Source organism: Cupressus sempervirens, chromosome 3, assembly GCF_028749045.1.
Source record: "Cupressus sempervirens isolate cs-2001-9-10 chromosome 3, ASM2874904v1, whole genome shotgun sequence".
NCBI lineage: Eukaryota > Viridiplantae > Streptophyta > Pinopsida > Cupressales > Cupressaceae > Cupressus > Cupressus sempervirens.
The window spans coordinates 151,886,484-151,958,572 of NC_143120.1; the positions used below are offsets into that span (position 1 = coordinate 151,886,484).

Sequence of the window (72,089 nt, forward strand, 5' to 3'; positions counted from 1 at the left end):
ATGTTATCCAAATCAAGTCATCTAAGACTTGGATAGGACCCAAATGAATAACTAAAAGCATGCAATGGTATCACCAAAGTAGCACCGAGAATCACAACTTATTGCTTCATCAAATCAGTTAGACATTAAATAAAGAAACACCAAAAAACCACCAAATAAATAAAAAAATTGGTCTCCTCAATCAATGTGAACCATTAACATGATCTAAGAACACCAACAAGAAGCATGAATATCATTTAGAGCCTTCATATCATCACTAACTCAAATTCCAAATCATTTTCAACACTAATCAACAAGAACACTAAAATATTGAACTCAATCATAACAAAAGGTAGATTATTATACTCTAACTCATGAAAAACACTAGCTAAGGAAATAATGATAATTCCAATACAAACACTAGCATAAAATGCTATCCTCTTTCATTTTTCTCCACATTTTTCTATAACATCAAAAAAATAAATTGAAGATTAGGATACTCATTTCACTCTTCTATAACATATCAAAAGATGAGATATGGTTGTTTTGGACCAAGTCTCTATTGTTACACTATGCGCCACTTTTTAGGCATAAAAATGAGCAATATAGGTGATTTTTCAAGGAAAAAAGAATTTTTATGTTTCTTAGAAGGTTATAAAGGTCCTTATGGTCATTAGATTAAGTTTTAGGCGTCTAAGAGTGAAGATGTCAAAAATTGTAAAAAATTACAAAAGTTGTCAAAGTAAAATTGTAAAAATGTTGACAACTTTGTAGGAGTTTGGGAATTGGTGAAGGGATGAGCATTTAGAAATAAGTTATTTTAGTGTTGCCAAACCTGTTCCAAGTCATAGAAGCAAAATCGAGTGAAAAATGTAAAAATTATACTTTTTATACAAAGTTGTAAATTGTTGAAAGTTGTAAAAGTTGCTCAGATTTGCAACTTAGTGGAAAAAGGGTCATGGGATCGAATTGTCTATTCAATTAGCTCTAAGTGGCTAGGTAAACCCTAGCCCCAGACTCATATCATCCCTTGAGCCCTCAAACATTCTTGGGCACGCCGAACCGAAACATCCCTAAGGATCACTAAATGCCATAGGGCAACAATCTTTGATGGGGCATATCTCAGAGCTTGTGCAAGATATGAATGTGATTCTAGGTCCTATAAGACCATGTTGTGAAGACCTACAATGACCTCTCTCACTTTTTAGAGATCTTACTCCATTTTAATTTTGTGATGCCATCTCAAGTGATGTTGAAACTTGCAATGTTGGCCAATACAAAGTTGCCAACTATCAAATCTCCCTCACCATTTGTCGTGGGATCAAACTGTCTATTCTGTTAGCTTTGAGTGGCTAGGTAAACACTAGCCCCAAGCTTGTCCCATCCTATTGAGTGCTTAAACATTCTCAGGCATGCCAAACCAAAATGTCCCTAAGGGTCACTAAATGCTATAGGGTAGTGATATTTGATGGGGCATATCTCAGAGCTCATGCAAGGTACGGATGTGATTCTAGTTCCTATAGGACTGTGTTGCAGAGACCTACAATAACCTCTTTCAATTTTTGGAGATCTTACTCTATTTTGATTTTGCGACACCAGATGTTGAAACTTGTAGTGTTTGCTAGTACAAAGTTGCCAACTACCAAATCTCTCTCACCTTTCGTCATGGGATCAAACTGTCTATTTTGTTAGCTCTAAGTGGCCGGGTAAACCCTATCCCCAACCTTGTCCCTTCTTATTGAGAATTCAAAAATTCTTGGGCACGTCAAATTGGAATGTCCCTAAGGGTCACTAAATGCCATAGGGCAGTGATCTTTGATGGGGCATATCTTAGAGCTTGTGCAAAGTATGGATGCAATTCTAGTTCCCATAAGACCATGTTGTGGAGACCTATAGTAACCTCTCTCAATTTTGGAGATCTTAATCTATTTTGATTTTGTGATGCCATCTTAGGTGATGCTAAAACTTGTAGTGTTGGCTAGTATAAAGTTGCCACCTACCAAATCTCTCTCACCTTTCCTTGTGAGATTGAACTGTTTATTCTATTAGCTCTAGGTGGCTGAGTAAACCCTATCCCCAACCTCATCTTATCCTATTGAGCACTTGAATGTTCTCAGGCATGCCGAACTAAAATGTCCCTAAGGGTCACTAAATGCCATAGGGCAGTGATCTTTGATAGGACATATCTCAGAGCTTGTGCGAGGTATGGATGCGATTCTAGTTCCTATAGGACCATGTTGCGAAGACCTATAGTATCCTCTATCTCTTTTTGGAGATCTTACTCCATTTTTATTTTGCAATGCCATCTCGAGTGATGCTGAAACTTGTAGTGTTGGCCAGTACAAAGTTGCCAAATACCCAATCTCTCTCACCTTTCATCGTGGGATTGAACTGTCTATTCTGTTAGCCCTAGGTGGCCAGGTAAACCCTATCCCCAACCTCATCTTATCTCATTGAGTGCTCAAACATTATTGGGCACACTGAACCAAAACATCCCTAAGCATCACTAAATGCCATAGGGGAGTGATCTTTGATGGGGCATATCTCAGAGCTTGTGCGAGGTATGGATGCGATTCCAATTCCTATAGGACCATGTGTACATCTACAGTAATATCTCTTGCTTTTTAAAGATCTTACTCTATTTTAATTTTGTGATGCCATCTTGGGTGATACGAAAACTTGTAGTGTTGGCCAGTAAAAAGTTGCCAACTACCAAATCTCTCTCACCTTTTGTCTTGGGATCAAACTCTCTATTCTGTTAGCTCTAGGTGGCTAGGTAGACCCTATCCCCAACCTCATCCCATCTTGTTGAGCGCTCAAACATTCTCAAGCACGCTGAACCAAAATGTCCCTAAAGGTCACTAAATGCCATAGGGCAACGATCTTTGATGGGGCATATCTTGGAGCTCTTGTGAGGTATGGATGCAATTCTAGTTCCTATAGGACTGTGTTGCAAAGACCTACAATTATCTCTCTCACTCTTTGGAGATCTTACTATTTGCTATCTAGTTCTCAACAATGAATGGGTTGTAGCTCTTGTTTCCATTGTGGGATTTCCATGGACTTTTGGATTCCAAGACTAAAAACCCTAATGTGTAACATATTCCAAGAAAAGGCCCAGAAAATGTGTGCAAACATTTGTTTGATAAAGCCCTAGGTGAGCTAGGCAATGCCTGGCTAGGAGCAATCAACAAAGACGAAGTTCTCAAGAGAAAAGTATAAAGATTCAATATTTTCCCTTTGGAGGGATTCAAGGTGGATATAAGAAGGTTATTTCTTGAAGAGGAGAAGTTTCTATGAGTTGAATAAGGTGTTCAAAAGTTTAGGACAACAGGCAGCCCTCAAAATCCCCAAAACCCTCATTTTTTTGCATTATTGTTGTACTACTTTTTGGTGGCCTAAAAGCTAAAAAATATTTGAGTATGGACTATGTGAAAAAAATGTTCTTAAGGCTAGGTTTTTTGAATCCCTAAGGGTAATAAGTTATTATCCTTATAAATCCAGGTAGAGGCCTAATTAGGGGCTCCTCTAGTAGCCTTTTTGTGAAGAAACCAAGAAATCAAGTATGAACCCATTGTTACCATCCATTCAAGCATACTAAAAGTGTTCCAATAGCACTTTAAAACTCATCAAAAGCTAGGTTGGACTAGAGATTATTGTGGAACCCTGATAGACCTACATATATATTTTGGAAGAATTGCACTCCTAGGAGGATAAGTGAGTCATGCAGCAAGTTTTTATCATTTCACCTAGTGGGAAGGTTAGGGAAGGTTAGGGGATGTTCTAAGTTGTAGGAAATCCTATAGACCAAGTTAGGTATTAGGAGAACACCAAGATCCTAGTGTGGATTAGTGGCATAGAGTAGGTAGTCTACCCTAAACTTTCTCCATTAGAAAGTATATTTTAGAATGACAATAAGTGAATAGACTCTACACAATGCATTGAGGATAGTTTTTCAAAGAAAAAGCCAAGAAACTCATATGATATATGAAAATGAAGAGTAGATAATGGTAAATAAATATCAAAGTAGAGAATATTTTCTGAATATGATAGGTAATAGCTATGTTTTTGTGTTACATTCCAAGTAATGATTAGTTGGGATGTACGTCATAGGCTAAGGGAGATGATATTCATGAATTTTTTTAGATAAAAGGCTAATATGATTGTCAAAACAACATTAATGATAATCAATGCATAAGGTAAAGGCATTACAAAGGAATGAGATCAAAGGAAAATATTCAAGGCAACAATAGTGAGTGTGATGAACAACTTTTTAAACCTTTGTAGTAGTGTAACTATCAATATCTCTAGAAAAACTCTTAAATCTTTATCAAAATGCTAATTTCCATGAAAACAATGACATGGTATTTGTTGGTGTAAATAGGTATTTACTATTTACCCTTTACTTAATTTTACTTAGGTTAGTTCATTATTTTATTATTTTGCATTATTTTATTATTTCTCTTTATGAGACACTTGGGACTTTGTGCATCTTCTACAGTTGTCATGTAGACAACATAGAAGTATGCAACTCTATTTATGCACATGGTGTCTACACCATAGGAGTTTGCATCATTCACTGAGTTGTCATGTAGACAACACAGTTTTTTGCACTCCTACTTTTGCACATGTTGTCTACAACACTAATGTGTGTGTTTCACCTTTGTAGGCTTATCCTCTCATCATCGCACTTAATTTTGTACATAATGGAGGATAACCCATATCTGGTGGACATGTGCCTAGTTGCTGGACTTATCATGATGCTGATTTCAAGGTATTCTAGATGCATCTCAGAGGCCTTTATATTGAGGCACTCCTAGTGTACTTGTACATAGAATTGAATACTATACAGTTATTCTGATCATACTCTGGTCTAAGTTGTGCTTGTGTTTTGAGTTCATTGGTCTTGGGTAAATTCTTCCCTAAGGCAGATTCTTACATGGTATCAGAGCTGAGGGAGATACTTGTCACATAGCCATTGGAGACCTTGTTGCTTCATCTCTTTAAGGGACCTGATTCAGATCTAAAGCATCAACTGCAATTGGGAGCGTCTAGAGCCGAAGCAGACCTCGCCATTGCGTCTGAAGCGAAGAATCGATGAAGATTGACTATAAATTTGCCTATTTTAGGCCATAGTCAACCAGGAGGCAATTTTTTTTTGCAAATTGAAACTCGAAGGCCCGATTTGCAAATCTGGGTATGATCTTTCTTGATTTGTTAAATTTATATTTCAGATCATTTTATTTTCGATTTTTTTTAGAAATATTTTTTAGAAATTATATTAGGCATACAGAGAAAATTTTGTATAGTGTTATAGGCTATGCCTGCACATTGTATATTCCGCATGCAGCCTCTTTCAATGAAACCGACGACCTCATTCAATTTTCAGCAGCAACACACATACACCAGCAACTACAGAAATCTGGAGCCTCCAAAATTTCTGACAGTCAACATCTGACAAGCATCCATTTGTTAGCTAGCATTGGCATTTTGTTTTTTAAACAGTGTACACTTCGCCTGCCTACTACATGTGGGACTAAAACCCACATCACCGGCGACCGAAAAAAAATTCCCAGCAGATGCGACCACCGAACACGTGGACACCACGCGACATAATTGCCAGCTCTAAAGATAATCAACAGGCCAGTTTGCGCAACATTCATAGGTTGAAACATGGTGGAAGTTCACTTGCCCAAGCCACGTTTGCCATCTACTCCACACCCAGTGTCATAGTCTGATAGTACAATCAACATCTAACATAGCTGATCCAGTCAATAGATCGTACACTGAAGGTATAGTACAGTCACCATTAAGTCAGCATAACATGTCAGATACAGTCGTACACGTTCGTACAGTCTGTACATGACACGTCATGTGTCGTACAGAGTGACATCATCATAATCCTGCGCAGTCGTTGAGGTCAACAAACCTAAGCCTAAATTTGACAACCTTCTGACCGTCATACCAGGACATTTTTGAACTACTGTGATGGTCGTTTGGACGTCAAATTTAACATAGTGTTTTCCTTTGCAGACCCCTCTTCATTTACAGTTTTGATTTTGGAGCTCAACTTCAAACAACCATAACTCGCTCACATAGACTCCAAATCAAGTGCATTTTTTTTGATTTTGGGTAAAATTTCTTGAATTTTTCAGTGGTACAATTTGTTTCTAGTTTTGGTGCTTGGATTTGTCAAAAATCACAATTTCTCACGACTGTTCCTGTCTAATCTTGCAATTTGCAACTTCAAAGGCATTGTACGGGCTCATCTAGACTCTTTTTAAAGTTCCATTTTTTTTGAAAGTGTATATTTTTTTGTCTAGTTTTTAGATCCGCAATCGGATTGTAGTCTTATTTGGACAAAAGTATCACTTTAAGAGATAGGTCTTGTTTTGCATTGTAATGCTTCACAATTGATGTAATTTTGAGCTACATTGTAATAGTCCAGATTTGAACTCTATACAAAGGTAATAATCAGAAAAATCAAAAAGCCCACTTTGTCCATTTTGACAAGTGGCCCATTGTAAACGCACTATATATAAAGTGCCAAAATCATTTATTTTGGGGGGGATTTTTTGATTGAGTGAAAGGGGGGGGGGGGGTGTACTGTGTACTGTGTCTCCTATATCTTGTGTTCTTGCATTATGGGTTCTTTTTCAAAGTTAACTCCACATAATTATTCTACTTGGAAAGAAAACATTAAAGAGCCATTGGTAGAAAAAGGTTTATGGCGTTATGTCACTGGTGCAGCCAAGAAACCTCCTGTTGATGCTGATGAAGCTCATAAAGAAGATTGGGAATCCAAACAAGAGATGGCCTTAGGAGCCTTGTTGAAAAATATCTCTGATCTTGTCAAATTTCACATTAGGAAGCTTACAGATCCAATAGATGTTTGGGATAAACTAGAAGCTTTGTATGGGACAGTAGATGAAGACATGGCTTACACAATAGAGGATAAACTTCTCAAATTGGATCTTAGAAATTTTGACACAATTAAAGACTATCTTACCCAAGTAGAAATGTATAGGGCACAGCTGAATGATTGTGGTGAACCTATCAAGGATGGAAAGATGATCAAACACATCATGACTCATCTTCCACCTGAATATGCTCCTTTTGTTTCTAGCTTTAATACACACAAATTAACAATGGGTAGTGCCTATGTCAAGCCTTCATTCGAGAAATTCTTAGAAATGTTGATCCTTGAACATGACAATCTAGTGGGTATGAAAATTCTCAAGTCTTCCAAAACTAAAGCCTTGGTAGCAAATGAAGGTAATTCAAGTGGCAAAAAATCAAACAAGAAGCAAAAGCAATGGAAGGCCAAACCACAAAATGACACACAATAGTCCTCAAAAAAACAATCTTCCACAAGTCAATCTTCTTCCACTCAACATTCTTCTTCACAACAAGGAAAATCTTCTTCCAAGAACAATCAAAAGGGGAACAATACCAACAAGAAGGAGAAGAAAACATGTTCCTATTGTAAGAGGAATGGACATGAAGAACATGAGTGCAAAGATAAGTAGATTGATGAATTGGTAAACATTATGAGGAAACACAAAATTGATGTTCCTAATGCATACAAAAACAAGGGTTCTTCATCCACTTCAAAGGGCAAGGGCCAAGCTTTAGTTGCAAGTTCAAACAATAAGGAGGGATGGGTTCTAGATTCAGGAGCCTCTCATCACATGGGTGCTTCAAGGAAGCAATTTTCCTCTTTAAAAACTTCAAATGTACCTTACATCTATGTGGGCAATGATACTCAAATTAAAGTAGAAGGTAAATGGAATGTTGAGTTAGAGAATGGCGTCTTCAAGGATGCACTTCATGTTCTTAGCCTTAGCACCAACCTTCTCTCCATCTATCAAATCACTCACTATGGATGTGGCAACAAAGTAGAGTTCCTCTCCGACACAGTAGTGGTGAAAAATCTCAAAGATGATTCAATGGTGGTGATTGGAAAGGCAAACCATGAGACAAGACTTTATTCTTTCTCACATTTTGTGCCTAAGTCCACGTCTCTTGCCTTGTTGACTCATTCAAACACTCAAAGTAAACTATGGCATGAAAGATTTGGACACCTTAATTATCGCTACCTTCAGCAATTAAGCAGCAAGGAAATGGTCATTGGTCTACCTCAAGTCAAGTTTTCAGAGGGAGTATGTCCAGGCTGTGAAGCAGGTAAACATCCCGAAGAGAAATATGACAAGGGGAAGTCTTGGAAAGCAACTGTTTTTCTAGAATTGGTACATAGTGATGTAGTTGGCCCCTTTCCAATACCTTCTTTTGGTAAGGCCCGCTATGTTCTCACATTTATTGATAATTTTTCAAGGTACACTTGGGTTTTTTTCCTTGGCCATAAGAGTGAAGTCTTTGACAACTTTATCACATTCAAAGCTCAAGTTGAGAATAAATTTGGGAAAGCCATCAAGATACTAAGCACAGATAATGGCAGAGAATATGTCAACTCCAGACTTATAGACTATTGCACACATGAGGGGATAGATCTTCAACATTCAGTTGCATACACACCACAACAGAACGGTGTAGCTGAAAGAAAGAATAGAACCCTTAAGGAAATGACTACTTGCATGCTTCAACACAAGTCTCTTGATCAAGTGTTTTGGGTTGAAGCCATGTGTTGTGCCAACTACATTCAAAACTGAAGTCCACATAAGGCCTTAGATGGAATAACACCTTTTGAGGCATGGTGTGGAAGGAAACCCAGTGTTAAGCACTTCAAAGTTTTTGGCTCTCCAGCATGGGCACGGATACCTCCACAAAAGCGAAAGGCATTAGAACCATAAAGCAAACCATGCATATTTGTTGGATATCCTGATCATCTCAAGGCATATAAATTAATGGATCCAGAGACTCATGAAATTTTCTATGAGAGGAGTGTTCATTTTGAAGATACATGTCCAACTTTGGCTTCTTCAACTCCTCCTTCCTCCTATGTGGATAGTGATCAAAGTGATCAAAGTGACTCAGAAGATGAAATTCCTCCAATCTTGACTCATAGGACATCACCTTCGCAGGGTCAACAAATAGTTGAGGACTTTCCTTCATCTTCTTCCACTAAACCTCGTTGGGCACAACAAACTCTTGATGCAGCAAGTTCATTAGTGGGAAATCCTTCTGACACTCAGAGGACAAGGTCACAACACAAGTCATTTCCACATGCATACATAGCCATTGCTTTAGATCCATAGTCTTTTAAGGAAGCATCAGGGATTCCAGAATGGGATAAAGCTATGGAGGAAGAATACAATTCATTGATGAAAAATAGCACATGGGACTTAGTTCCCCTTCCTAAGGGAAGAAAAGTGGTTCGATGCAAGTGGATCTACCGAACCAAATTTGTAGTAGATGGAAGTATTGATAAACATAAGGCTAGACTAGTTGCCAAAGGTTTCTTGCAAGTTCCAGGTATTAACTATACAGAGACTTTTGCACCAGTTGCCAAAATGAACTCCATTCGCCTAGCACTAGCAATTGCTGCAGCTCAAGGATGGGTTGTATACCAGATGGATGTGTGTTGCATAAAATTGTAACCAAGATTATGCAAACCTCAAATTATGAACATAACAATGGAGAGTATGTTTGGTATGCTCTTAGGAACACAATAATGGATGAATCTCTTGGATGTGTAAATGCAAATGGAAAATGTATCTAGCCTAGATGATATGAGAAAAATGATAGAATGATGATGCAATGATAAGAAATTCTAATGGACTTCGAATGACTCCTAACCCCTGCCAGTATCAGGCCATTGTCTAAAGCTTGAGACAGGACATCTATTTAAAGTGGATGGAGGAAGCATCTAGAATGTGCTTAGAAACCACTAGGAGATAAGGATAAGGATTGACAACTAAGCACAGGAGATAAGGATAAGAATTGACAACTAAGCACCTTATCTCACATTCTAGATAGATAGATAAGACTAATGAGATGGCATGTGTGTGTAGAAGATTCCTATGGTGTAGACAACATGTGCTTAAAAGATGTGATGACAACTCATATGAATGCACATACTTCTAGGCGGTTTCAATAAAGATTAAATTAAATGAAATTTAATTTAATCAAGGTCTAGAAGAATTAATGGGAATATGGAGGATTTTAAATAAATAAAATTTATTTTAAAAAGAAAAAAAAGAAAAAGAATATGTGGAGAATCATATGTTAATTTAAATTAACACATTAGAGCTAAAAAGTATTTAAATTAAATTTAAATACTTAGGCAAAAATGGACCTATTTATTTAAAATAAGTTAATTAAATAAGTAGAGGAATGTGACTAGTATTAATTAGATTAATAAAGTCATTCGGGACAATTTTTAGTGTATACATTTTGCCCCTCTTTGATGTGATGTCGGCACGACATCATATCAAAGAAAATACAGGTTGCCCCAGAGAAGGAAGAAGAGGACTGGTGACAACGACAAAGAAGAAGGGTGATGGAAAATGATAATCTAAATGCAACTTAACTACATGAATGCAAGAGATTCAATTGTGTTCATATGGAGAGCAAACCTTATTTTAATATTGCAAGAGGAGTTATGTACCAAGTGCTATAGAAGCATAGATGACAAGATTCCTTTGCGTGTATTAGACTCTTAACACAATGGATGTAGATTTCAGAGTCATGAGGGGACAAATGACATATACGCACTGGAGAGGTCTGGGCACACCCACAGTCTTTTTAAGGAGCTTGGTGGAAAGTGTGCTAACTCGTTGCGTCCAATGAGCAATGCATTAACATAAGTTGAAACTCACATAGATGTGCTAAAGAATCATGAAAATAGATCATATTGCAAAATAACATGTGTAATCAGGATAAGCCGTTCAAATGATACCAGGATATGGAAGATCGAGGCACACTGGGGAAGGCTATCACTGACACACAAAGATAAAATTAACAAAAAGACATTATGACTAAGTAGTCATTCAATTCACCATGCTTGCCATGAACCTGCTGAATTCGTTAAATTTGTTAAGCCTGTGTAGGAAGGATTCATCCTGTAAGGCAAAAACTGATTGATTGATTGAATTGAAATGAGATATTTGTGATTGGTTGCTGGCAATGATAGTAAAATGAATGATGTTCTCAAATCATTGAGTCTAAATGTGAATTTGTGTAAGCTTGTTTGCAATCACTATTTAATGAGGTTGGTTCTATGGATGGAAGCTCAGTGTGGTGAGAATATGAATAAGATAAGATAAGATAATGGATGAATTGAATTGGAATGGAATGGAAAGAATCGATAATAAATATTCTATTAGAGGAAAATGTGTTGAATGGAAGACTAGAAACTTGATCAAGGTAGATGAAAATAGAATGAAGGAATTGATTATGGAAATGATGTGAATGAAGTGATTGGAAGAAGAGAATATGATGAGATTAGAGGATAAATGAATTGATTGAATGATTGCAGAAACTTGGATTGAATTTGATATGAATGAATGAATATAAGTGAATGATTGTGGAATAGAATGGATTGAGACCAATGACAAGGGAGAGCCACGGTATTTGTAAATGGATAGGAAGGTTGAGTGGATATATGAATGGAGGAATAATATGGATGACCAACGGATATAGTGTCAAACAATGGGGAACCAAGAACCATATTTCAAAGGAGTGACCAACAATGCCCCATTCCAAGGATATGAAAATGGAAGGAAATAATGGTGAGGAAGGATTGCATGAAAATGGACAGATGGTAGGAAAGCTCGGATATGGAGGAAGAAAAGGCATGTGCTCTTCTTAAGCATGTATGAGCATTTTTGTTGTTGTGCCTCTAGTATTGATTATGAGCATGGATATGAAAGTGGAATGAAGGAAGGCATGAAAAAGGGATAATGATACGAAGGATATGAAAGAGGGATAATTATATAAAGGATATGGATGGAAAAGGGATAATGATATGAAGGATATGAAGGAAATGCATGATAAGCAGTGGATGAAATGAAAGGGATAACCAAGATCAAGGGTATATGGAAGAAGGATAGACGTGCATAGGATTATGGATGGAAAAGATATGAATGAACATGAAAAGAGGATGGGAATATGTATGCATATGGATGGAAAATAGATGCATGAACATGAACGTGACAAGGACTATGGAATGCAAGATAGGGATAACATGTCAAGATCAAACATATGGAAGAATGTAGGAAGTATATAGGATAATGGACAAATGAAAATGAACATGACAAGGACTATAGGATAAGGATGTCAAGATCAAATATATGTAAGAATTATGGGAATATGTAGGAAAGGATATGGAAGATACTTATGGATGGAACTTGCCCCTAGTGTAGAGTGCAAGTGGAAAAAGGGAAGTTAATGAATAGGTAAGTGAAAGTGGAAGACAATGAATACATAGTAGGAAAATGAAGGGAGGACTCAAGCATCTAGGTATATGGATGTATCCCTTGATATTTATGCTTCTTTAATTTTTTTTATTTTCAAGGAATTGTTGGTATTTTCTCGTAGATGCTGATAGGGTAAGGAAAAGAATGCTAAAGTGAATTGGGGAATAGAAGACAATGACCTATGAAAAAGTTTGGATTAAGGGAGTTGAGTAGGTAGGAGGAAGACATGGTTGATGGATACTAGGTTGGAAGACTTGTGAAGGAAGTGGAAAGATCTTCATTGGCACACACCTTGAAGGGTGGTGAAAATGAGTAAATTGTGAAGGATGTGTAGGAGAAAGTTGGAATTTTGGGATATAGGGACCCAAAATGGATGAAGGAGATGATAGAATTGGGATGGAGGATTTGGGTGTATAAGGACCCAAAATGGATTTAGAAAATGGAGGTTGGGAGAATTTATGAAGGAGGAAGGCCTTTGAATTAGCATTGGATGTCATTTGGAATCTTTCTTTGAGATTCATTGCTACATTAAGTAGCTTTGGTATCCACATAACTTTTGCACTTTTGATTTTTAGCCTTTGTGGCTTTTTGATTACATTTTGGATCTGATTTTTCTTTTCTTGGACATGTCGCTTAGATGGGACATGCTGATCCTTACGCTTTTGTGGATTTTTGACTTTGTTTTCTTTTTCTTTGGCATCCAATTTACTTCCATTGGCCATGGTATGGGTGCATGAAGGTAAATAAGATGGAGAACGTATGGAAAGTGAACGTTGGAAGAAATTCAAGGATGTGCGCCTTTATTGATCTTTACTAGGACTATGAGGGGATAAATTGGAAAACGTGGATAAGGTAGAAGGATGTATATAAGGACCTAATATGGAAGGAAGGGAAGAAGAGTTTGATGATGGAACATAAGGACCTAGAATGGATGGACTATAAGAACCTAGAATGGATGGACTATAAGGACCTAAAATAGACTTGGAAGATGAAGGAGGTGAAGTTTTAGGTGTGGAAGGAAGAGTTTTGGAATTGGAAAAAGTGGACGGTGTACCAACATCTTGAGGAATTATTATTTTAAGGGGATACTTAGTATTCTCAATGCAAGATGCGAGTCTAGGTGTATGGGATTCATGAGGAGATTGGATAGGTGTAATAGGATCATGTGAAGGAGTAGGATTATGAGGGGGATCATGAGGTATAATAGGATCATGAGATGGAGAAGGATCATGAAATATGGATGAAGGGGTGCATTGATCTTGACTTGGAAGAGCATCATTGATTGGAATGAGTGGATTGTGAGATGGAATGGAGGGAGTGGAACTATGAGATGGAGTACTTTGATCTTGACATGAAAGAATATCGTATAGCTCAAGGAGTGGATCATGAAATGGGCTAGAATCATATGAGGACATGGAAGGAATGGAATCATGTGGTGAAAGAAGATCATATAGCATGGTAAATGGATCATCATATGTGGGCGTGGAGGAAATGGAATCATGAGATGGAGTAATTTGATCTTGACATGGTGGATTATTAGTGAATGGAGTGGAAGAAACTTTTTCATGAAGGGGAATATCTATGGATGCTAATGCTGGAGATGGAATGGAATTGGTAATGTGCATGGTAGGTGTAATGTCTTGATCTTGATTAGGAGGGGAATCAGAAGATGGACTAGGAGGGATGGATGAATCTTGAGGGATAGTGGAATGATGGGATGGTGAAGTGCTCAAATCTAGAGGAGAAACATCATGCTTTGAAGGAAGGTCTTGAGATGGAACTGGAGGTGTGGCTTTGGGTGATTGGCTCACATTATGCTGAATTTTCAATCTAGCCAAAAGTGATGTGAAATACCCCTGACGAGGTGGGGATGACATTGTTGGAGGCTTAGGAGATGATGTTGTTGGAGTATTAGGGGATGATGTAGTTGGAGGACTAGAGGATAATGTTATTATAGGATTAGGATTTTGTCGAGGTGGAATTATGGATAAAGGATTTGGATTAGGTTCATAGTAAGGGGGATTACATGGAGGATTAGGATTGGATGGGATATGAGGACTAATGCCTTTGAGATACGAGAGATAATTCTTCATTTCCTCCATTTTCTTGGCAAGGGTATTTACGTCTGAGGCATTTTGTGGGCCATGAATGGAATTGTATGGAGGGATATGAGAGCTAGAAAATGAAGGACACATAGCAAAGAAAATGACCTTTTCTTGCGGACTTATTTTGTCCAAGAGTGTATTCTTTAGTTCCTCAATTTCTATGGCGAGGTCATTTATGATGGAGGAATTATATTGGCTATGGATGGAATTGTTTACAGATGAAGGATAAGGAGATAGATTTCCCTTGTCAAAGGTAGAAGAATTATGAACATGAGATAGATTAGAATTGAAGTGTTGAGAAGGAATTTGATATAGAGGAGATACGAGACCATTTTGTCGTGCAATATTGTCAATCATTAGAAGAAGTAGATTTTAATCCATGAATGCAAGATGAAAAGTGATGAAAAGATTTGAAGAGGGAATATGAACTTGGAATTAGGAGCTTTATGCTGATTTGGACTTTGATTTGATTTGATTTGAAATTGATTGCACTTGATATGATTCGATTTGATTGAATTTGAATTGCTTTAATATTGATTTAGTTTGGATTTGGATTGGATGAGGGTTCAATTTGATTTGATAAGAACCCTATGATAGTGCAAACAAAGTGAATGTTTGATTTGAATGAAAATCCAATGATAAGACAATGCTCCTATGTCCGAAGTAGAATATGTGATGTCAAATTGAACTAGAAGAAGACGTGAATGAAGTTTTTGAAAGATTGATTATGACTTGGATAACTGAATTTTGACAAAGGATTGGATTAGAAGAATGCTGATTTGAAGGATCGAATTAAGAATGCATGATGAGCTTGACTAGGGAAATTGAATATGAATGATGATGAATCATGACTAGGATGAAGATTAGGAATGTGATTGAATGTCAAAGAAATGGCTTAGATAAATAAAGAGGATGAAGATGTTAAGCAACGTTTTGAATGATGAAGGAAAGTTATGTAAGAGGGAACGGTGTGAAATGATTTGGAATGATGATTAAGAAGAAGTGTTTTTTTTTTTTTTTTTTTTGAAATGTTTTTTTGATTTTTTTTTTTTTGGATTTTTTGCACTTTTATGATTTTTTTTTTTGAATTTTTAGGTTTAAAATGCAAAAGCAAACAATGAAATATGTACAATGCAAATGTGTTTCAAACACTCCAAACACACCAACAGTCTTATAAGGTTGAACTAGGTTGTACAAGGCTCAACTAGGGGGGTGTCCTCGATATACGCTAGGTACGTGAGGCCCAAATCTGTAGATGAAAGAAAATACTGTCACACAGCCGGGGGGAGACGGTAACCCAATCTCCTCCTTCACTTCCCAAAGGTATAAAGTTCTTTGGGGCTTAGCCAAGAGTGACTATATTACGCTTCCAAGAGAGGTGTCTTTCGATTCACCTCCCAATTTTTATACTCCGCCAGAACGCTGGAGTTGAGGTCGTCCTAAGGGGTGATAAAATCCCCAAGCAGGCCTCCTAATAAAATGAAAAACAAATCCACTTATTTCTTGTGCACCCAAGGTCACCTAAAGGCACGAGGGGAGAGAATACGTAAGTGGACCTGGGGTTTAAAAAACACACATTCGTTGCCAAAGAAATTTTAAGTTTTCTAATGTAATTGAAGACACATGTGATTAAAATGTACAATATTCGTTCAATGTTGCAAAAAATCAGGCACACGAAAAGAAATTTTTTTTTAATTTTTGAATGTTTTGGCTAAAAGGAAAAAATAAAATAAAAAATAAAGATCTAAATACCTTTATGCACAAAAAATAAATTTGATTCTAAAAGGCCTATTTGAAGGAAATATAAAAGCAAATTTTTTTAAATTTTTAAATTTTTAAATTTTTTAAATTTTTATTTATTTATTTATTTTTTGTTTGATAACATACAATAATAAAAATTTTATAAAATAAAATGTGCGGAGGAGCAAGGGTTTCAATGCGTCGGCCACGGGGAGAAGCTGGAGGGCTTGTAAAGCAGCGGCCATTGGGTGTTGCTATGGTTGCGGGGCGGCAGAGCTGTGCTCAAGTGACAGAGAATTAGGGTTCGAATCCGGAGAGGGAGCCTAAGAAACAGCTACCACATCCAAGGAAGGTAGCAGGCGCCGCCAACAGCCTCTAAAAAATGTATCGGTAAGGTGAAGGGTTTGAACCTCCGCCGCATCAGAAGAACAGGGTGAAGATGATGATGAAGCCGGAGGCAAAGGGCATTTATTCTCAACCACAGAGACTGGTGGGGGCAGCGACGGTGACGGAGGAGACGAGATTATAGCAGGCAGAGGTGGCGGTGACTGTGGGCAGAGGAAAAAGGCAGGGGTGACACCAACAGGCCGCGGTCGTGGGAGAAGAATAGTGCCGGAGGGAGGAAGAACAGTGACCGCGAGAGGAAGAACAGCGCCGCGGGAGAAAAAGAGTGGCCGTGGGAGGAAGAACAGTGCCGCGGGAGAAAAAGTGTAACCCGTTGGAAGAAACATAACCCGCGGAGGTGGCGACTAGAGTTAATGCCCGGAGGTGGAGCGGCGCGATCGGCAGCGAGGGGCGGTGAGGTGAGGCCGCGGTGGCGGCGGTGTGCAGCAGAGAGCATAGGATGCGGGTGGAGACGCTGGCGGAGGCCACGGTGCCGGGAAGAAGGGGAAGCCACTGGTGGAGGCGGCGGCGCCAGGAAGAAGGAGAAGCCGCTGGCGGAGGTGGCGCCGGGAAGAAGGGGAAGCCGCTGGAGGAGGCAGCGGTGCCGGGAAGAAGGAGAAGCCGTTGGCGGAGGCAGCGGCGCTGGGCAGAAGAGGGAGCCGCTGGGGAGGCGGCTCGGGCCTATGCAATACAAATTTTTTTTTTTTTTTTTAAAATTTTTTTTTTGAATTTTTTTTATGAATTTTTTTTTTAGATTTATATTTTTAATAAACACACCCTCCTCATATTTTTTTTAAAAAAAAAATTTCTTCTCCCCTCCCCATTAATACGCATTTAAAATATAAATAAAAAATTCTCAAAAGAAAATAACCCCCCTATTATATGCACAAAATAAAAGAAAATAACTTTTTTTTTTTTTAATAACCTAAATGGCATAAAGAAAAATGAAGAAAACCTACCCCAAGCCCCTATACTTTATTTATTTATTTTTTCAACAAAGAAGAACAAAATATAGGGTACTCACCTCATGCGCTCCAAAGATGGTGACGAACCTCGTGGCTTGATTAGACGCTCCTTACGCAAGTTAATCTCCAACCGCAAGTCTCCAACCTTAGCTTGAACCAATTTGAACCCGTGAAGTGGGTCCCACTGGGCGTGCCAAAATGTGTTGCATAAAATTGTAACCAAGATTATGCAAACCTCAAATTATGAACATAACAATGGAGAGTATGTTTGGTATGCTCTTCGGAACACAATAATGGATGAATCTCTTGGATGTGTAAATGCAAATGGAAAATGTACCTAGCCTAGATGATATGAGAAAAATGATAGAATGGTGATGCAATGATAAGAAATTCTAATGGACTTCGAATGAATCCTAACCCCTGCCAGTATCAGGCCATTGTCTAAAGCTTGAGACAGGACATCTATTAAAGTGGATGGAGGAAGCATCTAGAATGTGCTTAGAAACCACTAGGAGATAAGGATAAGGATTGACAACTAAGCACAGGAGATAAGGATAAGAATTGACAACTAAGCACCTTATCTCACATTCTAGATAGATAGATAAGACTGATGAGATGGCATGTGTGTGTAGAAGATTCCTATGGTGTAGACAACATGTGCTTAAAAGATGTGATGACAACTCATATGAATGCACATACTTCTAGGCGGTTTCAATAAAGATTAAATTAAATGAAATTTAATTTAATCAAGGTCTAGAAGAATTAATGGGAATATGGAGGATTTTAAATAAATAAAATTTATTTAAAAAAGAAAAAGAAAAAGAATATGTGGAGAATCATGTGTTAATTTAAATTAACACATTAGAGCTAAAAAGTATTTAAATTAAATTTAAATACTTAGGCAAAAATGAACCTATTTAATTAAAATAATTTAATTAAATAAGTAGAGGAATATGACTAGTATTAATTAAATTAATAAAGTCATTCGGGACAATTTTTAGTGTATACAGGATGTTAAGAGTGCATTTTTGAATGGTGACCTTCATGAGGAGATTTATATGGAGCAGCCACAGGGGTTCATACAGGATTCTACTATGGTTTGCAGATTAAAGAAGTCTATTTATGGTTTAAAGCAGGCTCCTCGGGCTTGGTATGCCAAAATGGATTCATTTCTCCTCTCAGTAGGTTTCACAAGATGTCATTCTGATTTGAATGTTTACATTCTTCAGCAAGATGACTCTCACTTGATTTTAGTGCTTTATGTTGATGACTTGATCATTATAGGGAGCACTGCATCCATTATAGCTAGTGTCAAGACCTCTCTTTAGGATAGATTTTCCATGACAGACTTGGGTTTGCTACATTACTTCCTTGGCATTGAGATCATATAGTCTTCAACAGGGATTTCACTTGCACAACCCAAGTATGCTCTTGATTTGCTTTCTCGGTTTCACATGAGTGACTGCAAGCCTACTCCTACTCCCTTCCTATCAGGTGTCAAGCTAGAGGCTAAATGCACTACTCCACTTGTTGATGTGACATTATATAGATAGTTAGTTGGGAGCCTTATCTACTTGACACACACACACACCCTGATATTGCCTTTGCAGTTGGTATAGTTTCATGCTTTATGCAAGAACCTCATGAGATTCATTGGAAGGCTACCAAGCACATTTTGCACTATATCAAGGGTACACATACACTTGGGATTCATTATGCAGCAAGTACAAGGCTTCAGTTGATTGGATACAAAGATTCAAACTATGCAGGAGACTTAGATTCTCGGAAGTCTACTTCAGGGTACACATTTCACCTTGGTTCTGGCCCTATTTGTTGGCAAAGTAAGAAGCAAAACAATGTTTCTCTTTCTTCCATAGAGGCTGAGTATCGAGGGGCTGTCAATGCAGCTACAGAGGCTCTCTAGTTATAGCACATCCCAGAGGAGTTTGGATTCGATCTACCTAAGCCGACAATTATTCATTGTGACAATCAGAGTGCCATTGAAATCTCTAAGCATCCAGGTCAACATCAGCAGACAAAGCACATTGAGGTTCACATGCACTATATCAGAGAGCTTATACATGAGCAGATCATTGCACTTTAGTACTATCCTACAGCAGAGTAGGTCACTGATATTTTCACCAAACCCTTCACCGAGGTCAAGTATACTCATTTACGAGATCTCTTGGTGGTGTTGGATATTGCAGATAGGGGAGTCCCTTGACTTCTCTCTTCTTCTTCTTCTGGGAGGGATTTTTTCCTCTTATGAGGTCTTCTTCTCTCTCTCTTTTTCTCTATTGTACTTATCTCTTTTTTTTGGAGGAGGGTTTTTCCCATGAGGTTTTCCCTCTTTCTCCGCCTTATGAGGGATTGCATTGCATCATTTAGCATTGCTTTTGTACATGGGTACCTAACATGGCCTCATAGCTGGGACCCATTATGCATTAGTGAGCTTAAGTGCATTCCCCTAAGTTGCACTTAAGGGGGGGTGTTGGTGTAAATAGGTATTTACTATTTACTCTTTACTTAAGTTTACTTAGGTCAGTGCATTATTTTATTATTTCTCTTTATGGGACACTTAGGAGTTTGTGCATCTTCTATAGTTGTCATGTAGACAACATAGAAGTACGCAACTCCATTTATGCACATGGTGTCTACACCATAGGAGTTTGCATCATTCACTGATTTTTCATGTAGACAACATAGTTTTTCGCACTCCTAATTTTGCACATGTTGTCTACAACATTGATGTGCATGTTTCACCTTTGTAGGCTTATCCTCTCATCATCGCACTTACTTTTGTGCATAATGGAGGATAACCCATATCTAGTGGACATGTGCCTAGTTGTTGGACTTATCATGATGCTGATTCTGAGGTATTCTAGATGCATCTTAGAGGCCTTTATATTGAGGCACTCCTAGTGTACTTGTACATAGAATTGAATACTATACAGTTATTCTGATCATACTTTGGTCTAGTTTGTGCTTGTGTTTTGAGTTCCTTGGTCTTGGGTAAATTCTACCCTAAGGCAGATTCTTATAGTATTAAACTTAATATTTGTGTTCATTTCTAGGGCTTTGTGCTAGGGTTAAAGAAAGTGGAATCGTTTCATACGTAGATGGAATAAGTAAAAGAATGTCAAGTGGCAAAGTATGATCATGACAATCTTTAAAATCATTCTAACTTTTCTTTCAACAAAGCACAACAATAGTGCTCGGTCCAAACAAGTGAAAAAGTACGTGTGAGAAGCCTATGTAATAGTTATGTGCAAATGGAATAGAGGTGTCTAGTTGAGATCAATGATTGATTAAAGTATAATGAAAAACCTCTTAAAAGCTAGTTTACTACTATATCACATATAGTTTAGTCATATGGTAAAAATCATGGAGAACCTTTATGGTAGAGGTATATAAGGACTAATTTAATCGATCATATGATAGTAAATTTAACAAAAAATAAGACATAGTGAGACAACAATCTTAATAAATCTAGTAATCATGTGTAATAGAATAGAAGACATTTAGTACTATTTATAGTACGAGTAATAAATTAAAATATTTCAAGGATCTTTTAACAAACACCTAGTTCTGTACATGTAAGATGACTCACAATCAAATACTACTGAGTTGTAAAGTTGTGAGTTAGTTCATAAAGGGATAACCATGAGGGAACAATCACAGTTCTAAAGCTATGAAGAGGAGCTCCAAATGCCATTTAGGTGGTGTTAGGTTGGTAGTTTGAGGAAACTTATTATCTACTCCTATTTTTTAATGTTGAACTCTATTAGAATAAATTTACAAGTTTCACCTAGCATGAACTAAGAATTCAACAAAGGCTTTCAAATATTTTTGCATACATGTCAGTGCACTAGTGATATATGGTGATTTTGAGGCTACACTATATCAATATATTATTATATTTTTATGAAAAATGGTGATCTAATGATTAAGAACCTAAAAAATCTAGAGGTCCAAAGATGTGCAATTGTCATAGCATTAAGGATAAGACATTGAAATAGTGAGGTTTAACCTTTGGAGAATGTGATACTTATAGCATTATGACAATAGTAGTGTTAAAGAAGATGACAATAGGCACTCAAAAATTCATGGCCTAAATGAGAAAATGGATTCCAAAAGATGTATTATATTATGCAAGCAAGGGCCCTGAAACCGAGTACAAATAATTCTTTGACCAAGGCCTAGGCGAGCTAGGCAATGCCCAGCTAGGGATTGTCAACAAAGAAAGAGCTCTCGAGAGCAAATATTGAAGAATAAAGACTTTCCCTTTGGAGGGATTGAAGATGGGTATGAGGAGGTTCTAACTTGTCGAGGAGGAGTCTTGATGAAGTGTGGAAGGTGTCTTAAAAGTGGGGACAACAAGTAGCCAAGAAAGCCCTACCAAACCCTTAATTTTGCTTTTTTTTTGTACGACTTGTATGCACCCCGAGATCCTAAAAATCATTGAGCATGGGTCCTATGTATCAATTTTTCTTAAGGCTAGAGGTGTTGAAACTCTAAGACAAAGTGATGTAGTAGTACATAGTAGAAGTCTTCAAACAACAAGGAATGGTGGAAATGCTCAAATTCCCTCAACACCCAAGGTGAAGGGTCCTAGTTCCAAATACCTATCATAGGTATGGAGATGGGCTTAATGGAAGGTTATCACAACCCCACAAGACAAGGTAACTTAATCACTAGGTCTACCCAAGTACTAAGCACCAAAAATTCAATATGCACTACTGGATTCCCTTAGCCAAAAGAGGGATCAAACCCCAAAAACTGAATAGAAAGACTAGGGCTGACCTTATAAAATCACTGATATGGCCTATTTAGTTCCCAAAAAATATGGATCCATGATTCATTTCATCAAAGACAACTTAAAGTATGAAGTTTCTTTGAAAAACCACTAAATTGGCTTGTAGCCCTCCTAGAATGAGGAAGAGGTGTAAATTTGGATTCTTCCAAAGGACACGGTGAATTGACCAATTATTTGGATACCCTTTTGGGTCTTATGAAACATGCCATAGTTTCCAAGAATGGAGAAGAATGGAGGTTTTTGCTGTTGCAACATTAGACCAGATTTGAAGGCCTAATTGGGGCTCCATTTGCACTGCAGGTACACTTTCTACAAAGATAAAATACAATCAAACAATTAGGAAATGTGGGGGCATGTAAATGAAACAAATTTATAGGATCTTAGCCTTTGGTGAACCCAAGAACTCAATCTAGAAGGACTGTTGTAAATGCTAATTTCATGTACTCTTCATGAAGCACACCTAGGGTATGGGGGCAAACTCACCTCCTTGCATCTTTTGGAAAAAAATTGCATAATATGAAAGTAAATTATTAAATCTTTTATTACACTAAAGGGCATCAATTTACCATGGTGTAATATGCCAAAATAACCCAACCCTAGCATGTTGTTGATTTGTAGGCTGATTTCTGGGTAGCTGGCAATAAAAATTGAATAACTTTCAAACTATGAAGAGTTAGAATATGAGACTTGTTGAAAAATGAAATAGATAAAATTACTAAATTTTTAGATCCACTAAGACATTTCCAATCATCCATACATGTCCATACCAGGGTTTGCAACATGTGTTTATGCAAGGAAAAATGTTGATTTTATTGCTTTCAATGCCAAAATTACATATCTGTCCTATCACCTGCCTATAAGGGCTTATATAGGATTCTCCCAATGGTTATATGAGTGTCTTGAACCAACTAGACATTTGGAAGAGGATTTTACAAGTTTTAGCAACCTTTTTAAGAAGTTGCTCAAAGTTGCTTTGACAACTTTTATAGCAATTTTTGCATATTTTACAATTTTGCATATCTAGCGACCAAAATTGGTCCTAACCTTATTTTTTATGATACTTAAAGGATTTTAACATTAAAAACATGAAAAAAATGTAAATACCTATGCCTCAGATCATTAATGACCAATAGTTAGATAAGGGCTTATAAAATGCCAATCTTGTAACTATGGCCTTACAATGAGATCCAATGTTAAATCTATTATTCCTCAGCATGACTAAAAGCCAAAAGGACCTTATTTTGAAATATTTATGGTTCTTATTGAAGGTAGAGTGGGTGCTCCTACACCACAAAGGAGCTATTGGTCCTAGAAATCCAGATGGAGGCCTAATTAAGGGCTCTCCTTGTAGCCCTTTTGTGAAGAAATCTTGAAATCAGGTACAAACCCATTGTTTTTATCCATTCAATCACAATAAAAGTGTTCCAATAACACATTAGGACATCATAGAAACCTTTTTTGGACTAGGGAGTTCTATGCTACCTTAGTAGACCTATAAAACCTTTGGAGGGATACTGTTCCTAGAAGAGTAAGGGAGTGATGCTACAAGTTTGGATCAGTTAACCTAGTGAGGAGGTTGGGCAAGGTCAGTAGATGTTCTAAGTAGAAAGAGATCCTATAGACCACATAGGTGTATAGAAAACATCGCTATCCACATATAATATACAAGGTTGCACAGGAACGGCGGTACTTGTGGTACTTAGGGTACAAGTATGGATATGGGTACGGGTACAACTATTTTTTATAATAGGGGATGAGGGTACTTGGGTATGTCAAACTTTATTTTTAATTATACTTTTATATTTAGAGAAACCCTGAATTTATGAGTCATGACAATGATTTTTCAAATCAAGAAGAACAGTGATAAAGTTTGCAAATGTAATGTATTATTTTCAGTTTCAGATTTGTTATATGTTTGTAATAATAATTTATGATAAATGTTTAGATGCATAACATCGAAGGTAGACTTTAAACATGAACAAGAAGATCATAAATCATATGACAATGACATATTGCAAATGATAAATTTCTAGCTTTAACACTGATAAAGTTTATTGCTAATCAATATTGTATCAAAAATTCAAATTGATTAGTTATTGAATTAAACTTGATAAACAAATAATAGAGAAGGAAAACTTTAAATATGAACAAGATCATAAATCATATGATGATGACATATTGGAAATGATAAACTTATGCTTAAACAATGATAAAGTTTATGGTTAATCAATATTCTATCAAAGTTTTGAATTGATTAGGTATTGAATTAAGCTTGATAAACAACGAGTTGATACACAAATAAAAAATGGAAAAAAAATCCAAAATCTCAATCAAGGTCCTTAGCTATGATGCTCTCCACCAAGTACCTGATAATTGGGTACATGGGTAGGAGTACCAGGGGTGTGGGTACAAGTACCCATGCAACCTCATAATATATTATGATAACCAATCATGTCATACATGAACAAACATATAATATATTATGATAACCAATAATGTCATACATGAACAGACATATAATATATTATATTAACCAATAATGTCATACATGAAGGAACATATAATATATTATGATAACCAATTTAATGTCATACATGAACAAACATATAATATAAAATGATAACCAATAATGCCATACATTAACAAACACATAATATATTATGATAACCAATAATGCCATTCATGAACAAACATATCATATATTAACCAATAATTTCATAAGCCTAATAATGTCATACATCAAATAAATGTCATACATCAAATGTATATCGAATATGTCCACTGGCATAAAATCCAACATATATGTCTGTTGATGCCTATACATGTATGTCTACCAACTATATCTTCTCCTTCCCACAAGAGGAAGGAAACAAATCTCTAGAGGTCTTTAGTCATTGTGTGGAGGGAGATGGTGGCGATGATGGGGTCTTCCTCACACGCTCGCCCATCCTCTTGTTGAGGCTCTTCTCTAACTCGAGTTGATACAAAAAAAGTAGATATGAATCAATAATTATTATACATTGAAATCAAATCTATGTACACACAAAATTAATTATTTTCTTACCGCCATCAAATAGTCGCTATGCAAGTCCACCTCGAAGGCTCATGGATGATCGGGTGTGACAAGACCCTACAACAATTCAATCAATATAATCACTTATAAATAACATTAGAAATTTCAATACTAACTATTATAAACAACAACTAAAACCAAGAAAATTCTTTCATACCTCAATCAATGGCTGTGAACTAGCCATAGCTGCAACCACTCCACGATTGACGCACTATCAAAGATGAGGAGTCTCATATGTCAAGAGCTACATGTCATACAATACATGTTACATGTAACATGAAACATGAAACAAATATAATCAAATGAATTAAATTAATGTGAAACAAATGTACCTCTATGAAGTTCATATCACGTCTAGGCTCAAAGTCCATAGTGAATGTCAACGGTCCTGTAGAGAACTGATGCACATGCATAATTTTTTTTGTCAATCCTTAATATGATTAATTAATAAATATATGTATTAATTTAAATGATTAAATCAATACATACCCCTGGACTTGTCGATGAGACAAAAAATGGGGTCGAGGGATCGTTACTAGGGCTGCCAACACTTTGACGCCGAATTTTGAACAATGTCAATATATGCTAATTAATTAGTCATTGACTATACATATGAAATGTGATCAAATTAGTTTATTATAATTGTAATTTACTTGTGTGTCAATGCCAAATGTCTCATTCAAGAATTGATCAATGACAAGCTCATCATCTGTACTATCTCTGGCATGACTACAAAATGTGCATAAGGATCTGCAGGATGTGCACATGTGACCAGGATGCATAAAATTCTCCTCCTCAAAGCATTAATAGTCCTTAGAGAATTGGCCTCTACATGTTCCTTCACAACTGAAGGAATAGTCACATGCTCACCCTGTGGCTTGACCACAAGTGCCCTAACTACATTAGGGTCACGATGTACCCCCGGCCTCTCAAATGATGACCCCCCACCTCTACCCTTAGAGTCTAATATATCAAAATAATTGTGGATCTCCCCAAGTACAAACTCACAATACAATTTCCTCAAGAAATACATTGGGACCTCGTGATTATTACAAAGAGGGGCATCAAAAACCATCCACCATCTATCCCAAAAATTATTTCTAATACCATCGTGTATGCACCAATAGATGGGGAACCGTTTAGTACTCTCTAACAGTATCTTGCTTACTAGGCTTTTTCAATAATGCACAAATCCTCCCTTTTGGTATATCTTTTTTTTTAACATCTTGATATGATAATTTATTTGCATAATATCTTTTTTGTTCATCCCTCTTAACCCACCAAATTTCGAATTGACCACTAATAGAACCTATGTGGGTCTTAGTGGACTCGAGGGAGGATGCCAATTGAGCTCTCATTGGATTGGTTTGTCCAGAAGCTTTCAACCTACCAATGAGTTCTTCTAATTCATTTTTTCCTCTTTCTATTTCATTTATTATGTTTTCTTGTGTGTTAGGAGGAGGTCTTGCAATTGGTTCAAGTTGCAGAATTTGTTGTTTTTACTATGGAGGGTTTTGATTCTCATTTTGTTGAGGGTTTTGGTTTGGATCTTGTTGAGGGTTTTGGTTTTGATCTTCTTGGGGATTTGCCAGTTCATTATTTACATTTCCTAATAAGAAATCAATTGAAATCTAAATAAATAAACAAATTTAAAGAAAAATTGAAAAAAAAACTTACAAAACAATATTAAAAACATATAAAACAATGCAAAAGGAAAGTTAGATAACATACGGTGTGTTTGTGCTCTCGAAATTCAACGGCGAGGAGGCATATTGGCAAGGTAGGTGGGTAAAACCTTCTATTCTTTCAATCCACGTACATGTTGTGAGAAGGGGAAGTAGGAAAATAGAGGAAAAATGAATGGGTTGTGGATATGAAGCCCATTTATATTAATTTGTTTTTTTTTAAAGTGCGTATGTGCTACTGAAAATTAGAAAAAATAAAAAAAGTGTCACCTTTTTGGCACCACAACTTGGTGCACTTACCCTAAACTTTCATAAAATTATCTTTACAAATAAATCTTGTGTTTAGTCTTATAATTAAAACTATGTTGAAAGATTATTTAAATATCATATTAATGATCTTGACTTATTTGTTTTTTTTTTTTTTTGATATATTTAAAAATAAAATGATTTTAGTTTTGATCTTATACTCATTAAAATAATTTGATTTAATGTAGAATTAAATTTATAATATACAATATAGTATGTCCTTGTAATTTCAATGAATTTCAAAGGTTGTGGTGTATCTTTCACTTATAAAGTCAATTAAAAAATTAAAATAAAGGCTAATTAAAATGATTTATCTTTTAAAAGTTAATAAAAAGCTAGGTTTTATAAATAAAAAATCTTGTTTATTTAAAATATTACCAAACTAAAAATAATAATTTAATTATTAAAATTTTAAAACAAAAATTATTCCAATTCCTATTTCAATTGTTGCAACCAAACATAGAATATGCATCTTTCTGACTCGTCTTCTAGGTCAACCAAATAGGTTTGAATGATATTCCAAAACTTATTTTAAGAATGCATGAATACCAGAAGAGAGCTTATTCCAGCATAGATGAATGTCACATTTGACAATTCTTGCAGCCAAATGGGCCCTTAGGGAAGTTGAAGAGCTACAAGGGAATAAGACAAAAACCAGAGAGGAGTTGAAGAGTCTTGGTTTATGTATTAAAAGGGGAAAGAGGCTTATTATTGGGTATGCTTGATTTTATTATTTAGTTCAGTTTCCTCTCTTGTGAGAGTCTCAGAAAGCTTCAACTTTCAGCTAGTTGGAGGGCATAGCCCCTCATGCTAGTAGACAGTGGACGTAAGACCATTGTCCTAATAACATCATTTTAGGTGTTTCAGTCACACTTATAGGTTCTTATTCTATTATTCCAATATGACTGTTAATCTGTATTTAGGATTGGATTTGTAGTATTGGTTATTGTATTGTTGTTTTATAATACAATAACGTAATTTAGGGAGTTATAAGAGTTGTGGGTTTTACCTTATATTAGTTTGTAATTTCTAGTTAAACGTTTGACTTCTTGGATGCTATTACAAAATAGTGGGTTATATTCATTTGAAGAATCTTTTGGTCTTATTATAGCATTGTATTCCATTTTTGATTACATCTGAGTCTAAATGTTGTATCTAAGAAAAGTGATTTAATTTCTATTGGAATTTTTACTCATTTTCAAATGTGTTGGAAATCATATGCAATGTTTTATCTCTAAGTGTATTTGTTGGTGTAAATAAGTATTTACTTATTACACTTACTTAAGTTTACTTAGGTTAATGCATTATTTTATTATTATTTTAGGTGAGACACTTAGGAGATTGTGTACTCTCATTGAGTTACACAACTCTAATTATGCACATGGTGTCTACAACATAGGAGTATGCATCATTCACTGAGTTGTCATGTTGACAACACAATTATTTGTACTCCTTATTTAGCACATATTTTCTACACCATTGATTTGTGTGCTACATCATTGTAGGCTTATCCTCACATCATCTCACTTAATCCTGTGCTCAATGGAGGATAACTCATATCTGGTGGACATGTGCCTGGTTGTATGACATATCATGATGCTGACTTTTATGCATTCTAGAAGCTCTCTTGAGGCCTTTATATATAGGCACTCCTAGTGTACTCTTAAGTTGGCTAAGCTGGCATATTGAATGAATATCATCATTCTGATCATACTTGGTCTATTTTGGTCTACTATGTGCTTGTGTTGAGTTCTTTAGTTCTTGGGTGAATTCTGGCCTAAGCCAAATTCTTACATGGTATAACAGCTGAGGGAGATTCTTTACACATAGCCATTCGAGACCGTTCATGCTTCAACACCTCAACACAAATATGGAGGATCCACAAAAATTGGGAGCATCTAGAGCTAGATCTGACCTCACCGTTGCGTCTGGAGTGTTGATTCAGTGAAGATCGACTATAAATTTGCTTATATTGGGTAAAAGTTGATCATGAGGCAAAAAAGTTTTTGCAAATTGGAATCCAGAGGCCTCGATTTGCAATTTAGGTATGATTTTTTATTTGATCTGATTATTATTTTTTGGATCTGAATCTCTGCAATTTCATTTTCAAAATTATTTGAGGATAGAGAAATTTTCTTTTGCCAAACCGGGCAGCGACACCCTAATCATAGGGATTTATTCAAATCTGCACATAGGCTATACTACACACTCTGCTATAAAAGACATGCCAGTGGCCCTCTCCCCACATAATCCCAACAACACCATCCACAAACTGGCAGACGCAAAAACACATTGGTTATCTGTTGTTAACTCTTGTTCCACGAACTTGTAGTTAAAAATAATGCTTGATGCGCAAATCCCATCCATGTGGGATTAAAACCCATGAGATTCTAGCGAGCCTTTAAATCTCAGTGACTGCAAACCATATTTCTGTCGTCACAATCAACGTTCGACCTTCCAAGCCCGTGCAAAAGCTCCAACACCCACTATAGATCTGCAATACGTAGAGCCTTTTAAGTGGCTTAGACTATGCAGTTTAATCCATTGTGTCATTGCGCCTAGGGACATGCAACGATACATCATTCACCCACCTGTTATTGCAGTCAACAGTGACTATACATGCCAGCTATAGTCCATGCAAGCCACTTAGTGGCCTCCATGCTAGCCTGAAAATCAGCAGCCTTCGTACATCTGACTTGGTAGGGACATGTCATCAATTTTTGTATGATCTGTACAATACTGTACTGCCACATCAACTGCTAATGTCATCACTGGCCTCATTTTTGTTGATGTCATCAATTTCATGAGTTTAAATTTGATGCCCATCTAGACGTCATTCTAGGGAAAATTGCAACTGCTGTGATAGTCATATGACTATCAAATTTAATTGCCTCATTCGTTGATGCAGCCCCTGTCCAAATTGATTTTCATTTTTGTAGTCCGACTTTGGGAAGCCATAACTCGAACATCCAAACTCCATATTAGGTGAATTTTTTTTTGAAATTGGGTAGAATTTTCTGAATTTTTTAGTGGTGCAACTATTTTCTAGTTTTGGTGCACCAATTGTTCAGAAATTGCATTTTTGGGCTATTGTACTGCATAATCTTGCATTTTACAGCTTCAAATGCTCCGTATAGGAACAAATGAAATAAAAAATAGGTTATGTTTTTTTTGAAAGTGTGTTATTTTTTGTCTACTTTCCAGATCTTCTATTAGATTATAAGGTTGTGTGGACAAAAGTGTCACTTTCAGCAATAGGGCCTTTCTTTGCTTTGTAATGCTTCATAATTGTAGCACATTGTAAATTTTTAGATTTGTACTCCATTAAGAGGTTGTAACAAGGAAAAGCAGAAGTCCACAAAGGAAAAAATTGGCAAGTGGCCCATTGTAATCGTACTATTGATAAAGTGCCCAAAGCATCTATTTTGGAGGGGTTTCTTGATTTAGTGAAAATGGGGGGGGGGGGGGGGGGTGGGGTTGTTCTTGGTGTTGTGTTCTCTCTTTTCTGCACTTTTCTTTCATTTTCTACATTATGGGCAACTTTAAGTTTCCTAAATTAACTCCTCATAACTATGCTATGTGGTCAATCAAAATGTGGTATCACTTAATGCATAATGGAGTTTCACAATATGTAGATGGTACTCTTCCTAAACTAGTAGGTGATAACATTTTAGCAAGTGATATTTTAGATTGGGTAGTAATGGATAGGAAAGCCCTAGGTGATATATGTTTGGGGGTAGATGATAAGATCATGTATTAGATCAAGAAGTGTACTACATCCAAGGAAGCTTGGGATACCCTCGAAAGCCTTTATGGTAAAGTGTCTGAAGAGGATGTGTTCAAAATTGAAGATGAGCTTGTTTCCTTAGATCCTAAGTCATATGAATCAATCTAGGATTTCATCATCAAGGTGAATGAACTAAGGATGAAGCTTACTAATTGTGGGAGTTCTATCAAAGACGATAGACTAATCTATCTCATCCATAACAAGTTGCCATCAAAATATTCCACATTTGTATCTTCTTTTAACACCTCAAAGACTACCTTAGGGTCTGCCTACAAGAAAGTCACATTTGATGAATATGCTAAACTATTGGATGATGAAGAAAAGAAGTTGAAATCAATGGGGATTCTCAAATCAACTCAGTCCAAAGAAAGCATTGGTGGCCAACAATGAGGGTTCTCAAAATTTAGCTGGACAATCTTCAAATAAAGGCAAGGGTAAGAAGAAATGGAAGAGCAAATTAGAGGATGAAAAAAAGACAACACCACAATCCAATCAACAAGGCAAGTCCTCAAATTCGAACAAGAAAGGGGACAACAATAAGGAGAAGAAGAAGTGTGCTTATTGCAAGAAATTATGTCATGAAGAGCATGAGTGTTATCTCAAAAAGATTGATGAGTTGACCAATATCATGAAAAAACATAATTTTCCATTGCCTAATGCTTACAAGGAGAAAGGGTCATCTTCAAATTCAAAGGGAAAAGGGCAAGCACTAATGGCAAATGAAAACTCTTAAAATGAATGGATATTTGACCTAGGTGCCTCATATCATATGGGTTCTTCAAAGGGGAATTTTTCTTCATTGAATCAGTCCGAGGTACCACACATCTTCATGGGAAATGATAGCAAAATGGAAGTTGAAGGAAAAGGAGATGTGGAAATGGAAAATTGAGAGTTTCAAGAGGTTCTCTATGTTCCAAACCTAAGTTCTAATCTCCTATCAATCTACCAAATCACTCACCTTGGAGATGGACATAGAGTTGAGTTCCTTCTAGACTCAGTAAAAGTGCACAGTCTTAAAGATGATTCCTTGGTTGTAGTGGGGAAAGTGAATCATAACAAAAGGTTGTACTCTTTCTCTCATTTTGTGCCTAAGTCTCCTTCAAAGGCCTTGTTAACACAATCAAATTCAAACATGCAATTATGGCATGAGCAGTATGGTCATCTTGACTATCGCTATCTTCAGCAACTTTGCACATACAAAATGGTGAAAGGTCTACCTCAAATCAACTTTTCTAAGGGTGAATGTTCAACAGATTTAGTGGATATGCATCCAGAGGGGAAGTTACAAAGAGGGAAGTCTTCAAGAGCAACAGGTGTTCTACAGATGGTTCACATGGTATTAGCAGGTCCTTTTGCATTCAGCCAGGGTCGCTACATACTCACCTTTGTTGATGACTTTTCAAGGTTCACTTGGGTCTACTTTTTGCATAGTAAGAATGAAGTGTTGGACAAATTTCTAGCCTTCAAGACTCATGTAGAACATAAATCCAAAAAGGCCATCAAAGTACTCTGCATGGACAATGGAAACATGGATGTGAACAGAAGATTTAAGGACTTTTGTACACATGAAGGAATTGTTCTTCAGACTCTGTTAGCATTCAGTCCGCAAAAGACAGATGTTACAACTTTGAGGATCCACACTCTTAAGTCTATGGCAAGTTGCATGATTCATACCAAGTCTCTAGATCCATCATTAGAAGTCGAAGCAATCTCTAGTGCCACTCACATTCTTAATCGTTCTCCTCATCCAGCCTTAGATTGAAAAACTCCTTTTGAGGCATGGTGCGGTAGAAAACCTTTTGTGACACACTTTATAGTCTTCGGTTGTCCTACATGGGTAAAGATATCTTCCACGACATGCAAGGAACAACCATCTCCACCTCATACTTTCATTGGTTATGAAGACAGTGTGAAGGCATATAGACTTCTAGATCCTAAGACACATCATATATTTGTGGAGAAGGATGTATATTTTGAGGAAAGTTCACCAAGCTTGTCCTCTACAAATCTTCGCACATCATACAGTGTGGAAACTAATAGTGATTTCAGCAATAGTGCTTCATCAGATCCAGACATGTGGGGTTCTATCAATAGTTGCAGCGAGAGGTCACTTCATTAGTTTAGTCCACATGCATACATCACCATAGTGATAGGTCCAGAACAACAAGGTACATCTAGTCTTCCAGATACAGGTTCAGTGACAGATTTGGGGGATAGTATTCATGATCTGCCTCTTCTTCTTGATGCAAAATTACCTTCTTCAGTTGTCACAAGGGATCCATCTGACTCTCTTGATCATTCTCTACATGATCGATCATTACAGGTTGAAGTGATTGTGGATACTTATGATCAGTAGTTGCAACAGGGTTCTTCATCAGTTGCAGAAACAAACAGTTCTTTGGGATAGGTTCTTCAACTAGTTGAGTAGGTTTCAGAGACATCATTTATCCATGGGATTCTTTCCACACACAGCGGAACCATCTCATTTGTACCCTTGACTTTGTTTCTTCCTAAGGGGAGGAACACCATTCTGTAGTCTTGGATCAACTTCTTCATCGGAGTAGTGACAGTTCAACATTCTTCTTTGGGGTGGTGGAGCCCATCCTGACTCTCTTCCTCTTCTCATCATTCTCATATATATATACTGGATGTATGTCATAATGGGGGGGTCTTGATTACTCCATCCATCCATGCATCCCTATTTATCTCTCTTTTTGGAGGAGGGTTTTTCCCATGAGATTTTCCCTTTTTCCCTGCTTTATGAGAGATTGCATATCATTATGTACATGGGTACCTAACATGGCCTAGTAGCCGGGACCCATTTTGCATTTCATCCTAAATTTTGTAAGCTTAAGGGCTTGCACTTAAGGGGGGGTGTTGGTATAAATAAGTATTTACTTATTACACTTACTTAAGTTTACTTAGGTTAATGCAGTATTTAATTATTATTTTAGGTGAGACACTTAGGAGTTTGTGTGCTCTCATTGAGTTATGCAACTCTAATTATGCACATGGTGTCTACAACATAGGAGTATGCATCATTCACTGAATTGTCATGTTGACAACACAGTTATCCGCACTCCTCATTTAGCACATGTTGTCTACACCACTAATTTGCATGCTACACCATTGTAGGCTTATCCTCACATCATCGCACTTAATCCCGTGCTCAATGGAGGATAACCCATATCTAGTGGACATGTGCCTGGTTGTATGACATATCATGATGCTAACTTCTATGCATTCTAGAAGCTCTCTTGAGGCCTTTATATAGTGGCACTCCTAGTGTACTCTCAAGTTGGCTAAGCTGACATATTGAATTAATATCATCATTCTGATCATACTCTATCTATTTTGGTCTATTGTGTGCTTATGTTGAGTTCTTTAGTTCTTGAGTGAATTCTGGCCTAAGCCAAATTCTTACAGTATTGTGGAAAGGAAAAACAAATCAACAAATATCATGTTTGGGATATTATAGGTTATGTGAAGAGTTTTATACATTTAGCTTCAAGATTTGAAGAGAATATTGATAATGTTTGATTTTTTAGATACTTTAGGTTTGTAAATATTTTGTGATCTTGGGTAATATGAATATATTTGGGCATGAGAAGATTCTGTAGGTGTGTTGAAGTCAATCCAATTCATATAGCCCAACAAATATGGTTATTTATCATTATTATTTTTCATGAAGGTAGTAGACTCAATATGAGTTTGACTCAAAAACTACACAGTTAAATCCTAAGAACAATATCATTATTAGTTAATACTTTCATTTTGTGGCTAACAATGGATCTAACATTAATAGGGCCTTGAGGAAATCTGATTTAACTACAAAAATCAACATATTTAATTATAATTGTTTTATTCAAAAAATAAAAATTGTTTTATCGCCTACTTATCAATTGATGAGCTTAAGGGGCTTTCTAATGAATGGTTCATAAGGCACAACACTTGGTGAAGGTTTTGCAAATGGGGTTGCAAGCTTTGGGTTTAACTATGGAGGAAACTCTGTAGTTAAGCGCGCTCAGGCTGGAGTAGTACTGGGATGGGTGACCTCCCGGGAAGTCCCGGTGCTTCACCCCTGTGAGCATCACCTAGATCCAATGAGTGCTAAGTGTTCCATTTATTCTCATGAGAGATGGATTCATGTTGAATCACTACTCATGAAACATGGGTCATCGAGTTTGACTCAAAATCACACAGTTAAATCCTGATATTCATATCACAATTTGACTAGCTGTGGAAATTATCTCCTACTTATCAATTGATGAGCTTAAGGGGCTTTCTAATGAATGGTTCATAAGGCACAACACTTGGTGAAGGTTTTGCAAATGGGGTTGCAAGCTTTGGGTTTAACTATGGAGGAAACTCTGTAGTTAAGCGCGCTCAGGCTGGAGTAGTACTAGGATGGGTGACCTCCGGGAAGTCCCGGTGCTTCACCCCTGTGAGCATCACCTAGATCCAATGAGTGCTAAGTGTTCCATTTATTCTCATGAGAGATGGATTCATGTTGAATCACTACTCATGAAACATGGGTCATCGAGTTTGACTCAAAATCACACAGTTAAATCCTGATATTCATATCACAATAAAAATTGTATTCATAATAGGTAGCATTCCAAGGTAATAACCTCTTACAATTTAGAAACTAAGCCATTAAGCTCTTAATAGAGAGCCAAGCCATTTCTCTCCCAATATTGTGAATCATTTGTCTAGTTAAAACAACCTTATAAAGTTTGAATTGTAATATCTTGCTTCTTAAAAAATAGAACCATTTAAAAATATGAAAGCCTTTGTACATTTTTTTATGATGGTTTTTTAACCCTTTAAAGTGGAGAAATACATGTTAATTGATGTTGTGGGGCCATCACTTGCAAGTTGAAGGAAGCCATTGTAATGTTAGAATGAAGCTTGCTGAGTACATTTGAGAAAGATCTGGGAGGGAAGATTGGAAAACATGTTTTACATGAAAGATTGTTTTTACTTAAATTCTACAATCCATGAGTCCACGTGTCTTGTCTTTTGCTTCTAATATTCGGCATATGTCTACAAACAACCAAAAGAAAACATGCAACAAGTTCTTCTTTGACACCTTTCTTCCTGTTTCAAAATAAATGGAGAATAAAATGGACATCCATTTAATAACTTCGTCTTCTATGATGTTGCAATGAACTTGGATTATATTTCAAATAGAACGCTCAACATCTCATACACAAATCTCAAGTAGTTTCAATAAGAACAATTCTGCTAAATCTTTGGGTTATCCATCCTTGTGGTGATAATCATTCTCCCTATGATAATGGAGGGCCTTGCCTCTGTTGACCAAAATTGGCTTTACTAATTATAAATGAGATCACTTCAATGGAGTTGCTCAAAAGTCTCATTACTATGCATTGTGCAAGGTGTTTTACCCTGCCAAGAAAGAGATTTAAAGACATACATTGACTTCATTGAAACTATCTTCTCAAAATATATATAATTAGATTATTCTCTACCATTTTTTGGGGTTATTCTCTTGTACTTCTTGGTTTAAAAGGTTACTTAAGCTTTCTAATTCACCAAACATAATAAGGTCAAACATTTTTAATTAGGTTAAGGGTTTTCCTCAATTAGAAAGAGAATTTTGATTACTCATGTAAAGCTACCCATTATTGGATCGCTCATCCTTTCAGGGGTTCTCCTGCTAGTTGTGAGATTTTTACACATTGCATTTGAGCACTCACAGATTACTAATATGCATATTAAAACAATGTTAATGTTTGGTAAATACCTTTTAGCTTAATATTTAAGACGTTGAGAGAAATAATGGCCTCATGGAGGGAAAAAAATTGCATAAATTTTTTGTGGCACAACTTGAGAACTGAGAGAGTAGTGCCACAATATATTTTTGACAAGCAATGGGCTTAAGGAGGTAAATTTTGTCTTTGCAATTGTTAGTCACAATTTTGTTTTGGTGAGAACTGATAGGGTAGTTCTTTAATCATGGCATTCTTTAATTTTGTTCACAATTAAGCTATTTTTGCTCATGTTTTCATGTTAGTAAGGGGAACTAAGAGATTTATAGCAATTCAATTTAAATTGTACAAAAATGATCATTTTGTTTAAGAATTTGGTGTATATTGACCTAGATTTGGTTAGTTTGTATGTTGGTCTTGTAGAGTCTCATGACTACAGAGGAAACTCTAATTCTACATGCCAAATTTTTCTACATTAAGCCAAAAAAATGAAACACAAAGTGATACGCTCGATGCAAGTGATGGCATGGCAATTGTGGCCAAATTTAGTGACAATGGCAATGTCATGAAATACCAATGTGGTGATTCTGATGTCGGTTAGACTAGCCATGTAAATGCTATGTTTTCTCTTTGATTTTTGTAGAGACTAGCACTTTCCATACATGTCCTGTTTTAAAAAATAATTACGTTCCAGAAAATAGAGGAAGTAACAAACAAGCTTCACAATTGATGTGAGTTTTAGTAAAAGAAGATTATATTCTCTAGAAGAACATTCAAAATAGAAAGATAAAAGTTGTGATTGAGAAATTGGTTTGGATAGAGCTTTTAAAAATGGATGATTTTAAGAAAAAAAAATTTCCTTCCATGATTAAGCTTCTTCACAAATCTGTAGATTAAAGTTCGTCAATCTGTAAACTTGTCGCACATCCAATATATTCTATGGAAATCATAGAGTTTTTTAGATTATACTAGCCGTCTTAGAGATTTATCTAGATTATTCTAGTAGATTCCACTTAGATATACAGTTGTAAAGACCTTTTCATTAATTGAAATGTATAGTATGGCTTATAAATTAATTTTATTTTTTTGATTAATAAAAGATATTTTTTTCGTTGCTATTTTTGTAATGAACCAATAGCAAAAGAAATAATTAGAATTTTTAGATTTTATAAAATATAGAAATTTATAAACTATATAACAACTTAAATATTTGAATGTCATTGGCCAATTAATTATTTGTATGCATCAAACATTCTGAACTAATAATAATGAATGGATGCCCCTAAAATTTGACAGCTATATAGTTTGAAAAAGGAAACCAAGAACTCGTATACCTACCTAATTTGACCCAAATTTAAATTAAAGATCTTAACGGGAAGGAATTCAAATCTGCGAGAGGATAATTCAAGAATTCGACAGAGGCGACAAGGGAATCAAGAAATTCTACGGAGAATTGTTTCCAAATGTATGATCGGGAACACAGAATTCAAATTTAAATTGAAGATTTTAAAGGTGAGGAATTCGACAGAGGCGACAAGGAAAATCAAGAAATCCTACAGAGAATTGGTGGAGATAAGGGTGAGGAATTCAATAGAGGCGACAAGGGAATCAATAAATCCTACAGAGAATTGATGGACAATTGTTTCCAAATGTATGATTGGGGGCACATAATTCAAATTTAAATTGGAGGAATTCGGATCTACGAGAGGGAAAATCACCACACGCAATAACTCAATGGAGGTGATATCAGAGGATGTGTTTAAGAATCTACTCAGCGCCCAAAATGAGGAGCGCTAACAAGCATAGGTAGTGTTCAACTGGTGGAAGCAGAATGACCCCGATGCATTGGTCCTTAATCTGCTCCATATGCTAAAGTCTTGCAGGGAAAAAGAAATAAGGTTCATGGCAGCTGTATTAGTACGGGTGCAGGTAGCAGGAGAAGAGTCTATATGGGCTAGGCTAAACTTATTGACTCAGAGAGCAGCCCAAAGGGACCTTCTTCTGCGCATCCAAAAGGAGAGGGATATAAGAGTGTTAAAGGTGATTCGTCACGCCGTGACGCAGGTAGCCACCTTGCTAATGGAGTGGTCGGAGCTTTTGGCAGTTATTTTAATCTATATGAGATCAAATTCTCCACGCCTGCAAGAAGCGGCGCTTCTCTTTTTTTCTGAGCTTCCGCAACAGATAGGGTTTCAAGTTACCAAGTCATCACTGTACTTAGTTCGTGATTTCTTGAATGCTACTTATCCTCGTTATGTGCACATTGCAGCGCTTAGAGCCACGTCCAACATGGATTTGGTCCACGAACTGCTCCCCCTTATGGTGGATTTTCTCACCGAGGTGTTTGAATTCAAAGAGGAGGTTACTGCACAGGTTGTTATTGTTGGAAAACTTAATGCAGCGTTGACGTTTGCTCCTTGAGCCAAACGCTCACCTACCACTTTGACGCCTAGAACAGACAGAAAAGTTAATACGGGTAGGTGAGATTTTTGAATTTGGAAATGAGAGGGAAAAACGTTTTAGGTCAGAAGACAAAGGGAATGTCTCTACATTCATTCATTCCATTCAGAGCAGATCAAGCAGATCAGATTAGAAGTTGCAGAGAAGAGCAGTGGAAGAAGATTAGCAGATCCAGTCATCAGAGTGCAGAGGAAGAAGTTTGTTTATTTCGTGCCTGCAATTGCACGTCTTCTCTCTGATCATTTTGTAAGTTTATTGTTCATTGGATTTGACTTGTGAAGCAGTGATTACTCCAGACATTTTTGTATGCAGCCATTAGAGCTGCAAGTTTAAAGTTTGAAGTATTGAAGTCGTTTGAAGTTTTAGGGTAAATTTAGGATTTTCTGGTTGAAGTCGAATGCTTCCAGATTTTGTAATAGTTTAAATCTCAGTTGAATAGAAAGCAAGCAGCATACTTAATCTACTGTTCTTCATCTTCTATTCATTGGATTTAACAAGTTTGATTGAAAGCTTAAAGCATTTGGCTTTCTGGTTTTAATAGTGAAAGCATTCACGTTGAAACATTTCCTAAGTTATATTTCTTAAGTTTGAATCAGAACACTCGGCATCTTCCTTCTCAGTTGGAGCCGAGCTCACTCGGCATCTATTGGTGCCGAGCATTTCCTGTGCAAGTGCCGAGCTGCTCTTTGTGCCGAGTTCACTTGGCACCTGTTGCCTGTCACTCGACACCTTCATGTGCCAAGCAAGTGCCGAGTAAATCTGGCACTCGGCACCTTCCTGTGCCGGGCATTTTTCTTCAAGTGCCGAGTAAAACTGGCACTTGGCACCTTCATGTGCCGAGCAACTGTTAAGTGCCGGACAAAGTTTTTAGGGTTAGGGTTGTGAGATTGAGTTTAAGTTTGTTCTTAATCTATATTTTTCACATGGTATCAGAGCTTTGAGGCCCCACATCCACAGTGAGTTAGGGCATTTTGTTTTCTTGGGATACTTGACATGGCAGGAGATGCTGGAAAGATATGGCAGCAGTCACCATCATTCAATGGACAGAATTATGATATATTTGCAAAGAAGATGAAGACCATAATGGTTGCAAATGATTTGTGGGAGTTTGTGGTTAATGGATTCAATGATGTGACTGATCCAACTCAGTATGCTGCCCTTACAAATGCACAGAAGACTCATTTGAAAGAGTCAAGAAGGAAGGATGCAAATGCATTATGTTTGATTGAAGCAGCAATGATGGAGACTATTTTTCCCAAGATTGTAGCAGCAAATTATGCAAAGGAAGCATGGATTATCCTTGAGACGAACTTCAAGCAGACTGATAAAGTCTGCACAGTAAAGCTACAGAACATCAGGAGGGAGTTTGAGAACCTTCAGATGAAGGAGAATGAATCAGTTGCAGACTTCAGTTCAAGAACCTCCAATGTGATTAACCAACTGAAGTCAAATGGAGAAGACTATCAAGAGCAGAGGATAGTGGAAAAGATATTGAGGAGTTTACCTCATAAATATGACCATTTGGTCATGACCATAGAAGAGGCAAAAGACCTCACTACTTTGACAATGGATGAGTTGATGGGTTCTCTTCAAACCCATGAGTATAGGATCAATAGATCCACATCTTCTTCTACCCAAGAGCAAGCATTCAAGGCTCAGTCAAATCCAAAAGGAAGGGGGAGAGGAAGAAATGGCTCAGGCAGAAACTCCAGAGGCAGAGGCTGAGGTAATGGAGGACAAAGGAATGCTGCAGCAGAAAGCTCAGGAAGAGCAGATGGAGCAACTAGCTCACAAAATACTTCAAGAGGAGGTAAGAAAAACTACAACTCAAATAAGAGTAATGTAGAATGCTACTACTATCATAAATATGGGCATTATGCAAATGAATGCTGGAAGAAGCAGAAAGATCAGTCAGGACAAGAAAATGTGGCTGATGTGAATATGAGAAGTGAAAACACTGCCTTCATCATGTGTAATGTTGGTGAAGAAGGAAGCCCTGAGGTTTGGTACCTCGACAGTGGATGTAGCAACCACATGAGTGGTAATGAAACCTTGTTTTCATTCATTGACAAGAGTTTCAAATCAGAAATTAAAATGGGTAACAATGGAACCCTACCAGTTGTGGGCAAAGGATCTATTATGGTCCGCACCAAGAAAGGTGAGAAAAGAGAAATACAAAATGTGTATTTCGCCCTTGGTATGAAGCACAATTTGATGAGCATTGGTCAGCTCATTCAAAATGGATACAAAGTGCTGATGGAGAATGACATGTGTGTCATTCAAGAAAAGGATGGGAGCAAAAATCTACTTGCAGCAGTTCAAATGAAAAAGAACATAATGTTTCCTTTGAGGATAGAGACATGTTTCTCATCTCAAGTTTGTGCTGCACCTCCCACACAATCAGCTCTAAGGAGTGTGATTGAAGATCCCTCACGGCTATGGCACCTCAGGTATGGTCATCTTGGCTATGTTGGTTTAAATTTATTGTCAAATAAAAGAATGGTAGAAGGTTTTCCACATGTAAAAAATTCTTGTGACAAGTGTGAGGCTTGTATTTTGGGTAAGCAACATACGCTTCCATTTAATTCTGGAAATTCTAAGAGGTCTAGATATCCATTAGAGTTAGTGCATACTGACCTTGTCGGTCCTATGCAAGTTATTTCCATTGGGAAGAGTACATATTTTATGACATTCATTGATGATTTCAGTCGTAGGACATGGGTGTATTTCTTAAAAAATATATCTGAAGCATTTGATAAATTTGTAGAATTTAAGGCCCAGGCTAAAAGAGAATGTGGACATTATATCAAGGTCCTAAGATCATATAGAGGAGGGGAGTATACCTCCAATTTTTTTGTAAATTTTTGCAAGAAACATGGCATAAAGAAAGAGCTCACAACCAGCTATACACCACAGCAGAATGGAGTGGCTGAAAGAAAGAACAGGACCATTGTTGAAATGGCAAGGAGTATGATGAAAGAAAAAGGTCTCCCAATTGAATTTTGGGGAGAGGCTGTGGCAACAACAATTTACCTAATTAATAGGTGTCCCACAAAGGTAGTCCGTGATAAAATTTCAATGGAAGCTTGGTCACATATAAGATGGACAGTTGAACACTTAAGGGTGTTTGGATGTGTAGCATATGCACATGTGCCTAAAGAGCAAAGGCAGAAATTGGATGACAAAGGTGTGAAATGCATTTTCATAGAGTACAGCTCAGAATCAAAGGCATACGGATTGTATGACCCATTGAACAACTAGATGATGCTTTCAAGAGATGTGGAATTTCTTGAAAATCAATCTTGGTATGGACAAATTGATGAGTCACCAAGCACTTCAAGCAAAGTGTCAATTATGAGTGAAGAGGATGCTAATGAACAGAAAGAAGAAGGAGCAGATAGAAGAAAAGGCAATCAGGCTCAGTCATTTCCGAGCTCCTCTAGGCATGACTGAGTGTCAGTGCCGAGTACCAGTGAAGATCGATCAAGTTGGCAATGCAGCAGCAATGAAGATTCTAATCCCACACTCTCCTCCCTGTTACCAAGAAAGACCAAGAGTCTTAGGGAGATATACCAAGATGAAAGGTATGAAGATTATGATGAAAGTGTTAATTTTGCATTATTTTCTCATAGTGATCCAGTATATTTTGAGGAAGCTATCAAGGAGAAGAAATGGTGTAATGCCATGGATGAGGAAATAGATGCTATAAAAAGGAATGAGACATGGGAGCTAACTGATTTGCCTCCCAAGAAGCAAGTGATTGGAGTGAAATGGGTCTATAAGACCAAATGCAATGTTGAAGGCAAGATTGATAGGCATAAGGCAAGGCTGGTAGTCAAGGGCTACAAACAACAATATGGAAGAGATTATGATGAGACTTATGCCCCAGTTGCAAGAATGGAAACCGTGTGTGCTGTCATAGCAATTGCAGCTCAGCACAAGTGGAAGGTATTTCAAATGGATGTGAAGTCTGCCTTCCTTAATGATGTATTGAAGGAAGAAGTATACGTGGAGCAGCCACCTGGTTATGAAGTTGCAGGTGAAGAACATAAAGTATATAGATTGAAGAGAGCTCTCTATGGGCTCAAGCAAGCTCCAAGAGCATGGCACAGTAGGATTGACTCATATTTGATGACCAATGGCTTTAGCAAAAGCAATGGTGAACCCACTCTTTAAATCAAGGCAGCAGATGGTAATGTTTTGATTGTTGTCTTGTATGTAGATGATTTGATTTTTGCTGGAAATGATAAGGCTCTAATTGGTGAGTTCAAAGAGGTCATGAAAAATGAATTTGAAATGACAGACCTAGGTCTCTTAAAATACTTTCTAGGCATAGAAGTAAAACAAATGCATGATGGCATCTTCATCTCTCAAGAAAAGTATGCAGGGCAGATCTTGGAGAGATTTAAAATGCAGAACAGCAAGGCAGCCCTCACACCAACAGCAGTAGGTTTGAAGTTGAGCAAGGAAGACTCTAACAAGAGAGTGGATCCAACACTATACAAGAGTATGGTTGGAAGTCTGATGTATTTGACTGCAACTCGACCAAACCTAATGCATGCAGTAAGTCTGATTTTTAGATTGATGGAAACACCAAAGGATTCCTATTGGCAAGCGGGAAAGAGGATCCTAAGGTATGTGAAAGGTACCAAGGGATTTGGAATTTTGTATGCTGCAAATGATGATTTCAAGTTGGTTGGTTACACTGATAGTGATTGAGCTGGAAGCTTAGATGATAGGAAGAGCACTTCTAGATACATGTTTCATATGGGATCAGGTGCAATTTCATGGGCATCCAAGAAGCAACCTATTGTTGCTCAATCTACAGCAGAGGCTGAATACATTGTAGCAAATGCAACAACATGTCAAGCAATTTGGCTAACGAGGATCTAGACAGATTTGAATGAAAGGCAAGAGGATGGAACCACAATTTATTGTGACAACATCTCATCAATTGCATTGTCTAAGAATCCAGTCTTCCATGGGAGAAGCAAGCACATTGAGATCAGATATCACTTCATCAGAGAGTTGGTGGAGAATGGAGATATTAAAATAAATTTTTGCAAGTCAGAGCAGCAGCTAGCAGATATTTTCACCAAGCCATTAGGCATTGGAACTTTTGTACACTTAAGAGAGAGTTTTGGTGTAGTTGATTTGGATCAGTTGTGATCCTTATTTTGTTTGGCTCGAGACAAAGGGGGAGTGTTGGAAAACTTAATGCAGCGTTGACGTTTGCCCCTTGAGCCAAATGCTCACCTACCACTTTGATGCCCAGAACAGACAGAAAAGTTAATACGGGTAGGTGAGATTTTTGAATTTGGAAATGAGAGGGAAAAACGTTTTAGGTTAGAAGACAAAGGGAATGTCTCTACATTCATTCATTCCATTCAGAGCAGATCAAGCAGATCAGATTAGAAGTTGCAGAGAAGAGCAGTGGAAGAAGATCAACAGATCCAGTCATCAGAGTGCAGAGAAAGAAGTTTGTTTATTTCGTGCCTGCAATTGCAGTCTTCTCTCTGATCATTCTGTAAGTTTATTGTTCATTGGATTCGACCTGTGAAGCAGTGATTGCTCCAGGCATTTTTGTATGCAGCCATTAGAGCTGCAAGTTTAAAGTTTGAAGTATTGAAGTCGTTTGAAGTTTTAGGGTAAATTTAGGGTTTTCTGGTTGAAGCCAAATGCTTCCAGATTTTGTAATAGTTTAAATCTCAGTTGAATAGAAAGCAAGCAGCATACTTAATTTACTGTTCTTCACCTTCCATTCATTGGATTTAACAAGTTTGATTGAAAGCTTAAAGCATTTGGCTTTCTGGTTTTAATGGTGAAAGCATTCACGTTGAAATATTTCCTAAGTTATATTTCTTAAGTTTGAATCAGAACACTCGGCATCTTCCTTCTCAGTTGGAGCCGAGCTCACTCGGCATCCATTGGTGCCGAGCATTTCCTGTGCAAGTGCCGAGCTGCTCTTTGTGCCGAGTTCACTCGGCACCTGTTGCCTGTCACTCGGCACCTTCATGTGCCGAGGAAGTGCCAAGTAAATCTGGCACTCGACACCTTCTTGTGCTGGGCATTTTTCTTCAAGTGCCGAGTAAAACTGGCACTCGGCACCTTCATGTGCTGAGCAACTTTTAAGTGCCGGGCAAAGTTTTTAGGGTTAGAGTTGTGAGATTGAGTTTAAGTTTGTTCTTAATCTATATTTTTCACAGTTATAGAATTATTGATTGCTTTTTCGGAGAGGACTGGTTTCGTATTGATTTGGTTCTGTAAAGAACTAAAATCTGGCGACTTAATCCTTAATATTGCTGAGGATAAGGATGGGTGCCATGAACAGGCCACAAAACACCTGGCCATTAAGCTTGTTATTCAAGCAATTGAAACACTGAGAGATGTACCTCCAGAATACGACGAGGATCGACAGAGGATAAACTTCGTCTGTGTTGATAGGCTTGTACCTGTATGTCTGGCCATGCTGCTTGATGTAGCGCAATCTTCTCGTTCTGATGATGGCCAGGAGTCAACGAATTATTGTCTTGCTAGGCAGGGTTTACACCGCTTGGCCCTCGCCATCGATGGGGTTACAATTGCTCGGATTGTAATCAGGTCACTTTTTGATAATCGAGGCGATTGGCGTCTAGGGCACTCAGCTTTAGTCGCATTTGACGAAATCTTGCAAGCCTTGGGAAAGGTAATGTATGGAAATTGTCAAAACCAAGAAACATAAAGAATCGTTCAAAATAATCTTTAATAGCATTCTAAATGATGAATTGTTTTAGTTGGATAACCATGGTCATTTATTTGCATAGGCTATTTCAACGTATACGTGCGAATTGGTGGAGATATTTCGTTTAATCGAAATCAAGCAACCTCGTGTGCTAATGGAAGCTGTCGATTTGATCAATCAGTTCTTAGTATTACTGGGTGCGGATGTGCCCGAGGAATTCCATTTAACGGTTATACCTATTCTTTATTCTGCAATGAGTTCCCTCGACGACTATCCGAAAATCCAGGTAATATATATTTTTTGTTTTTCTAATATTAATAGCACTGGGTATGTGGAGAGAGACTGCAGGCTCTAGGTAGAGAGAGTGCCAAATTGTTTGTTGCTGTATGTTTGTATGCTAGTGGGACAGTAATAGTCCAGGTAGGAAGATTAAAGATTTGGGAAGCTACATGGGGTTCTGCACACATGCATTGGCAGTTTTCTTCTTCATTCAGGCTTCCTACAACAATGTCAAATGTTGGATAATTCAGACGTAGAAACGAGGCAGAAGTATCCGGTTTTCACTTCTTATTCATGTTGGCTTTATTGATTATTTGATGCATATCATTATTGACCACAGGGCTGATTATTGTAAAATTTGTAATGCTTATAGACCTACAGAGAGGTTTGGGTTTCTATGTGACTTGTTAAGTAAAATCTAAACATTATGTTATTGTCTCTTTGAAGACCTTAGGGAGGTTGAATTTAGGGTTTTTGTCTTCCCTCATGTGTTTTGTATCTGTGTGAGGTGAGGGTTTTCATCTGTGATATCTCATTTTTGCTCATATTCAGAAGTATGGAAAGATTGACCTAATTATTTTATATTTACAGTCTTTGATACTACTGTTAACTTATATATTATATATTTGCATTGATTTCTATTTTCTTAGAGGACTTCATCTCTCATACCAGATATTTGTTACTATTAGTTTATACTTTTTTATTTTAGTATTAGTTTAAATATTTACATATTAATTGTTTAGCACTCAGTGATTCTTTCAAGCTTTTGTGACCATGCAGGCACGTTCAGTTGAAATAGTATCAGCAAGTATCAGGTATTGGCCTCTCACAACATGGAAATTATCAGGAGGTTTTATGCGGAGACTCGTGATTGGCCTTTCCCTTGTAAGTTCTTAACAAATTTTTTCATTTCTTATATTTCGGCAATTCTCTAAAGAAGTCATTTAACGATAACGATTTACTTGTCATATATCTTCTTAGTGCAGGAACCAGATGGTACAAGAAGCGGCAGTGGCCGCTACACAATCTTTCTATATTGAACGATGTCGACGACCTTAGATGATGAAGATTTTTACAGAGAAGCTCATACAGGTTTTGTATTATTTATCTTTTAGTATTTTAATATTATTCTAATACCCTTCTTAACTCCCAGAGAAAGTGTGATAACTAGAATGGAAACCCAATTTTAGATACTGTTTTGGCCCTTACAACACACTTGTAAATGAGATAGTGTTACTTTGTGATTGGCTCAAATTTTGACTGTCGCTGTTGAAATTAGGCCTAATGGGCGTTGAGTAATTAATGAAATATTTGAACAAATTAATGAATGAGCAAGATGTTCAGTTATAGTTTACAAAGATGATGTTTCTATTATGAAACAATCGTTGCAATTAGAAACAATATGATAACGAAACAATTGTTAAAATTATAAAAAATCTAATACTTGCAAAAGAGTGTTGAAGGGCCTGCTTGAAACATTTGGATGTCTGAAAGCATCCTTTGAATCCAAACCTTCTCCAAAGCTGATTTGACTATTCCTCATTATTCAACTTTCGTCTAGGGAAGAGAGATGTGATGGAGGAGAGAACAGAAACAATAAAAATAAAACTTACAGATTTAAGGAATGCATACTCACATAATAACAGAAACAGAACATAGAGCCATTAACTTTTCAGTAAAACCAGTGGTGCCAGTACTATACAGAAATTTAATACTTCAGTTTCATGGATATATGCCAAGATTCCTCTATTACAGTAAGCATTAGATCCCTCTATTACAGCCAGCATTCAATCAGACTTCTTCTTTCATACCATCCAAAAACAGAGCATTTTCATAAAAAAAGGTCTTCTCCAAATACAAAAGAAACTTCCAGAAGATAATTACTAAAGAGTTTAGATGCATGATTCACAGAAATGCAGTCTGGAAAGATCCATGCTGAAGGCAATAAAGAGGTGGTTGGAATCGTTGAACGAATGTTTGGTAGGGGAGATTAAAAAATGGTAGGCTGGAAGCCACGTGATCCAACAAGATGACCTGCACTATGTGAAAATGTTTTCTTATGTTTCTTTTGTTGAAGCTGATCATGTCTTTGGAAAGTGGTACCCTTAGATGATTAAAATTGAGGCACGGTTGCATTAAGAAATGAGCAACTTTTTAAGTTTTTGTTAAGCCACGACTTTGGGTGTCAGCATGTTAGAATCTGATAAGATTAATAACCCAGAAAACTAGTGCAAAGAGTAAATATCTAAACTATGAATGCAAATGATACAAAATCAAAATAACATCATAGAGTTAGTCTCCAAGAGAGTAATGCAAATGCTGGAAGCAAAATAGCATTAAGAGGGTGCAAAAACAAGATATACAAATACAAGCCAGGTAGCATGCTTATATAGGCCAAGAAGAGGGAGGAGGTGGCAACACCAACCAATGAGGAGCAACCATCTATCGGACTAAAGATAGCAAAGTATCTTCCCAAGATAGCTAATGAATGCTCACATGTAGGAAGGTGACACCTCACAACCATTCACCTAATAGGACATGCTTTATTAAACTAAGCGAGATTATTAAAAGTGTAGGAAAAACCTATCAAAATAGGAAAAAAAAAACTACACTAACACCCCCCCATAAGCGAAGCTTAGGTGGATGTAGAAATGGGTCTCGGCAAGTCAAGCCTGATGAGGTACCCATGTACATAAAATTCTCCCAAAAGAGAGAGAAAAGAGACTCCCCAAAGAAAATTAGAACTCCAAGTGAGAGGAAGAGGCCCCCCCAAAAGATGAAGCATCCCGCACCTCCAGCAAAGCTTGCAAATTTTGTCCGGTTGATCCACTTACATCGAAAAAGTTTTCTTCCCTTAGGAAAAGGGACAAGATCCCAAGTGTGGTTCCTCATCAAGGAACTATACACTTCCTGCATAGCTGTATCCCACTCAGAAATACCAGAAGCCTCATGAAAGGACTGTGGATTTGAGGCAGTAGCAATGAAGATATGTAGAGCATCTTGGAATTGTAAACGAGTCTGCTTGGTGTCTGATGGATCCCCAACCCAATCACCTGCAAACTGCAAGGTCTGTCTAGCCCAAAGTGGACCAAAAGATGGAGAATCTAGAGGAGAATCATCAACCTGTGAATAATGACTAGGAGAGGAAGGAGGTGAGTCCTCTGAATCACTCTCTTCATCAAAAGTGGAGGTAGAAGACTGCTCAAGTGAATCTGACCCATCATGTATTCCAAGTGACTCCAATGTCAAAGTAGAAGGCAACCCTGTGACCATGCTCTGTTGGTTAAGCTGATGAGAGTAGTGGAAGTTAAGATGGCCAAACTGCTCATGCCATAATCTGCTCACATCATTAGAGTGAATGAGTGAAATAGTCAAAGGAGGATCAGGAACAAAGTGAGAAAACATATAGAGTCGTGACTGATGATCTGCTCTCCCAACTGCAACTGTAGAATCATTGTGCAACTCACATATCTCCACTAAATCAGGAGTGAACTCAACCCGCTTGCCTGAACCTGTGTGAGTGATCTGGTATACCGATAGGAGATTAGTTGACAATGAGGGTACACAAGGAACATCATGGAATGTGCCAACCCCCACATCAACAGACCCTCTCCCACACACCTCAACAGGAGTGTTATCACCCATCAAAATAGAAGGCATAGTACACGGCTCCAAGGATGCAAGTTCTTCCTTAGATGAAGCCATGTGGTGTGAAGCACCCGAATCAAGAACCCAAGTGGATGGTGAGGAAGCAACTGCAAAAAGGGCCTTGCCCTTTCCTTTCCCCTTGCTATTTTCTTTTTCTTTGTTAGACCCTTCATTAGAACTTTGTTTGATAGACTCAGGAACACTGATATTATTCTTCTCAAGAATGTATGTTAAGTGATCAAGTTGTTTCTGCAAACATTTATGTTCATCATGACTAGGTCTTTTACAATAGGCACATTTGACCTTTTCTTTCTTAGGCTTATCACCCTTGAAAGATGGTGTATCAATAGTTGCTTTTGAAGAAACCAGCATCTGATCCTTCTTCTCCTCGCTATTCTTTTGTTTCTTTTCCTTACTATTGTTGTTACTACTTTGTCCTTTTTGTTCTTTTGTGCCTTGGTTGGCAGCCAAGGCATGTGACTTAGAGGACTTAAGAATGCCCATCTGGATTAGCTTGTCCTGTTCTCGAGTGAGATTGACAGCAAAATCATCTAAAGATGGCATGGTGAATTGAGTACCAAGTGCACCCTTAGTAGCATAGAAGGTAGAGACAAACACAGAATATTCTGAACTTAGCTTAGAGAGAATACTAAGAATCAGTTGTTCATCTTTCTTTTCAATTCCACATTGTTTTAACTGCAGCCTTAGTGATTTCAATTTGGTGAAGAAATCTTGGATTGTGTTGAAATTGCCTGGACTCAAACTAATTAATTCATTTTCCAACATATGACCCCTCATTGAATCTTGTGTGCCAAATAGTGTTTCTAGCTTTGTCCATACTTCATTTGGTGTATCCAAAGACTCAATGTGAAATAGCAAGTCAGGAGAAACAGACAAACACAATGTTCCAAATGCCTCATCACATTTGTTAAACCACTTAGGCTTATCTTCATCTTTAGCAAGTTCAGTTTCAAGTCCCATAGTTATCCTATTTAATCCAGCTTTCCTTAAGTGAATTGTCATGCGTGATTTTCACTCAAAGTAATTGTATGGAGTTAGGATGGGCATATTTGTTTGATCCATGATGAAGAAATGCAAAGAAGAAATGCTAGAAAGAAGAGAACCCAGCCATGACAATGCCCCCCCTCTTTACTCAATCAAAGAACCCCCCCAAAGAAATATGGTTTGGCACTTTATTTTAGTGCATTTACAACTACCACTAGAAAGAGATACTTAGTGGTCTTGATTTCAATGCATTACAAACCCTCATGAAGAGCATATGCTAAAAGTAAAACTTGGGCACAATAATCAAGGAAACAAACAGCACCACTGCGATCTATTAAAAAAATCATGCACTTTCAAAAAAAGAATCGCCTCGATACGAGGTCGTATGAGAAAGTTATGATCCTCCGAAGTTTTTAAAACGAGAACTGTGCACAGTCACGGTTGAGAATCTGCAATTTCTGAAGAATTCATGCATGAAAATCAAAAAATAACTCCACTAGTGGATAGAGCACAAAAAAATAGCCAAGTTCATAACAAGAATCATCAAAATCGGAGTCCATATGAGCAAGAACGAGACATTTGAAAACTGCATTTAAATCTGCGGCTGCCAACGGAGAGGGGTATGGCTGTAGCTTTGCATGCTCGATTCTGAAAAATATACAGCTTGCATGCAAAATCTAAAAGATACCCAGATGGTTTTTCGAGGCTGCGAACAAAACCCAGAAAGCGTTTTTCTTGTTGATGAACAGAAGATGTTGCTGTAGTGTAAATCAGACGCCTTTAACAGTAAAAAACGGCTTCAAAAATCAAAAAACGACCACAGCAACCAAAATATGACATGCAAATACTGGATCAACTTCTTAAGTCCATCAATGGCATGCTGGAACCTACAAAACTGATTGAAAACTCCAAATATGCAAGTTGGTTATCAGATTTGAGATTTAAACCCCAGAGAAAAATTATTTTTGTCAAAACTTTTCTGATTCTCAGGATCATCCAAAGATGCAAGAGAAGAGCATACTTCGTTTTTCAAAAAACTACAATAAAGTTTATTTGCCCCCCCCGAATCTCTCAACTAAGGAAACTAAAATCTACTCTTGCACATAGAAAAGCTCTGATACCATGTTAGAATCTGATAAGATTAATAACCCAGAAAACTAGTGCAAAGAGTAAATATCTAAACTATGAATGCAAATGATACAAAATCAAAATAACATCATAGAGTTAGTCTCCAAGAGAGTAATGCAAATGCTGGAAGCAAAATAGCATTAAGAGGGTGCAAAAACAAGAGATACAAATACAAGCCAGGTAGCATGCTTATATAGGCTAAGAAGAGGGAGGAGGTGGCAACACCAACCAATGAGGAGCAACCATCTATCGGACTAAAGATAGCAAAGTATCTTCCCAAGATAGCTAATGGATGCTCACATGTAGGAAGGTGACACCTCACAACCATTCACCTAATAGGACATGCTTTATTAAACTAAGCGAGATTATTAAAAGTGTAAGAAAAACCTATCAAAATAGGAAAAAAAAAACTACACTAACACAACAAAGGATTTTTACTCAAAGCCTTTTTCATTGTGGAGTACAAGTGCAAAAAGATCATATTCTACTCCATCTATTGACCACAAGCTCTTAGATTATGATGTCCTCTCTATCTAGTTCGAGACTAATATTTCTACTCAGCTTCTTGTAAATATTTCCACTCAGCTTTTTGTAAATAATGCATTTCTTAGAAATCGTACAAACCTACTTATTCTGTGGTCTGCACGGATTTCATTATTCAACTCCAATTATGACTGATTGTCCCTATTGTCTGATTGGCAGTTTATACTTTTCATATAATAATAATATCTCCCCACTGTTTTTTGTGTTTCCATTTATAAAATTGAACGTAAAAGCCCTCACCCAATAAAAAAGGAGCAGATAAATTTTAGCCAAATGTGTTTAAGGATTGTTATTAATCTGGTTGATGAGTGCTCTCCAACTGCATGAGATGACATTTGTAGAGTAATTTTCTAATATTTTAGTTGTATATATTAATAAGAATTCCTAGCAAATTCTGGCTCATCGAGTGCAGCAGAAGCTGTGGAATGTGGCATTTGTGCCATTGTCCACGCTTGCAATTTTTTCGTACAAGCCTATTAGGGCAGTTGCAATATTACTCCAAAACCTCAGTTTCAATACATATAGGCCGTTGTTGCTAAGCCAATTGATTGCAGCAAGATTTTAGAGTAAATATTACATATTTTTTTGGCCTTCTAAGATCGTGATTGTCTAAGATGGGTTGCTCTCTTGATCTTATGCATTGAGTAGGGATAAATTCATGTAGGGTTAAATGTTTTTATATATCAGAATTTTTCCTTCTTTGTTGGTTAGTCTGGCCTGAATATTGTTGCTTTATGACAATGACACATTTCCAGGAAAACGATTTTCATAGCACATGTAAAACAATCTTTGGATAGTCTGGCCCGAATACTGTTGTTTTAGGACAATGACGAGGTTCCAGAAAAGTGTTCTTCATAGCACATGTAAAACCATCTTTGGCAGGAGCTGGCATGGTGAAGAGGCTTGACATATGCAAGCGTGCATACCTCAAAATTACTTGTAGCTCATCAATCCAGCGACATACAATGCTAATCCCCAATAGCGCAAGGAAAGTTCTGAGTGTAGGGAACCTAAATCTCTTTACACAAGGCAACCACCTCTTTGGTCAAACCTTGAACAAGCCCTTTATTTTTTACCATGAACCCTTCCTCTAATTTTTTTTGAAAAGAATTACATTCTATGCCCACCCAATAGAGCCTTGCCTAAAATCTACTTGTTGATCACTAAAACAGAAGCTTTAGTCCTAATTGCTAAGCATGCAGAAATTTCTCAGCCTGTCAAACCCAAAATAAACTTAACAAATTTAAGGGCATTAGCATCTGAAAAAACAAAGGTCATCTGCAAGCAGTGATCCATGCTTATTTGGAAAATACTACTCTGAGGATGTGTTTCTAAGACTACTGCTATTTAAAAAGATGATCAATTTGCATTATATTCATGTGTTGCCCTTCAACAGTTATTGATAACAGAGTTGCTTGTAATATGCCAAATCTTTGTAGATATGAGGGGGACGAAATATGTCCTTCTTATACCTTTTAAATGCCTTAAAACATTGTCACTTTCCAGTATTTTCTTGATGATTTTGATCTCAAGATGAATTATTTAGGTGTTTCTTTTCTTCTGAAGTTCTATGGTTTTTGTGGAGACAGAGGAATGATGAAGTCTGCAATGACAAGGAAAGAGATCTTATTGACACCGAAAAGGAAAATGCACAGATTAAAGATGAGAACGAGGAATTTGGATCGAGCTGAGAAGAGGCTGTTAACATACCCCTGCGATGGATCCTCCTATTGGTACCTTTAACTGCAATAGCGAAGAATACTGGAATAATATTATAGGACAGTGGGATTAAATTGGTAGTCTATTTTCTGTTGAATAAATGTAAAATGATCAACCGTGTAAATCCTATATCTGTCAATTTTGCATAGTGGTAGATATTTGTATAGGAGTTATAGATTGCAACACTTATTCGAGTATAATTTCGAGAATGCTATTCCAAGTCAATCTTGTTGATGTTATTTTGAGTTCTACAAAGTACTTTAATATAAAAAAATTGGGGAGATGTACATTAGCTTGTATGTCAGGGATTAGGTTTTCAATACAAATAAATGGTTCAGCAACATGATTCTTTCCTTCAACTCGAGGTATTAGACAAAGTGGTCCTTCATCACCCCTTTTATTAATCATCTCGGTGGAAGCTTTGAGTAGGTCCTTAAAGAAAGTACATCCAGATGGGCTTATGGAAAGGTCTGAAAATCCCACACACTGATATTGTAGTCACCCACTCATTATTTACAGATGATACTCTTCTTTTAGCAATGGATTCAGAATCTAATACTAAAATCATTAAAGAGTATATTGGACAACTTATATGTTGGCTTCAAATAAAACGATTAATTCAGGAAAAACCAAAATATTTACTTCCAATTTTGACCAATAGGTAAATAATACAGTACAAAAAAAATTGGGCTGTCAGCATGCATCTCAATATCTAGGATATTGAGAAATGAATTACAAGTTGGAAAGGTAGATGGATCCCCTTATCAGGCATAATTCTCATGATCAAAGCTATTTTGTTAGCTGTTTCCAATTATTCTATGGCAGTCTAAAAGCTCCCAGATCAGTTGATTCTGTATTTGAAAAACTAATAAGATAATTTCTATGGAAAGGTGATATGAATGACAAGGAGAAAATCCCTTTGATTTCTTTAAAAGAAGTTTTTTCAAATAAATTCAATGGAAGAGATGGAGTGCATGATCTAATAGATGTGTGAGAGATTATTTGTATTAGTTTTGCAGACATAAACACTTAAGTATGTCATTAATCAATGGTTTGTAACATTAGAATCATTTGAAAAGCACAAGAAATTAAAGGGATTCGACAAATCGCTTTGTATCTTGAAATATTACGATCCAATTAAGCTTTTCTTTTAGATTCTTAACTTAGATCGATGACAATTCAATCCTAGAATGGAAGATTTAATTAATTACAAAGCAAATATATAAGATTAGCATGGCTCTAGCTATGATTTCAAATGTAACCGTGCAAATAACTCTAGGAATGCTCTACATAATAAAGAATTAAGCTCCAGATGCAATTTGACATTATTTAGCCAAGATGAATGAATTCCATATGAATTGAAATTTGCTTGGGTCTCTTTTATAGACTTGCGATCAATTTGAATGGCGTAAATGCATCCTCGAGGATGGTTGAGATCCATTTTCACTTGATCAATGTGTGATTGATCCTTGATTGGAGGGATTTTAGTTGATTATCCTATTGTAGTGAGATGGAAATAGGACATTTTATTTAATTCTTTGTAATTAATTACTCTAGCTTTGGGATTTTGTACCTTGATTTAATTATTTAGGCTAAGAGTATTCATTAGTTAATTGATCATGCTTAATAGCCTTTGAAAATTGATTGTTTGATTTTTCATTTATGACAAATTATGCAAGTAAATGGACAAAATTTCACAAGCACAATAGAATTGATCGAGTTGATTTGATATTAAGGACAAATTTAATTGATTTTTCTTAATCCAAGTCTTTTGATGACAACCATCCATTTTTAGGTGACTACATTTGCCCCTCTATGAATCAATGTGCGATCCATGCATTGATTCAAATAGTATCTAATGATTGATGCAATGAGTAGTTTGATGTGGATTTTGATGAAATATCTCCTAGTTGATGTTGATTTTGAGACTGATTGAGACCAGAACAACTAGTTTGATGTGAAGTGATGAAATTAAAAATTTGCCTAAGGATGATGTTGATGTCAACATTTAACCAATTTTATGTGATGTGGTGAAATTGATCACATACTGAAATTGAGGGTGTTGACAAATAAATAATTTGGTGGACGAAGTGATGAAAATGATCATTATTAGAAATATTTTGAAACCATGAGATTGATTTGAATGACTAACTAGTTTGATGTGACTAATTATTCATTTTTTCTTTTATCCTTTGGTGATTTCTAATCTCTAAAGTGGTGGTGGCAATGATGGAGGCAGTAATGGTAGAGGAGGTGGAGGTAGGGACCAACACAACATAAGGATGAGAGTCATTCTACCTCGAAGAGATCTTCGACTGATTTTTCTATAGGCTCAATTGTGGAGATAGGGGGAGATGGAGGGGCTAGTAAGGATGATCTTCTTGACCAGAGAGGTGGATAGGCACCACTAGGTGACTCATTTGCATGGTGTAGATAGGAGTGCATGTAGTTGAAGACATCATAATCCAGTTTTTAGGCATAGTTAGCCAAGAGGTTGTAAGATAAAGGAGTTGATCACTGAGACAGACCATTGAGCATTTGAGAGAGGTTGAGAATTGTGTAGGGCTATGCACTAGGGTTGCAGAGCATCTTATTATTATGATCTTTTAGAGTGCCTCTATATTCTAGTCTTTTTCCTAGTGTGAGGGTGTTATCCCTTCCTACTTGAGTTAATGTTTTTTGGACTACCTAGAATTGCCTCATCCACCCTAGCTAGTCCAAATGTTTGCAACAAGAAATAATTGTACTTTTTGCTTCTTTCTTTTTTGTGGACTGGTCCACTAATTATATTGATGATACATTAACATATATTGACTCCTTGATGATTACTTGATGTACTTTGAAACACTAATATTTTTGATATATTGATGACATGATTTGATATATATATATATATATATATATATATATATATATATATATATATATATATATATATATATATATATATATATAACTTGATTCTTATCCGATGTGTTATGATGTTTATGCTATAGATGCATTTAATGTTTGTCTTTTTTTTCACATGTTATGTATTGATCTTTATGTATGCAACAAGCTCTATCTTTTGTACTTTTGTACTCCATTATATGTAATGCAATGTGATGTAATGTGATAATGCAATGGACGCAAAGAATTTATGAGTCAGATGATGCAATGATTTCACAAACATGTGATGTAAATCCTTTTGATACCAATGATAAAGAGATACATGATCATGATTATGATTTAGATGATGGTTTTACCAAATTGGACTTAGTACCTAAGTCTCAATGTCAACTTGGTATAGATTTTTTACCTCAAAAAAATGATATTATCAAGCATGATTGACCCACAACAACACCATGTATACAATTCTAAAATGAATGCAACTAAGTATGACCACTAGGAAAATTATCAATCATTTAGATATGCTATCTTTCATCACTAGGTATTTTGGAACATTAAGGCTAGTAAAACTCTCACCGATTGCTATCACAATAATGAGAATATGAAATACTATATAAGTGGGATTCAATGTTGAAAGAGAACACAAGCATTAGGGCACACAAACCTTAGATGACTTGAGTGTTACTTTCTTTTTGATATTGCAAGTCAACACAAACATTAAGGTATGAAGAACCAATGTGACTTGAGTGTGTCTTGTGTGACCCCCCAAAAAAGAGATCCTTATGTTTGTGGGAAATGAATGATGTTATGTTTGTAATGCCCCTTAATCTTTAATATCCTTGGACACATGTTGTTAGTTGCACCTTATTAAAAAATTATTCATGAAAAGGACAAGGAAATTACTCCAACTGTTGAAGTTTTGACCTAGAAATATACATAAACAACAATCAAAGAGCATAAACAAAACACAAAAGACAAAAAACATTTATCTTGGGAAAACCCTTCCACTTGAAGAGAAAACCCAACCACACCAAAAAAAAAAAATCATTTACTAATCACATAAATAGATTGCATCTGATTCTTCATCTTATACATGATTGTCTCTTCAAATCTCAAATATGAGACCATTCAGGTTTCCAAATATACAACTTTAATATTTTCATATGCCTTCCTCTTCGCATGACATATGACACATCTTTTTATATAATATTGACTTAAATATTCTCACAAATATCTTTAGCTAAAGGTGACCATAACGGTCAATTAGCTATATTTCCATTTTATAAGAACATAGATAAAGATCTCTATAGCAACTACAAACTTCAACACTCCCTTTTAGGGAAAAAAAGATCTTTAATAAATCAATCACTCACAGTCGTAACCAAAGACGATAAATAAACATCACATAACATGTGTTATCTCAACATAACATGATTCACCATAGATAACTTCATAAGCACAAAAAATGGAGTCAGACACATAATTTTCCCCATGCCTAGTTGCAGAGGGTAGAATGATTTTTTTTTAATCTCAAAACTTCTCCCAGAGAAGGATACATTTCCACTATACCTACTTGCAGAGGGTGGAATGAGAGCTTTCACCTCAAACTTCTCCTAGAGAAGAGTGAATTTCCATCGTGCCTACTCATAGAGGGTGGTCCACTGCACCTACTCACAGAGGGTGGAATGACGACTTTCACCTCAATCTTCTCCCAAAGAAGAGTGCATTAATTACTAATATTTTCTCTTAACAAAGACCCCTTCTCAATAGAGTCTCCCTCTCAACAGGGAGTAGGGACAACTTTAATTGCACAATAAGATGGTTGAGTATTGCATAAGCTTACAAAGGGTTGTACATCTCCCCCTATCATGTAACCTCCCTCTGAAGTTGAATAATCTTCCCATTTTCAAAAATGTGCCATCAATTTAATAACAAGACTAATTTAATAACAAGACTGCAAACAACATTGCATAATCTCTTGACATCTCTTTGCATCCCACAACCATAAGAAATAATAATAAATACTTGTCTCTTTGAGATCTAATCTCAACATTCACACAAATAAATACACAAAAGAGTTTATATGTCTTGTGCCTCTACAACCAATGCAATGCTCAAGGCATCAATGCAAACTTTACTATAAATTTTTCGATACTAACATCATAAAAAAGAATGAAATACTCCCTCTTGGCAAGGATGGCTTTGATTTACACAATAAAATAGCTGATATAACCTCCCTCTGAAGCTGAACAAAAGCTCCCTTTGAATTTAATATCTGAATGCAAGCATCAATTCAATTTTAATAAGTAACTTCTTCATCTTCATATCATCAAGGCAACCTCCTTACGATCTATTCAAGATACTTTGTCTAATTTCAACATGCACACATCTAACGAATTCCTCATAATATTGTCAGTTTAAATATGATGCCTGAATTGATCTTTTATTTCCATTTTCCCCTTCATGAATATGCACTAGAAATAAACAAATTTTTTTTCTTCACAACCCTGAATTAAAACAGGGTATTAATGGCAATATTGTGTGTGAAAGAGACTGTAAAACCTATCTGGCAATCTTTCTCTGAAATCAGACTTATACGGGGAATATTCAGACTTATGCCAAAGAATTACCTGTAAATTCCAGACTTATACCAAAGAACAATAGTCAAACAACGTCTTCCCCAAATATCTCATCTTCTCCGAACACCTTCAACATAAAATTTCTTCTCTCGTGGGGCTTTGAATCGATTGCCAAAAAATATTGTCGAGTCTATTCATTCATCTTTATATAGAAGGCTCTTCAAATCCTCAAACATCATCACCAAAAGACGCGACTCTTAAATTAATGAATCGATCGGCATAGGATACACTTTGCAGTCTTATTATACCCAAAATTGAATGTATTCATTTGCATCACATGGACAATGCTGACAAATGAGAATGAACTGTGATGAAAGACATTGATGCCAAATACTGATTACATTCTTTGTGTCGGCCCCAATCCCAGTGTTTTATCTTCTTGGGAGGGCTATGAGGGAATACAAGGAAACATAGTCAACTTAATCATATTATTGAGAGAAGAACACATTTCATATACGTGACTCATATGCAACTACTTTATTCTAGGCACAAATTAAACAAGTTGTAATAGGGATAGTTTTAAAACGAAACTATATCAAGAGAAAATCTATATACTTAAGATTGCTTATACTTTGACTCTCAAATTTAACATTGACCCTTTCTATTGTATGATGTTCCACTTGATAAAGATTTGATCTTTTTTTTGTTATTATCCAACCCACTCTAATACAATGTTAAAGTTTTGACCTAGAAATATAGATAAACAACAATCAAAGAGCATAAACAAAATCTTAAAAAACTAAAAATATTTATCTTGGATTAACCCTTCCATTTGAAGGGAAAAACTCAACCACACCAACAAAAAATATTTTTTTTATTAATCAGCAAATATTCATAGTACAAGGATTATACTTGATTGATACAATACACTGAGCAATCACATAAATAAATTGCATTTGACTTTTCATCTTACATGTGATGGTCTCTTCAAATCTCAAACATGAGACCACACAAATTTTCAAATATACAACACTTAATATTTTCATACGCACGTCTTTTCGCATGATGGATGTAGTGCCTGCCCCTAGTCTACATTTTTTTCTAGTTACATTTCTACTATTATTGCCAAACTCTTTGAGGCCAAGTTTTATGTTTGATAATTAGTAACATTATCTTGAGATTATTAGATATTGTTTCAGACTCAGTTGATATATGATGAGATTACTTGGTACTTTATATTTCATGTGTGCATGATGATTATTACAATACTGTTAGATTATTGATGATATTTAGTTAGATGGATTATCCTATGTCTTTTCTGATGGATACTTACCCCATACTACATGTGTATGGTGTGCGTGGCTGTTTTCTTTATGTATGATGTTTATGATTTGGTTAAGGAAGGGAGTCGTAGTCACCTGCTAGTTGGGATCTACACGATGTTCCACTTCTTGCCATTACCTGTTTAGCTTAGTATATATATTGTGTATGTACATGCGTGAATTTTATGTAGGTTGCAGGTACCGGGTATCGACTTCCCTGAATTGCCAGGATGAGCGTACCCTATCGCATTATCTCAATGGTAAGAGAGGGGAGATAAATTCTTAAGTCCAAATCCTAAACCTTTGAGCCATTCGTCCTAATTGACAATCAAGACAAGTATCTGAGTCATGTACCTTTCGAATGCGTCGGATGACGTTAATTCGTGATTTTAAACCTTTAATTGAATTTTGTATGTGTTTTACTATGATGGATTTTCATATTTTTACTTTATGAGTTTTGGTGAATTTTTTGTTAAATTAAGTCTAATTTAAGAGAATTAATTAATAATTTAATTTAATGGGGAATTATATGTTATGTTAATATTTTATTTAATTAATTGAGAAATTAATTATATAAAAGAGTCAAATAAAAGAATTAAATTTGAGAATAAATCTATAAGTTTAAATTTGAACATGATAATATTTAATTAATTTAATAATAATATATTTATTTGGAGTGCATTTTTAAATAAATGCTAAATAATGTTATTATTTAAATTAATGGATAGTTATCAAAATTATTGTTCAAAAATAAATTTAGAAGTGGGAAAAGAAAATTAAATTATTAAAAGTTTTATGATTGCATAATACGTGCATGAGACTAAATTAAATAAATCAATTTAAAAGAGGTCAAGTAAAGATTAAATAAATTAATTTAATGGATTATTGTATGTGCATGGAAAAGATAAAAGAAAGATAAATAAAAGTTAATAAAGAGTTAAAAAGGTGTGAGCAAAGAGTTCTTTGAGGTGAATGCACAATTAGTGCTCCGATTTTAGGGAGAGAACTCCTTTTTCACAAATTGGGGGTTCATTTTTGAAGAGGCTGGGAATTTTAGAGGAGAAGAAGAAAAATTTTAGAGAAGGAGAATGTTCTGAAAGGGGAATTGTTTTCTACAGATTTTTGGAGCGTACCAAATTAGCATCAGTGTCCAGGTAGACGCTTGTGAAGATTTGCATAATTTAAATACATACTTTTAATTCCTGTCTTCTTCGTGTTTGCTAAATGATTGTCTAGATAATTTTGGTAAAGAATATATATCATGTTTGTGAATTCTAGATATTGGGAAATTATTCTGTATATGGAATGTTTTAATTGTTCAATATAATTTCTCCCCAATAGATTGTAAATTGTGAAAACTTATCAGAAAGGGTAGAAATCTTATTGGAAAATCTTCTTAAAAATATTGATAAAGAAATAAAGAATTGGTGCCTAGTATTTTTCTATCAGATTCAATTCTGAATTTTGGTGTATATATATATATATATATATATATATATATATATGCAATAAACATATATTCATTTAAAATTAATTTAATTAAAACCCAAATTCAATATTTTTGAAATTATTGAAAGTAAGATTTTTGTTTTGATAAAAATATTGAAACATTTTTGTTTATGAAAAACGCTGTGGTTCAAAATGGAGAAGTCTGTACTCAATTTAAAAAAAAAAATTTATTATAAAAAAAAATTTATAACATGAGGAGGGGCGGATTAAACCACCCCCTACCCCTGTCATGCTGGCGCAGTCGTACCTGTTGACGCAGGACGATTGTGACAGCAGTCCTTGCGTCGTAGAGGGCCGCAAGCCTTTTTCAATTAGAGCCAACAGTTTTAAAAAAAATGCGACTCACATTTTGTTTTATAAAGTTTGTTGTTTAGTTTTGTTAAAAAATAAAATTGTTTATATATATATATATATTTTATAATAGTTGTTTATATATATATATATATATATATATATATATATATGTTAAATTAACAAATCATTTTTAGTTTTGTATAATAAATGATTTTTAATATATTTGTTATTTAAATTTAATTAATAAATACTAATTATTTAAAAATAATAATAATAAAAATGATATTGATAAATAAACAATAGTAAATTTGAAAGCAATATAATAATATTTATTTTAGAAATTGATCATGGGGTAAATATTTGTTTATACTTAAGTTAATATTGGAATTTACTATAAGGAAAAACGATGAAAATATTCCATCACTTGTTAGCAAACTCGAAAATGGAAACTGAAACCCCACATTTAACTTAAAACTAAAAACATGTGCTTGTACCTTGTTTTCTTTATGCTATTTATGTTTGGGATTTTTGGTTTGACTAGAGTGTTGACCAGTTATAGGACGTCTACCAAAGGCTTGGGGGTTTTGCAAGTGTGGTATCATGTTGACTCGATCTTGATCATTATTGCTCAACCGTGTATGTGATGGTATGTTTATGATGAGTATGTTTGTTTTGTTGGATTACTTCCGGTTGCTTGTTGAGAACCGATGGATATTTTGATTTATCTTGTTGCTTTCCAGTTGCTCGTAGAGAACTGATGTGATTACTATGATTATCTTTATGATGCTTTCCAGTCACTTGTATAGGACTGAGGTGATTTTGCTATGATTATATGATTTGTGATTTCATGAGCTTAGGGTGGGTTACCTTTATGCAGTTTAGGGAAGTGGCTTGCAATGGGGGCCGGGGACCCTAAGTGGTCCTGGGGTAACCCATTATAAGTTGTTTAAATAAGTGATAACTTTACACTTAATACTAATTTAAATGAACCTAATAAGAGATAATTGTATGTTCTCACCCATGCCATGAGTGCTATTACAGACTAGGATGGGAGTAGAGAGAACGCTTGGTTATGACCTTGCATTCCGTAGTATGCCTTATCAGTGCGAGAGGATACTAGTGGCCGCAGGGATCACTAGGGACCCGAGAGTCCTAAGGGACTGCTCGAGTAGCTCTGAACGTGATTTGTGCAATGACACTTTCCCGCTTACATAGTAGATACCTACGTGTCCTTGTGGTGCCTCTGGGTTTAGATGTCAATCTATTTTAGGAACCTTTGAGTTAGCATACTTATAGGATTTCCTGGACTTAGAGAGTATTTGTGTTATATGATTTTTTATCCTATTTGAGACTTGAGACTATCTCCTCAGCGCGGTGGGAGTGGACCATTTAGGTTTCACGTGGTTGGGTGGTAGTGCTTTTTACTCTTACCATTGAGATCTGTCCAAGACACCGTGGCTAGAGTATCCTTGTTGGCATATACCTTCATTCTGTTCATGGATCATTATGATAGATGGTTACATTATACATTGGATGTTGTATCGTTTTATGATGGATGTATATCTTTTGATGTATGGATGTATTATGTATGGAGGATGGTTTCATTTATTTTATTGCACATGTATCATGGATCCGAAGAGGATGATGTATATCTATCTTTACTTATGTATATTCTTTTAAGCCTTTCATACCCTGTGACTTGTACAGAGGATGAATGAGCATTCCAAATTAATCTGCCAAAAGGCATTCAGAACAAATGTATATTAAATGGACATCAGAATTTTCATTATTCTTTCATATGGATGTAGTAATTGATGGACTTAGTTTTAGATTAGATTTAAATGTGATTCAACGTCATGGGATCTTTAAGGAATGCAACTTGTTATGTATGTTATTGCTTTTGCTACTTTGTGTTTGATGTGTATGTTATACTTTCTTATTGAAAAAAAAAAAAATGCTATCAGACTTAGTCAAACTTTAGGTTATTTCTTTTGGATCCCTTGGCGGGGCATTACAATGTATGACATGTCTTTTTATGTAATATCAAATTTTATCTTTCAGCTGAAGGTGACCATAACAGTCATAACAAACACATTTCCATTTTATAAGAATAGAGATAAAGATCTCTATCATAACTACAAACTTCTGTAAAAGATGATGAATGCCAACTTCACAGCTCACTAAGATCACCTGTATGCAAATAACCCGCTGAAGAGAAACCAAAGGAGGAAGGGTAGAGCTTGGAGAAACTCAACAAGGTGAGAGAAAAAAATATTGCAACAATGAAAAATGAATTGCTATACAATATGATATACAAATACACTAGGAGAGCCTATTTATAAAGGCCTCTAGGAAGCTTCTAGAATGAGCTAGAAAGAGGAGATAAGCATGACAACTAAGCATACATCCAAAAAAGGTGAATTATCCTCCATGTAGACGAGAGGATAAGTATGACAAGGTAGGTGCAAAATCTTGTGTTGTCAACAAGTAAAAGTATGCTAACTCCTAGGTATGAAACTAATAAATAATGCATTTATCCTAAGTAAACTTAAGAAAAGCGTAAATAATAATAATTTACTCTAACACCCCCCTTAAGTGCAACTTAAGGGAATGCACTTAAGCTCACAACAACTATGATGAAATGCATAATGGGTCCTGGAAACTAGGCCATGTTAGGTCCCATGTACAAATGTAATGCAATCTTTGTAAACTAGAAAAAAGGAGAAAACTCAGTGGGAAAAACCCTTCTCAAAAAAGAGATAGCAAAAAACTTAGTGAAGGACTAAAGAAGCCTCCAACTAGAGAAAGAAGATCATGAAGAACATCATTGAAGCATGAAGAAGCTGCAAGATCTGTCAATTTGTTTTTACTGATCTGAAGAACCTCCATAGAAATAGAAGGCTACGAACAAGAAGAGTATTTATATGGTAGATGATCCATCTCACTGAAATGCATAGGTAGCCAACCACTGTAATCGCCTAGTATATAGAATCAAATACTGAATATATAGCTTACTCCATCAAACCATTGAACCAAGGAAGCATTATAAATAATAGAAGAGCAACCCCCCTTAATGCAGACAAGGTGAGGTGATAGGTAACTAAGAAAGTGGGTCAAAGAACCTCTCCAGAAGAACCAAGAATAATAAGAGAGTAAGAGGTAAAAACACCTATAAAGGCACATGTCACTGACACACCATAGGGCTAATGTTATGGAAGGGACACTCACTTGACAAAGGAAGAGGGGACAAAAATGACAATAACTAACCCCCCATGACACTTTATAATACAGTGTGAGTACAATTGACTCAAAACAATGTTTAGGATCTCGAAATGCAAGAGTGGGACTTTATCTTAGTGTGTTTGCATAAAGATGCTTGCAAATGATATCTACAATGATTAGAAAGGAAAAAAAAATCTTATACAATAGATAGTATAGCAAAGAAAATATCACATGCCATGAAAATGATCCTTGGACCTAGAACGCCCAAGATATCCACCATAGAGCAAAAATGCAAAAAGTATGATAGAAAGAGCATGGGGTAGAATTTGAAGGAAATGATAGCATTTTTGAAAGGATGATAGAACCAACTTTCCAAAGATAGAACATTTTCAAAAAATGGAGATGAGACACACAAGATATGCTTATTAGAGTGAAAAATAGAAAATTTGACTTTGACTGCAAAAATAGGCAACTAAACTACATCAAAACTAGAAAATACCTACACCAATGTCTTCGTCTCAGAACCAAAATTTTGGTGCTTCTTTCAAATCAGAAAAATACATTCGTATGCTCAAGTTATGGCCAAAAAATTGTGAGTAGGTCAAAAAGGTACCTAAAGAGGATGTAAGAGTGTTGATGCAGTGTTGATGTCAACATTTCACGATGCTAAATTTGACAGTTTGGAGGCTGTGAAGGGAAAAAAAGAATGTCACATGGCATCCACATGGTAGTACGGTATTGATGTGGTGTGACCATGTGGTAGGTGTTGATGTGGCACCCGTGCCATGTGGCACATGTAGAAGCTGCCAACTATGCTACATGACTGGGGTAGCAGGGAGGCCACAGGGTCAGCTATTGGGTGGCCACAACTAGTGGAGGTGGCTGTGTGGGCAACAAGCTCTAGTGACACTGCTTGGAGGGTGGCAGGTCAGTTGGGCGGTGGCGACGACGGAGCGGTGGCTGCACTATAGTTACACTGCGACTGTGCTACCTGCGGTGGCTGTGCTTGAGTCATGTAGTGGCAGGGCCACAGTGGCATGATGATGGTTGCCAATTTTTTTTTTCAAAAAAATCATCCATATGGCCTTCCAAGAGGGAAAAATTTTTTTCCTAACACTACTGGAGACAAAAATCAAAAACTTTATATGAATTTTGAGTATAATCGGCTTTTTGAACTAAATGACAGTGTTCATTTCAATCCAAAGTGCGCCAAAAAGATGCACTTCCTCCCGATTAAAGAAAAAATACAAATGAACTAAGGTTTGTGTCTCTAAATCACAACTTCAAAATTTCTTCAACCAAGAAGCAGTAGGGAGGCTCTGATACCATGTAGAAGTTGATGAAAGCCAACTTCATAGCTTGCCAAGATCACCTGCATGTAAATAACCTGCTAAGGAAAAACCAAAGGAGGAAGAGTAGAGCTTGGAGAAACTCAACAAAATGAGAGAAAAAATATTGCAACAATGAAAAATGAATTGTTGTACAATATGATATATAAATAAACTAGGAGAGCCTATTTATAAAGGCCTCTAGGAAGCTTCTAGAATGAGCTAGAAAGAGCTAGGAGATAAGCATGACAACTAAGCATAAGTATGACAAGATAAGTACAAACTCCTGTGTTGTCAACAAGTCAACACGTAAAAGTATGCTAACCCCTAGGTATGAAACTAATAAATAATGCATTTATCCTAAGTAAAATTAAGTAAAGTGTAAATAATAATAATTTACTCTAACAACTTCAACACCAACCTCACCATGGTGTTCACATAAAAATAGCCAAGGTATGTGCAACATACCCCATGAAATGGAGGCTCTCATCACATACACCAAATTTATTTTTGTGCTTTTGGATCATTGAAATAGAAAACTACAAAATCAACTAAAACATTACACCACATTAATTGCTTCTTTAGTCCATTGACATCCTTGAGTTGCTTAGAAGACATAATATGTGAAAATTAATGATAACAGATAATAGATAAATGAAATGTCATATTTTCCTCCTTTTTCCTCTTTCCCATAGAAATCTTCAACCTTCTTCGAAAAGCATGATCATCATAGCTCAAGCAAGTTTTTGTATAGTTGTCATTTTAGTTTTGATGTCTATTTGTAGATAGATGTTTATTTGTTGTTAGCATTAAGAAACACCATTGATTGGGTATGTTTTCCTATTGCTCTTTTCAGTATTGCTCATTTAATGAATTTTAAGAAACACTATTGTTTGGTTGTGTGGTTGTTGAGAAACACCATTTTTTGAGTGCATTAGAATTGAGAAACACCATTGTGTTCAATGTTAGTATTGAGAAACACTTTTTTTTATTGGAAAAATACATAGATGATTGAGTGATTTTGATGACCAAGATGATTGGTACAAACATGATAATGACATAATGGTATTTGTAGGAACATTCCCCTAGATAAATGTGGCTTTACTAGGACTAAGACATAAACTAAGGGTTTTCATTAATGGTGAATATATGACAATTGGTGATTTCCACTAGTCGAGAAGCATGCGGGGTTGGCCATTTCACCAAAATTTTCCACTTATTGGAACCAACACCTAGGCCAATCGCCAATTTGTTTATACATTGTTGGGCTGCACCCTAGCATGGTCACCATGGACTCTATTTTTAGGACAAACTTAAGTATAACAATTTCACCATGATTTTCAAGCCCGTCTTATTGGACACAATTAATTCACTGTTTGTAATCACCTAAAAATGGTCACCTAGACTATTAGTCCCCTTTTTAGCATTTTGGCTAATTTAATTAATCATTTACCTAGATCAAATTGCTAATAATCATTTAATTTGATTATAACCTATAGTTTGACTATGCTATCCTAAGTTTATTATTTGATTAAAAGAACATGTCCCCTTTTAATTAAATAAAAGACTCCATTTTTTTAACCCACTTAAAGTGCACACATAAAGTCTTTTCTCTATTTTACAACTAAAAGAAAAGGTTTTGTGACTTTTGTCTTATATGAAAAGTCAACTTATATTCTATTGGTTGACTTGTGTGTGCACATGGATCACTCTTCTTTTTGAATTCCACCATTGATCATCTTCCATCTTCATCTTGATGTCTACCATCTCTACGACTTTAAAAGGGAGAGAGTTTTCCCCCTCAAAGGATCCATCATTATTTTGAATATTGTTATGCTGTAGGTTTTTTGACAGGTTTCTTGGAGCTTTGAGGAGAACTTCTCATATCTTGTCTCGTTCTCTCATGCCATAGCATTTGAGCTTAGAATCATGTTGCATGTTAATTTAACTTCTATTTTGCAATAATCATCTCACATAGTAATTAGTTGGATTGGAACACTCTCATCTATTCTTAGAATAGCTTCACTAAGTTGCATTTTCATCCTATCTTAGCTTCCATCTTGCATTGCATCCTTGAAGAACTCTTTGGGACATTTGCATTCTTGTATCTTGTCTTTGGAACCTCTCGTTGCATGGTTTACTAGCAAGAAGTGTATTTCTAAGGCTTGGCTAAGAGCTTTAATACTTGAATCATACCTTCTTGCACTTCATGGATAGGGAGCTCTAAGTCGGCATCCAAGCATTCTGAACTCATGGAATTATTTGGATAGAAGGGTTTAGAGTGTGATACAAATTGAGTGCACATTTTTGGTGCCCACCATGGGGCTTGAATCAAGTTTCTAGCTCCATTTGCTTTCATTTCTCATTTCTAAATTTTTACAACAGCATATTGGATCTAATCAAGTGGTTTTGTAGAGTTCTTACTTTGGTTTTAAGGCTAACCCATATGCAGATTGATTTGAAGGCCAAAATCGTCGTTTTTTGAAAATTTGATCATATCTCCACTTGGAGTTTGGTTATGAATTTTTTTTGTAGGTTGACTATGTGTTTTTTCATAAAAAGTCATTTCTGGTCGCAAATCAATGACTTTTTAAGAAAAAATTTTATTTTCAAAAAGGTTTTTAATTCTATAGGGGGTATTTTCTTTTTTTTTGAATTTTGAGGTCATATTAAGGATCAACAACTCAATTTGATAAGTCTGGTTTGTTTTGACAAAATGGATTCCTAGGACACAAATGAAGAGATTTTTCTAAATTTTTTGCATTTTTTCAAAGCTCTCTAGTTTTTAGTAGGGGTCTCTTCTTTTCATTTCTATTTTTAGATCTGAAATCATAGCAAAAAAGTCTAATCTTGTTGACTAGGTCAAAAGAAAAGAGTAAAAATGAGAGCATTTGTGATTAGCTTGCACTTTCTTTGCATACACTTGGTTGGTAGATAACTTGGATCTTTGAGGCAACTAACCACTTTTTGTTGCAGGTCTTACTTGGTTGTTATGCCTTAACCTTGGTTGTGCTAAAAAGAATGCATGTCAAAGTTTCAAATGCACAAGGGCTACTAGGGCTGCCCAAAGCATTAAAACCCAAACTTGCTTGCTTTTCTTTCATGTGCGACATATACTAGTTGTTCATTTTTTAGGCACATTAAAACTTGTAATTGGGATTCTTTGGTGATAGGAGAGTATGCTCTTCACTTGTGTGGTGAATTAGAAATCTTGACCTACCTTGAGATTTCAAAAGCAAGGAGATAATTGAAACTTTTTAGTGTGTTTTGGGGGAAATGATTGAAATACGAGAGTATGCTCTTCACCCTTGTGGTGAATTAGAAATCTTGACTTTCAAAAGTTGATCCACTTTTTGTTTAATCTAGAATCCTTTAGAGGGCTTTCTCTTGGACAACCTAAGAGGAACAACCCAAGTGGAGACAAGTTAATACTCAGTTATTCTGACCCACTATAATCTCAAGGCTATCAAGGACACAAAACCTCGGTAGATGTAGCACTTTTCTTACCTAGTGTGATTGCTTGTGGGATTGCAACCATGAGAAGATCACTATGGAGGAATGCTTAAGGTACTCTTGTGGTCGCGAGACCGGTTACTCACCATAAGGTGAGGTTCTTGTATCTGGAGCAAGAGGAGTGCTATGAATGAAAATAATTTCTAAACACCCTAGGTTAGTAGCTAGCTTATTTTTCCACTCAACTTCTTAGTGCAAGGATCAATCCTATTGGATTACTTGGATCACTCCAAAATTTTACACTTACCATCTGTGTTCCCTTGGTTGTGCTTATGGCACTTCCATGACAAAGTCAATATCTCTTGTGGGAAACCACTTGGTGTGAGGCAAAGGAGCATCAAGCATGAGCCAAGTTGTTGAGTAATGAACTATGACTTTTAAGTAGATATTGCTTGATATGTTCTCGAATGTGCTAGACCTATGGAAATCTTTTAAACATACACATGATGATAGTTCTAGGGCTTTCTTTTAAGACATCACATATGCTTGTATCATAAAAGGTTTCTTTGTCCCTTGTTTTAATATTTGAAGGCTACTCCATGTGTCACTATCTTGGTTGGAAAGAAATTTCTTTTGGACATCAAACTTGCTATGCTATCAACTACTGTCAAACTATGTCAACCAAGTCAAAACATCAAGTGCCAACATTTTCTTGTGTTTCTTACTAAGGGGAGTTTCATCATTTTACTTTGATTTTTTATGTCTCTCATGATTGAACATGCTTAAAGTGACTCTTTGGTCTTTGTGCTCTTGGTCTTTCTATCTTCATGGTCTATGCCTGCTTGCTAGTTATCTTTTTGCTAAAATGGTTACCTTGATTTCTTGACTACACTCTTGGGTTGGGAAGTTTGTTCAATTGTTCTTGCTTGCTCTATGTACATGACTATTTGGGCTTCTTTCCTAGCTATTGAATTAAGTCATTCATGTCATATGTTTCTTGGAAATTTTGTTTGATAAGTCATTTTCTCATTGCTACCC

General features: G+C 36.2%; 1 protein-coding gene across 2 annotated transcripts; it reads left to right on the top strand.

Annotated features, from left to right (window-relative positions):
* Nucleotides 1-46,335: 46,335 nt before the first annotated feature.
* On the top strand, nucleotides 46,336-54,731 carry LOC149565209 (uncharacterized). Of its 2 annotated transcripts, none has more exons than XM_089817059.1 (4): nucleotides 46,336-46,419; nucleotides 47,193-47,297; nucleotides 47,394-47,504; nucleotides 54,326-54,731. In XM_089817059.1, exons 1-3 carry the CDS (start codon nucleotides 46,387-46,389, stop codon nucleotides 47,469-47,471), a joined length of 216 nt encoding a protein of 71 aa, XP_089673185.1. In that variant the 5' UTR covers nucleotides 46,336-46,386; the 3' UTR covers nucleotides 47,472-47,504; nucleotides 54,326-54,731. The 2 variants fall into 2 exon arrangements, with proteins under 2 accessions (XP_089673185.1, XP_089673186.1); XM_089817060.1 differs by having other exon boundaries at nucleotides 47,399-47,504.
* Nucleotides 54,732-72,089: the final 17,358 nt, after the last annotated feature.

Excerpts from the sequence above, each read along its gene's own strand:
- LOC149565209 (XM_089817059.1), top strand. The coding sequence starts at position 46,387 with ATGAGTTCCCTCGACGACTATCCGAAAATCCAG. Across the intron at positions 46,420-47,192 it reads ACGACTATCCGAAAATCCAG|GCACGTTCAGTTGAAATAGT; the intron begins GTAATATATATT and ends GTGACCATGCAG. Across the intron at positions 47,298-47,393 it reads TCGTGATTGGCCTTTCCCTT|TGCAGGAACCAGATGGTACA; the intron begins GTAAGTTCTTAA and ends ATATCTTCTTAG.